Source organism: Platalea leucorodia (assembly GCF_965183815.1).
Source record: "Platalea leucorodia genome assembly, chromosome: 2".
NCBI lineage: Eukaryota > Metazoa > Chordata > Aves > Pelecaniformes > Threskiornithidae > Platalea > Platalea leucorodia.
Window position 1 is genome coordinate 46,810,541 of NC_138824.1, and position 72,089 is coordinate 46,882,629.

General features: G+C 39.1%; 1 protein-coding gene across 1 annotated transcript; it reads right to left on the bottom strand.

The window, feature by feature from the left end:
* Positions 1-6,209: 6,209 nt before the first annotated feature.
* Positions 6,210-23,727, bottom strand: EDNRB (endothelin receptor type B). The gene is made up of 8 exons (XM_082337637.1): positions 23,531-23,727; positions 22,743-23,276; positions 13,960-14,072; positions 13,587-13,791; positions 13,102-13,251; positions 11,969-12,102; positions 11,274-11,382; positions 6,210-9,723 (listed from the first exon to the last, which is right to left on the bottom strand). The coding sequence occupies exons 2-8, from the start codon at positions 23,220-23,222 to the stop codon at positions 9,592-9,594; spliced, it is 1,323 nt and encodes a 440-aa protein (XP_082193763.1). The 5' UTR covers positions 23,223-23,276; positions 23,531-23,727; the 3' UTR covers positions 6,210-9,591.
* Positions 23,728-72,089: the final 48,362 nt, after the last annotated feature.

Consider the following 72,089-nt stretch of genomic DNA (forward strand, 5'->3'; position numbering starts at 1 on the left):
TTATTAGCACTATACCTGACATGCATTTGCCCACAATAAAATAAAATAAAATAAAATAAAATAAAATAAAATAAAATAAAATAAACCAAAACACTCAGTGGAATTCAACTTGTTCATCTCTCATAAAATCAACATGCCAACTACAGCATAGCTCTCCCATGGTACCCTTAAAAAAATTACAGCCCTAAAGGGCCTTTTCTAAGAAAGTCCTGTCAGTTCTGTTACATGTCAACACATCTTTGCCTGGCAAAGTTCCAGTGACTTCAGCTGTCCAGCTATCCCACAAGGAAGTCAGTTTTGGTGCGTTGTAAGACAAGCTTTCCAAAATGTCCACTGACTCTTGTTGTCGTAAGTACATCTATTCTTACTCAGTGCTACATATCAAAACATCAGTTCTTTGTCTATAATCTCCCAGTATCTTTTTAGTCAAAGAGAAGTGACTAAAGAAAAGACTTGACCAGCACTGAAATAGGAGCAGGTAAGGGCAAAAATGGGATCTCCACTTTTTTGCAATGCAGTAACCTGTCTATCTGATCTAACCCTAACCCTAACTCATTCTCTGACAGTGAAAGCTTTTCTAAGTTCAAATAAGAATTGCATACATGATAGAATTGATTACATTTGAATCACAGAATTGTTGGAGTTGACAGAGACCTTTGGAGATCATCTACTCCAACCTCCCGCTCCAAGCAGGGTCACCTACTGCAGGGTGCTCAGGGCTGTGCCCCATCAGGTATTAGGTATCTCCAAGGATGGAGACTCCACAGCCACTCTGGACAACTTGTTCCAGTTTTCCAGTAAAGAATGTTTTTCTTATAAACTGAATTTCCTGTGTTTCAATTTGTGCCCACTGCCTCTTGTCTGTTCACCGGGCACCTGGCTCTGTTTTCTTTACTCCTCCCCATCAGGTATTTATACACATCAATGAAATCCTCCCTAATCCTTCTCTTCTCCAGGATAAGCAGTCCCAGCTCTCTCAGCCGCTCCTTATCTGTCAGATGCTCAAACAATGCATTATTGTAATAAAATACCTTAAAACCAATATTGCTAGTTCTTTGCTGATTCTTGCAAACAAATACAAGCAAATCCAGTTCATTTCCAAGCCATCTTTTACTTCACAAATGTCACTGGTTGGAAAATACTTTGTTTTCCATTGGGAATTCTGAAATTTCTGAGTATCAGCAAACAACAAGCCCTTTTTTTTTTTTTAATAAAGCCAATAAATGGTGACAATCTTGTTATACTTGTACAGTCTAATGGTTCAAACACTTAGTCTTGCCTTAGTAAGTAGTCACATATCACATCACTTAGGATTCACCTGCATGGATGGAAGCAGACTGACACTAGCTCATTCTACCCAAGATTTGAGTTGAATAGAAATTAGCCTGGTCTGCTCTGGAAGCAATGCAACTACGTTAGTCTGAGCTTGATGCACACTGCGCTCTGCAGCTCTCTGCTTTCTACACTCAACCTTGTAGACATGCCTAATGCCTATTCAAAGTACTTGAGTACTATTTAATGGATTCCAGATCATAATAATTCTTTCTAACTATACAAATAAAAGATATACTAAAATTTAAAAGCCTTTTAAAACATATGTTTATAAAACTCCTTAACAGTCAGTAAAAAAATAAGTGATTTAGATCCACTTAACAGAGTTGACATATACTGAAAGAGTGTTAGGATACTGATTTTACATTGAAATTTTGCTTTTCATTCTGAAACAACCCTGTATACTCTACAAACTGACAGAGGATTTGGAAGGCTCCCATTTTCTAGCATTGAAATGCAGACATTTGCAGTGTGAGACAGAGCAGATGTCTCTGTGCAAAGTGCAAAACTGCAGAACAGGGCAGTACGCTCTTCTAAGCCATGCCGTGGTTGATAGGAAGAGAGGAACAGAGGAAGCAGAGTGTAATTATTTAAATTGGAATTTGGCCAAGAGCCAACGGTTGGCAATCCCACTCTTTTGTAAGAGTGCCATGAAACATGATTGTACTCCAGGTTTTACAACTCATTGGAAAGACTGGAGTAAACACGGTCAGACCTTGAATAGCTGGAAAACTCATTTTTTTCTATGAAAGCTGTAAGCTCTTGAGTAGGCAAAAGCACAGTGGAAGTCTCAGCAAATCACATACGCTGGAAATTTCTGCTATTTTTTACTCCCAACTATACTTTCTCTATTTTTTTCTGCTTCTTTTACTGTGTCCAACATTTTGGCTTATGTATACATGTATATTTGTGTATGTATGTACACACACAGATAAAAACACATATATGCATAGATATGTTTATAAATAGAGTATTTTAAATGTATTCAACTTAGTATACTAAGTATTACAATATAATTTTTTTGTTAACAATAATTTGTTAAATTATCTTGCATAAATTACATACATATGTAAACAAATAAATGACCTCACCTGTTTGTGACACATTGTTTTTCCTATGAAGTCATTTGCAAGTGAAATACCTCAGCTTAAGTACGAACACTTGTATAACAAGATCGAATGCTTTCAAGATACTAAATACTAAGTGAGTTGCAAATATTAAGGACTTCTTTGTTTGTTCTTTAACATGAAATTTGGGTAAACAAATTTAACAAGAGAATTTTAGTAGTTAGTCCTACAGGAAATATCTTCATAACCTATGGAAGTCATTGAAACAGAGTAACAATTTCATGGTTCATTTCACATTTTACAGTCTGTTTCCATCTCCTATCAAAATAAAATGTTCTAAAATTTTTGAAAAAAAAAAAGCTTTTCTGTTATCATTAAATGGTCATAATAATTACAAAATTAAAAGTTATGAAGTATTTAAATCACTCATTCTTAAAGTAACAAAATTGTAAAATTATTTTGTAACAATTTCTCTTTGGAACTTCAGGGTTTCATTACGAATACCACTTAACAAATGCTTATACATATTTTCATTACATTTCATAATTTTGTCATTCAGTGAGTAGTGCATGATTTGTCAGTATTTCAAACTTTTATTATTATGAACAGATATCCAAGTCAGAAAACAACAGAAATATTTCTGTCAGTGCTCAGTGGCTTTTACTGTTAATGCTTTTGAACATAAAATTTTAAAATGCAATAGACTAGTCCAATAGTTAGGCAGGCATTCATAGTTTAGATGTGTGACATACATAGTTTACATTCCTCATATTATGGCATGAACTAATGTAAACTTGTTTCAAAACATATTTTAAAAACCCTTAAAAAATGAAGAATATGAGATCAAAGCAATAGAACACATTACATGTTTTTGGTTTTTTTTTAAACAAAGACAGCGGGCTAGATTTTGTTTAGATCAATATGGTTTTGTAAAAATGCTTGATTTTATTGAAACAACTTTTTCAGACAAAACTAATGAAAAATATCCTGTATATCACATAATTTATATTACATAGTACGTAATATATTTTAATTTTATATAGAGAGGTATAAATATATAAATACATATATGTAGACATGTATGTAGACATATAAATATATGTATCAAAATGTATGTATGTGTGTGATTACTGCAGCTGTCAGGTATTGAAATACAGTAGAAGTGAACCTCTCATAATACATCTATGCTAGCAAGTTAAGAAGATCAATGGGGCCAAATCAGTAGGATGTGCTACCTGCTGTAAGTGCATTTCAGGGTAAAGCTTCCTATACCTTTGGCAAGCTCCAGTCTGGTCCTGTGTGAACGAACACGCATTAGCAATTATGATGCTTTTTCCAGTTTAGTTTCATAAAAAAAAAAAAAAAATCCAGTTTGAATGAATTCTGCCATCTCACTTGCAACTCCAACTAACACTTACCAAATCCAACATTTTGTTTTTATTAACTTGGCATGTTTCTCTCCTGCCCTGAAAAGGCTGGGCATGTGTTGAACCCTTCCTTCGCATGAAGATGTGAGCATCCTGGGGATTTGTCATTATTCTTTTTCCTGGTACCTTCAAATGAGAGCCATTGTCTGACTCCCTCAGTTTCACCATCGATCTGTTCCTTCAGGGTAACCAGACTTGTGAGCCACTAATGCAAACTTTGGGAAATGAAGGTCATGAACAGGTAAAACGGCAACAAACACTCCCCCTCATCCCTCTCGCACAACAGCAAGAAAAACAAGTAGAAACAAGTTTTGGAAAATGTGGTTCGTGAAGAAGATATGGGTACCCTAATTTCTTACCAGTGTTTCCTTTCAGGTTTTATTTGGTTTCAGGTTTTGACTCCCACTTTTTCCACGGTACTCTTCTAGGAAGGGAAGTTTCACGGCAACACTGAAGTTATAATTGTAGACATCCACTGACAGGCATCATCTAGGTATTAATGTGGTATTTTCCACATTACTGTTCTGAAAATTTTGATGCAGTCTCACATCCCATAACATACACAGCTGCTTGCTGAGCTGTGTGATCTAACTAGCTACCACATCACTACAGTAAAATTCCTTCCAGATACTACGTCCCACAATCAGGACATCTTTGGCTTGTCACGGGGATTTCATGGAGGTTTAAGATACTGATTACTAAGGTAAAATATCAATTTCTGAAGATTTTACTTGTAATTATGGCAGAATTTTCTTTCAAAATGTTAGTTTTCTTGTTCAAGAGAAGGAAAGAGGACTGAGAGGATGTGCCTTTTCAGTGGTGAAGGTGAGCTTTGGGACCTCCTTCACAGCTAAATGAGAGTACTTAGAGACTGACAGGACCAAATGGATGCCAGGGTTTTAACGATAGTACTTTTAAATTAGCAATTGCAAGCCAATAAACCATCTGACTGCTGGTGCTATGCAATACAGTAATCTTATCACTGCTGACTGAGACGAAAGGTGACCAGCAGAACACGGAAGGCTAATTTTGAGTCCTTTTGTCTCTCTTGATCCCTGATGGGGACAGAGTTCAGCAACTTGGAGTAGAAATTTGAACAGAAGTTCACAGCATGTACATGGAAAACTCTTGGGCCTTCGTGAGCAGACTACAAGAACATGATGGTCTGAGCAGCAGGCTGTAGGAAGGTGCAATAAAAAGTGAACCACTGTATCGATCAGACCCAGCCACAGGTTGTCAGTTGGACCATCCTGCTCCACCAACACCAGAGTGCCAAATCTACCCTTCTCAAGAGTGGTTAGAGTGAGTCAGTGTTTGAAGAATGTAAGCTACATGTATAGCCATGTTGCTATGGAAGTTCTAGTGTGTTTAGAAAACTGACAGTAAGCTGCAGTTAATCTCCTAAATGAAAGAGCCAAAACTGCAGCAGATAAAACTGCGGATGAGACCAACAGTTAGAAAAGTGAATTGTGGCAAGGGAGTAAGTTAGCTGGGCTGTGAAGACTATGGCCTACCTGTAGAAAGCTGTAGGATCTCAAAAGAAATATGCAAAAAATGCTTCTTTGTAATGAGTGGCTGATGAAGACTTTGGACCATAGCATAAGATGACAGGAAAGGTAGTGAAGAGGCCATGAGAGATATTAAGCAGAACATTTACTTACAAGAGATCTCATCTCTACAGGTGCTTCTGTTCCAGGCACAGGAAACTTGAAACTATGTGCTAAAGGTCCTGGGACTATGAAAAAAGACCAATCTACATGGATGCAGCAGGCTACCAATTAAACAGAAGGAAACCTAACTACTTGGAACAAAACAGCAGTAACAGCAAAACCGTTTTGGGAGGTACAGACACTGCAAGCACATGAAGTTATAGATTTGACCAGCGACAGCATATTTAGTCTGATACTGTTTTCCACTGCTTTAAGAAAGGTAAATTGACATATGCACAAAATTACACTGTCAGCATACAAAGGGATGATGGTTTCATGAGGTTTTCCAGCATGGGGTGCATGCACTTCTAAATTAATGAACTAAAAGTTTCATGCCTTTTATTTGTGATGTCCCTAAGACAGGAGGATTTGTGACTATATATGGATGTGTAGAGAAGAGATTGCAACTGACATTTTGAGCAAAAACAAACAGAGCAAAGATAGGCATGACTGATTGTTCCAACAAACATCAGACAATTTTGCAATGCGTATGCAAGTCTGAACTCTCTCCAGTTTTCAGCTATATAAAACTACCCCACTCAAAAGCTTTCATTTTTAGTTCTGAATTGCTTATTTCTTTTTTACGTCACTGTAACTGTTTAAAAATTAAATGGGACCTCCTAGACGAAAAAAAGGTCAGACCTCTTTTTGTAATGAATCAAAATTGCAAATATTTTATTGGTAATTTAGTATGTTTACACTGTCTGAACCACAGCAGTTATTATTTTAAGTGAGAACAGAAAATGAAATATAGAATTATTTTACACAGCTATACAGAACAATTAAAAAAAATCCTTTTAACATTATTTCAGTACATACAACATTCACTTGCTAAACCAACCGTGTGTTGATTAAGAGCTGTTTCGGACAGTGAAACGCCACAGCTCACAGCAGATGCTCCATAACCGTCAAATTTTGCATTTGATTCTCTGAGGTGTAGTACCAGTGTATCAGTTCAGTCCACCCAGTCTGAAAACACCCCCTCTCAACTCCGAGAGAGCTGTGTGCAGGCAGAATTCAGAGCAGCTGCGGAAGTAAAATCTAGCTACTACCTGAAGGCCAAAACACGGAGATGTGATGTAGTTTCTTACAAGTTTATTTTTCTCATCTCAAGCCATTCTGTGTCAACGCTTCAGGCCATTGGGACAGATGATTCTCACTCTGTCACACCACTCTGCGCAAGCACATCGAACTCCTATAGAGATGTATGTGCCTCTCTGCAGTTGTTCTGCTACCTGTGACCCCCTGTTTGAGGCTTAGGGAGTCTTACTGAGACTGGCTGTTTTACCCCACGAGCTGATTTTACCCTCTTTTCCTAACTTTTCTAAACAACTCCTTTGTCAAAAAAAAAAAAAAAAAAAAAAAAAAAAAAAAAAGAGTATTTAGCTTTTTTTATTCAAGGTAGCAAATGTCAGGTAGGTTTTTGAAAGAGCTGTTGCTGTGCCTTAATTCTGCTCCAACTGAATTGACTGGTTAAACAGTCATTGATTTCAGTGGATGGAGGAATAGACCTGTACTGAGGACTTTAGAAAATGCCTGTTTTCAGTATTAAGAGATTTAATTTTAGCTAGAACACAGATGCACTGGAGCTTTCCTGTGTATTCTTTTAACTGCATGAGAGCAAAAGTTTGGAAAACTTTTATTACAGGAAACGAGAGCTTCAGTAAAAATAATGCCTTGAAAAATACTGCAAAAAAGACAAAAAGTGTACTAATACGTATATTTTAACTCCAAAAAGTGGGCAGTATATATGGTCTTTATTTGCATAACCTAAATGTCTGACTTAGCAGGACTCATCTTAACAAAGAATTAGTCAAGGAAAAAATGAAAAATATGTTACACATTTGCCAATACAACAGCTATATTTTAAATAAAAATAACAATAATATACATGTACAATACTGTAATGATATATCTTGATAAAAATAACACTGACCGGTATCAAACTTCGGATTTAACTGATTATTCATCCTTAACAGATGAAACACATTTCACAGAAATAGATGCAGGCAGGGTGAAGTGAAGTGATATTCACGGCTTACTGTGAGAAAGTTACCATGAAAGTTAAGGTAAAAATGTAAAGAACAAAACTTTAAATAGGTTTACATTTATAAAAGTTCAGCATTATAGCAGTTGGGTGCATGTGATGCAGAAAGATGGTAACAGCAACCTAACGGTAGACAATATACACACTTGCACACATACTCAACACACACAAACACACACGTGCCCATGCTCAAATGCATGTGCATAGGTCCTCAGCTTGATTATACAAGCATACACTTACTAGCTTTTGATGGGGCAACACTAGGAATGGGGTTCACCTCTTGTGTTTTTAGCTGTCTGCAAGGTAGCTGTAGCTACCTAAAGTCAGATGAGATGAAACCCATCTAAGGCAACATCAGCTGAACATTTTCATGAAAACAGTTTTCATCCTGAGCATATTTAAGGCAGTTTATTAAAAAATCTGAAGTTATTCAAGACTGGAAAAAAGGTAAAAATCCTCACATGTGGAATTTGGAAATTAAAAAAAAAAAAATTCCTGAGTTTTGATAAATATTTTTATAATAATAAAATACCATGCCTATTGAAAATGTCTTTTATAAAAGCATGTTTTATGACATTTTTCCTTGAAAAACTCATGCCTTAGTGCACAAAATATGTTAATAAGTCTTTGGGGACATCTGTAACAAATCAATAGGAAATGAAAAGCCAAAGAATGACCTGTCATGCATGTACAAAACGTGCATTGCTCCCGGCAACACACATCGTGTTTACTACAGGCATCTTTACCTTTCTGCTTTCTCACAGGGTCCTGCCCATATTTTAATACTTTATAATTAATTACGATTCACTAAACTATTTACAGAAGCAGAAACTAATCACACATCTTCTTAAGCCCATAAATATGGAACTACAGAAGTAGAACATATTTTAAAACAGTATGAAGATGAGTGTGCTACAATAGTACTGTTCTCTAGAAGTACAGCTTGTGAATTATTTTCTTTATGAAGATTTAAATCTAAATGAAAATAGAAGTTCAAATTCTCCCGCTGTTTTCCTTGTTTGCATTTTTTCCACCTGCCATTTCTAAAGGATTTTGCCCAAAGACAGTATTTGGATTGCAAAACCAGTTGTAAATTGTCACAAAAATATCTCAAGTAAAGAACCGTCAGGCTCTTGAATGCCCACCATTTACACGGTAGACATTCAATTTGTTTTCAGTTAAAAACAGCTGGTTTCCAATACTAGCCATTATTTGTATGGTTCTAGTAGTAGTAATTTTTGCTTTTGGTGTGTGTTTCTCTCCTCCACTGTCATTAAACATAGATAACGTGGAAACAGTGAAATGGACCATACCCAAAGTGCTTCCAAATGCACCGAACACACTAAGTGGTTACAAAATGGTATTTATAGAGGCCTTGGGAGGTTCCTTCGAACAATAAGAGGTAAAAACAATCATGAGAGTGAAATGCACTTTTCACTTGACTGCATCTTTTAATACTTTCATTAGCTACCTCTATAATACCCTTGATAAAAATTCTACTTTTTTACATTTAAACTTCTATTACAAAGTATTTCATGTTTTATTTGGAAAAAACAAAAAAAAACGCAATAGTGATGGTGGTTAATCTGCTTTATAAAAGATAATACATTGAGTTATATATAATAATGGCTTTGATCCAATTAACGTTATATTATACTGCTTAGTAATTACTGTGACTTCAGTTCCTACAACTGTTATAGTGAATACAAATGATCGTTTAATGTACAGGAAGTGGGGATCATTTGGAAGTGCTGATTCAGAAGTATTCAAGTGCTAACAATGACTTGTTCTTTCTACGCTTTTCTTCATGTTCCATAAATGACGATTTTATAAACATCCATGATTTTGAACGTGACACAGTTCTGGGGCAATTATTTTTTTTATAACCGTTTTTGTGCAAACACAAAACTAGATTTTTCTAAACGTTACCATCTTGTTAAAAGTAATTGCCACTTTTACTTTAAAAGGCACCAGCATTAATGTAAGAGAATATACCTTTTATGCTTGTTTTATGAAGAACTGTACTTGTTACTGGAGCGGAAATTATCATATCCGTGATCATTAGCTTTGAACTTTAAACAGGACTGCCTTTCCTCCAGGGACAACAGATCTTTGGATTGGCACCAGCAACACAAGCATGACTGTTAAAATAAAAGGAATAAACATTTTACATCGTTTTTTTGCACATGTGGCAAAACGCACTGAAATGCTGCCCTTCTTCAGCGGTGCAGTAGGAAACGGCAAGTGTGCAAGCTGCCGTTTTGGGATTACAGCGTAAGCAAAGAACCAAGGTTAAGCTTTGCATTGCTCAAATGGCCACTAACTTCTGGGATGCCCCATTAGCAACCTGAGCGCTGAAGGGCAGGAAGAGTTATATGGAGTTATATATAATAATGGCCACACACATACTGCTTCGAGTCTGGTCTGCAATTCTAAATGAATCTGAAAATAAAATTATGACTCCTTGTTGCCCTTTCTCTGATAATCTTTCTTGGAAAAAATGTATGCACAGTAATCTATACTTTCTAAACAAGATGCTGCTATTTAGTTGATTTTTTTGAGGGGGGAAAAAAGAGAACTAAGTAGGAGAATAGTGAAAACCTACATACAGTTCATACATTTACTAGATGTACTGCAGACCTTTTGCTGGTGCTACTGACTGGTCTTTGGGTGCTGGAAGCCCATCTGGGATCTTGCACACCCACTTGTTTCAACGCTCAGGATGCTAGAGATTTCTTACGTGCTCTCAGCTCCAGTGACTCCTTCAGGGAGCTGGCAATGTAGACAGGGAAGATGAGACCGACACTAAAGCCTCTGCACCATGTGCTGTCAAAATTATGTGGGAAATACCCTAACACTACTAGATGTAGAGCTGACTGGCTTCTGATGGAAAGATACAGCCAGTAAGGAATTTACATAGCCAGGCAATAAGCCCAGCAGGGGCCAACGGTTAAATGCTTGGCAAGAAAAGAAAAATCTAAGAATTTGTGGTAGACAATGTAAGAACCCTGATACAGTGTCTGAAGACAGACACTGGGGGGCCACAAAAAAGCCCAAATCTGGACATCTTCCGACCAGACATGAAGGTTGAAGGACTGATGGGCTGCAATCCACATGCAATCCAGAGCCTCAAATGCTGCGTGGAGAATTAGTGCCCAGGACTATTCACTCAAACCAAGGCAAAACTATGAGCAGGTCTGCCTCGTCAAATGTTGGCGTTGGAAAGGGACGAGTGGATACTTGCACCTTACTTGCACCTTGCCTTACATAACTGCCTACTGATTTAAGCACTCGGTCAGGATGGGGGTAACCCGGGCTCAGCACCCTCCCCAATGGGTTGTAGAGGATATGGCTACGTGAATCTCTGCAGTGCGGTCCCAGTCTGCTTTGTCAGTGCTCTCAAAGTGGCTGGGTGCCAGCTCCAGTCAGGAAGTGATGCAGCACTGATTCGCATGGTGCCAAGAGGGTTTATTGTAGACTCCTTTCTTTTGCTTTCTCTTTTTGTCCCTATGAATCCTTAATTCCTTTCCATGTAGCTTCAGCAGGAGAGGGAGAGAACACCTACCATAACCCAGTTAAAATTTAAAGTAAAATTTAATGACCATTTAAAACACTTTGTGCATGTTAAGGAATGAATTTTACTGCTGACATCACCTTTTAACCAGAGGAGCAGCTCTCAGCAGCTTCTTACCTTAAAGCAGTTTTGGAATCTTTTGCTCACCAAATACAGAGCTATCGGATTGATGCAGGAATTCAGTGAAGCCATGTTAATACCAATGTAGTCCATCACAAGAAAAAAGCTGTGTGGAAATTAAAGTAAGTGAGATGCTTCTCATTTTCTCTGAAAAGGCTTAACAGAGGTTTACAACTATGAAAACTGGACACAGCTTCACTTGACCCAGACTACCCATTAAACGTAATAGTAAAGAGGCTTGTATCAACAGGGTTAACTCATGGAGGTAACAATTGTGCTCAGTAATAAAGTTTGAATCAGTAGACCATTCTCATGAAAGTAATTTCAGAAGATCCAACCACCTTAACTTGTGGGAGGAAACATTCATGAGGTTTTCTTCACAGATTTAATCCTAGCTGTTCTGTTGAAAGGGAAAACGGGGACAGAAATTTCCCTTCAGCCCTCGTAATGCCACAAGACAGTAGGACAGTCCCAAAAGGGATCAGAAGAAGACAGGCAAACAGGACAGAAGCCCTGTGTTCACGGGATTCCTCAAAATTTCCTGACTCTGCTACTGGAGTGAAACCAGAGTGTCCTGGGTGAAGAAGCAGGGAGAACTTCAGACACACAGAGTAAGCTAGTTCATTAGGAAATCCAAATATGCTTAAGGAGAATGTCAGCAGTGCACAGGCATTTTATTTTTACAGTCTTACCTTAAAAGTTCACATCTGTTGGGGTCCTTCTGATCATAAATAGTGAGCTTCAATATTCTACTTAAGTGAAGTGGGAGCCAACACAAGGCAAAAACAAGTACCAGACAGAACACGGTTTTGGCCACCTCACGTCTCTGAAAAAGAAAATTGGACAGAATAGCGTTATAGTTTCTGTCTGTCTCTTGACCGTTGTTGTCTTCCAACATCCAAATGTTTAATAAACAAAATAAAACCCCTATCAAAATAGGAGTTAGGAGAACATCAGAATACCTTATTTTCGTGGAATATCTACTTAATCTTTTCTATTGTTTTAGATGTCTTGCACTGATTCTCTGTATCCAGATTTTAAAAAGTATGAGTAATAAAATGAAAAAATCAAGGACATAAAAACAGTCATTTAAATTAAAAAGAAGAACGTATTTTTCTCCCCAATCACTTTCAAATACCAGCTTGTTTTCAATTGTATTTTCTTGTGCTTTCATCTCAGGTCTTATTTTAAATGCCCAAAGAGATTTCAATTACAGCTTTATCAAGGTGAGAGGACAGGAGCACAAATATACTTTATAGTACAAATGTGGTTTAATTCTAGTGATATATGATGTTTGTCTCCGGTGCACTACTAACTTGGAATGTATTTTGGGATGTGTTTTGTTCTGCTAACATACACTGCTAACCTCACTACAGTTCAGCATGAAACTGATTAAAAATAATTAACAAATTTACAGCACCAGCTTCTACATTACAGCACAACCTCAGTTTTCATTACAAAATATCCAGCTCTCATTATTGTAAAGAAAAAATAAAAACTATAAAACTTGAAGGATTAACACCAAAGAAGAAAAAAAAGTTTTGTGATTGCCAGCGAAAATCTTAGGTTTCTGAGGGATCTGAGATAGATAGATAGATAGATAGATAGATAGATAGATAGATACATAGATACATAGATACATAGATAGATAGAGGTTTATATATATATATATGAGTTCAGTAGCACCACTGTTAGGAAACTTCTCCGTAGTAGTAATCTTGAAGTCGTTACACAAGAACAGAATAATGATGCAGCAGTAAAGTCAGTAAAGGTATTACTGTCATCCTCTCTACAGTCAGCAGAGTTGTCAGGGATAAATTTTTACCTGTTTTAAGTGGTCATTTAAAGCAATCTGCATCCCACTTTTCTTTCGTAACATCTCACAGGTCATGAGAGTATAGAAAAATGCTGTGATAGCCAGTGGCAAACAGAAGTAAAAGCTGAACAGCCACCAGTCTTTAGCTTGCTTGTAAAACTAGAAGGAAAACAAAAGCAAAAACATTGTTAGGAGTTGAATGTTGAGCATTTTGGAAACTACGCTATAACTAATTGCTCAGTCTGTCCTGAAAAGCATCTCTATAAGGTGTACATTACAGATGAGAAAACAGGACAAGACAGTAATATGCCCAAAGCCCGCGGAAAGACAAAAGTTTCTCAATGCTCTTCTTTCAACTTCAGAAATTTGTCAGTATTGCATTTGAACGTTATATTCACCTACATTTCACATACACTTGTGCACATTACAATCCCCACAACACTGAGAAGATCCAAGTAACTGTTCCGGAGATTTTATAAACGTCAGTGTCTTACCATCATAAAGGATGTTTTCTGCGTGGGGTGAAGCAGGCAGATTCTAAGATCCCTTCCTCTGTACTCCATCGTAATCATGTCAAATGCGATAGCTTCTGGAACAGCCAATATCACAGATATAACCCAGATCAGTACAATTTCAACAGCAGTCCACTTTGGCACTCCAATTCCTTTAATGCGACTCCAAGAAGCAACTGCTCGGTACCTGAAGCAACAGCACACATTTGCAAATTAGCAGTATAAGAAAACCCACCTGATTTAACTGGCTTAAACTCAGGTTATTCGTATTATATCAGCTGAGTGGAAAGGCAAATTTGAGCCAATGCCCATATTGAAAAGAAATTACAGAGTTTGCTGAAAAAATGGGTCTCACCTATCTATACTGAGGGCACACAAACTCAACACTGTGATGCCCACTGATGCCTTCTGAATGAAGGGTACTAATTTGCACATTTCGACACCGAAAGGCCAGTCCTCTGCAAGCAGCTGTGAAAAGAAAACAACAATTAGAAATGAAACGTTTTAAAAAAATAATTCCCAAAGCTGCAACATGGACTTTTCTCTTGATTGTTTTTCTTTTCCACCATGTAAAACTTAGGTCAAGAAGAACCTTTTCACAAGGGAGTCTCCAAGGTGTATGTCCTAAAAACTAGGCAGTAACATCCCAGTCACTCCCTGGCTGGGCAAGGTTATGCATAAAGGCTTAGTCCTGACTTCTTAAGCCCTGAAACTCCATTCATTTTGCTTCTAACTTCACCACCCCAGTGCTCATGGTAAAAAATGACTTAGCAGGTGAGGATTTCCCTTGGTTTTGTATTGGCTTTATCTGTCTTGAGCGTTCATTGCTTTTCTCTTATATGTTCCAAGTAACTCTCCATTTATTAGAAATACAGAAAATTACTTGAGGCTGATCAGAACAGGGACAAAGCCAACAACTGCACATCTGGGGTGGGGTTTATTTGAAGCTTGGTGTCTAGGGTCCCTCAGCTGAGAAGTCAGGCAACACTGGAGAGCAACGTATCCCATAGTTTTTAGCTGACCATCTGATAACGAAAGAAGGGACCCACTGGACACTGAGGGAGCCTAAACAGCTGGTTTGAACTAAATGTTTCGCAGCAGGTAAAGACAGATCAGATAAATCCCGCACTGAAGATCTTTATTGACCAGTTTTCCAGTGATTCTGTATTACAACACCAAAAGGACTATCTGCACATTCAGCATACCTATAAGTGCTACGGAATAAAGAAAACAGCACAATGAATTTTAGGTTGATTCAATTGCTCTTTGGGTCATAAACTTTAATGGAAATCTTCCGTCACATCCCTAGCAGTACATTTTAGCTGATTTAGGCGACAAGACTTACTGGACACAGAAAGCACCCTCCTCACAGCTGATGCTATGAACTGTTTGTCTCTAGCTTCAGTTTAGAAACATTTAATCTTTGTACTCTACTGTGAGCTGCTCTAATGGCTCAAATACACCACAGCAGCAGCCAAATCTTCCAGTGCCTCATAAAAACAAGACTCTCCAGAACAGACATTATGCCAAGAAATAGTTGCAATCGTTATATACAAAAGTAAACTGTCTAAGTTTCTGTAATTAGTTACGTTATCTAAGCCCATCTCTGTTATTTCATAACTTTCTTCAAATGAGGCCTTTTGGATCTGTTGCAGATAGAGGGCTACAAAAGGGAAAAGGAGAGGAACTACCCCAAAGAGACTGCAAAATCTTTCCCTTGGCTCAGGTCTCCTCAGACATCTCATTTAACAGTGATGAAAGAAAAGGAGAAATAGGTCATCACACTGTATAGATTCTGCTGGGGACCAAAATGATTGAAAATAGCCACAGAGTTGCCTGCTCATGTTGGTTTGGTTCAGCAAAGTTCTTAAACACACATACATGTGCATCTAAAGATAAACAGTTACAAGGTCCAAGACAGTTTCTGAAAAGCCCTGATATAATTTAAGTACCATTTTATTTTAACACAAAGGAAGTCAAGTACATTTCATGACCACGTGCTTTTGGAAATCCCTATGAAGTGTTCACCGGTGTTTTCAGGTACCAGAACACCTTCACCAATCTGCTTTAGTCCTGTGCTGAAATGGGGTCTTCAAAAGAAGAGCAGCAGGAAAACTGTAACATAGCCCAGCTTTGATCTATTTCTTAAACAATCTGCTCAGGTAAGACAAAGAATATAATGCTTCTGAATAAATGAAGCAGGAAAATAAATTCTAAGGATTTATGTTTCTTGAGAATTTTATGGAAAGTAATAAAGCAGAGGAAGTAGGGATGAGGCTGTAATAACCATACAGTATCTTTCACTTATGTGATGTGGGAAAATAACTCAGTCTGTAATTAAAGTATTTTCAATAAAGCCTCTCTCTGAGACTTCTTTGAATTGCCGTAAGGGGTTAATAGTATTATTTAACTACTATTAAAATTGCAATGTGAATAATTACAGGTGTTCTAAATGTATACTCTACAGAATCCAGTGACACCTGGACTAATTTAATTTATATCAATCAGGCAGTGAACTTCCAGCCTACCACACCTAGTAGGTAGCAAGTACAGGAAGCAAGGACTGGGTAGCAAGTACACTGTATACTTGTTTACAGTATCTATTGTATATCGTACATGTGTATATATTAAACCAGAGATGATTCATTAAAAAAGCACTTCAAAATTAAAATATTCTGTTCTTTGTTGAACTCAAGATTCAGAACTTTGATGAAATTTCTGTTGGAAGATTCTGTTGAAGACTTTTAGCTACAACTAGCTGGTGTACGTGCAAGACACTCCCTGTCTCTCTTCCCTAAATCACAACTCTTCAGCCACACATTGGAGATTTCCCTGAACTAATGCTTATCTCTCAGGTGCAGACAGTCACACGTGTGCTCCAAGCTGACTGGATTTGAGCCAGCTCCAGTTTGGGAGCCATATGGCTGGATTATAATGGGGCTGCACATGAGAGTGAATGCCGTCTACTGAGAGAAAGAGTACATTAGCTTGAGTTTAGCATAACTTCGAAACATTACTTGCATTCAGCCAGCTTAAATCAGGGGCAGAATGAGCACACAGCTGTCTGTATTGGATTGGAAAAACATGTCCTTTATCTCTTGCAGCTGATGTATTGTGAAATTTGAGCATTTTAATGCATGAGTCATAAGTTTCTCTATCATGGTATTGCAAGTGGTTAATGATATGCTTTGCAGCAAAAGCTTGAAAACATTAAGAAAGTAAAAGGAAAAAAGTAGAATGTTTTAATTGCTGAACTATGCTTCCTTGTTGTTTCTGTTTGTCGTCTGTATTGCCATCTCCTCAAAATGCTGCCTTAAAGTACAGTGAACATCCACTGTAAAGTATTCAGGAGCATCCTATTTGTGGACAAGAACAATGATTATTCTTAGGGAAGTATAGATGTAGTCTAATGCCATTTTGTACGGGTAAAACAATTTTCTTATGATTCATAATAGGGTAACTGTGCAAAGAGTGCCATTTTACAAATTATAAATGACTTAGTGTCATGAGATACTGCCAAGTGGCAGCAAAGAGAAAAATAATGTTGAGTTTTCAGCAGTAAAATGCCAAGAGAAGTCTACCACTGGCTGTATTCTGCGGGACCTTTTCCAATGTTTTATAGTCACTTATTTTACATGGGCAAAACTTTAACTGCTAAGCCACAGAAATGTCTTGAAGATGCAATGAAATAGAATGAAAGGAAAGGGAACACATTGCAGAACGATGTGAAATCATACTTAATTAATACATCTGATGCATTCCTAGCAACCACTTTTTCAGACTACGCACAGATCTGAGCCTAAACTGATGTGAAAGCTGCACAGCTATGAAAGTAGCCCCAAGAGATGCTGTGACTCAGAGACACACCTGTGAATTGCAGTTCCTGCCCTGCTTCCTCTTGGCTGTGTAGGAACAGGAAGATTTTCGTAATCTGCTGCTGGAATACGCCAGCATGAGAGCACCATACGCTGCTCTCGATGGCTCAGCTGCTGTGGCCACCAGCCAGAAGGCTGATGCCACGGCTCCAACCCACTACTGTTGACTTTCTGCAGTCGGGCACGAAGAAGTAGCAAAGCGGGCGCTTATTCACATCAGTGCCCTCGTCCCGAACAATGAATGCACGCAGAAACACCGAGCAGGAATTCACGCTTCCTCCTAGCTGTGTGTTCACAGCACATCTAATTCACAGGACAATAGGATTCCGTTTTCGTAATTATGAATTGCAGAGTTACACGGGAAATCAGACATACAACTATACACCTAATTCACAAGCAACGGTTTTTCAATATATTCATGAACTGACTTGCAGATTTCCACCTGATACTTTCGAGACAGAGAGGTCATGCTGATAAAGTATTTTCCAGTATTTCACAGGAGCAAGCATTTTTCAAAACAGGAAATTTGCCCAGGAAATGAAGCTTATGGTCAGGGATAAGTCAGACAACATTACAAAATTTATTAATATTTAACAATAATTATGATGTCAGGGTGGGGATCTTCCCTCTAGACAAGCAAATATATTTCCTGCTTCCTACTTAAGCTAAGAATGTTTACTGATCTATCCAATAAACAGTGTAAATCTTAATATGAGGCATGTAATTAGTTTCTTTTCCTGTGTCCTTATTAGTAACGTCTGCTTAGAAACTTCATTTTTAAAAAAATACTTAAGATCAAGTAATATCATACAGACATCCTAAAAATGACATAAACCTGATGTGTTTTCAAAGTAAAAAAATTCTGCAATTTCACAATCCCAGTGAAAGAACTGTGTCAAAAGTAACGATTAAGAAAGACGTGCTGCTGTCAGATTGAGAAGCATAAACACAGAGTAGAAGCAAAAAAACCAAACAAGATGAAAACTTGTTTTGAAATTTGTCACATGCATCTTTTAAGTTAATATATACATAACAAATGTATACATAATGAAAAAACAACTCTAAATTTACAAATCTATACTGACATCATCTGACATACTTCAGTTTGGAGATCCATCATGAAAAGTATGTATGTGTACTTTCAGCAATGTACAGACATTTCCACCACCCAATATATTGGACTTCAGAGTAGGTTGTTCCCATCCAACTACAGAGCAAAGCTACCCCCCATTGCCTGTAGAGTCTAGACAGGTTCCTCCACTGGACAATTCAGATCTTTCTTAAGTGCCTATAAGCTGCACTTGTTAGCCCTAAAGGGTTCCTAAGCAAAATACACTTCTAGGTTATTATGGTCAGAGATAATAAACTTTGTGTAAGGAATTCTGAGATGAACTTTGCAAGACCTCAAGTAAGTGGTTCAGATGTTGAAAGAAAGGAAAAAATGCATTTCTCCCAGTAAAATGGCTGCTATCTTTAACAGCAGAAGGACCAGTGGCCAAGAGTTGTAATATGGAATAGTAACAATGTTTTCTTCTAAAGACAACCACCTTGACTTTTTTGGAAAGTTAGGAAAAGATCGGCTTCATCATGATGCATGCCCTATGAGTACTTGTATTACAAGAGTTAGTAAGGTCATCACAAAGACACTTCCATGGAAATCCTGCCTTTTCAGAGCACAGATGGATTAACAAAGGGGCCAGTTTGCATCTGTATGGGATATGCAGTCCCTAATCTCGTCTTTCTTATATTTCCAGTGCTTGATGATGCTATATAATGGTAACTATATTTTTTATGTAACCCCTAAAATACATTACTGAAAAAAAATCATTGCCTACAAAACTGACTTTGACCTTTGATCATTGGTTTGGATAAAGAACCAGTTTTTGTTCCTTCTCTGGAAATGTTTTTCTCCGCTCTTCCACTCTGCTCTGAGATAAAGGAGCTTGTGACAGTATTTCCAGGTAGATATTCTTCCTCAGTGTCATAACAAATTGATAGTCGGAGTTCAGAAAGCCACACAACAGTGTGCAGAGGATAGGTTGTTCACCCTGTTAAAAATCCCCTGGAACATGACAATAAATTGGATTTAATATAAAAGAGAATAAATATTACGAAATGAGAGAGATGTCTATATATCAAAAGAGAAAGTATGTTATTATATTATTTGATTACAGCTTTTTTAAGTCTATGTTCCTACTGCATTACACATACATGCATGAGAGGCAGAGCTAATGTAAGTTTGGAATTTCCAGTCCTGATGTTGTTTTGGTGTCTTACACATAGGAGTTGCAAACTTCATCGATGGGGGAAATTGAGCATAAGCCTTCTGGAACTGCAGACCTGTATAGTCAGGTGTACAAGCTGCCACTGTCTTGTCTTCCAAAGATTAAGTGCAGAGAAGGACATAAAAAGCTCACCAGCCACCTACTCTATCCTTCTGCTCCTTATGTTCACACCTTTAATTGCTGTTTGTCGCCTCAAATTAACAAAGACATGCTTACTTAGTCTGTGCAGTGAAGCAGTTGGCCGGGCATAGGACCACCTTCACATCCGATTAATAGCAATTTTGCAAAGTATTTACACTGCCACAACATGACTGCAGAATGATTGTCGCAGACTTTTCGCTGCTTCCCATTCTGCAGTTCTGGGGGTATGGCCAAAGCCAGATTGTTTACCAGGACCCTGAACGCCGAAAAGGTCTTCCAAGTTCTGCATGCTGGAACTGAACACCCCTCAAGCCCTCACTTCATACCCAGTTTCCTGACTGTGTGACAGATTCCAATACTTTCCATTTTCTGCTGAACGTATTGATCGATATTCAAATTTATCAAGAGCAATGGACTAATCAGCATCTTACACATTGGACTGCATTTGCCTCACAATCTAGATAACACCTGCTTTTCCTTAGATACCCTCAATTCAAGAGATGTAAATTTTCATTTGCGTATTTTTTCAGATACTTACATATTCACTTAAATACTCACAAGGGACATCTTTTGCAGTTATCACTTTTAGTACCTAATAAAATCCTGCTCCTAGTGCAAATTCAGAGTTCTTTCTTATGGGTCTGTCTGGAAAGCATTCACAGACACTTTCACACCTTCTATTACAAGTGTTGTTGAGTAAACTGCTGGCATTTTATTAACATAAGAAATTCTCTCACATTCTTTTTCACGCAGCTGTCTAACTGAGGATCTGGTAGCCAGTCTGAAGATCTGTTTCATCCAGTTTGAAATTGTTTCAAATTGCAAGTTACAACTGTTAAGTACACTTGATTTACAAACCAAGCCTTTGCTAGCCTTTGTTTTTCCCATACTGCTGGTGATTTAGCCAGCTTTTGATTGCATTACTGTATTCTCCCTCGTAACACTGCCCTGCAGGTGGAATTAAATGGGATGTAGAGTTGATGAAAATGCAAACCTCACTCAAACTCTTAATTTTGATTAAATAAACACAATGTCTAAGGTTTGTTTGGGTTTTTTAACTCACATTTATTCAAAAGCCCTGTCCAGCAAATATTTCACTCATTATTGTAAGGGATAATATAAATTTATTATGGGCTCTTCATTAAAATGAGTAGCAGCATGGGAGATTTAGCACCTGAGAGCTATTTCTTAGTTCCTAGCATTATCAACAGCACAAGAAAAATCCTGGACTTGCAGCCGGTACATTTATCGGTTTGCAATCTGACTTTTTATTCCTTCTTCTCCAACCTACTCATAAAGATATACTTGATGACATTCAATCAAGATAGGGACTGTGGTATATATTATTGCATGTTGTAATTAATTTAATTTTGAAACAGTTTCACTGAGATTGCAGTCTTGTACTGGGCAGCTGTTATTGATTTAATCTTTCTGATTTTTTCTGAGAACAGATAAAAAATCTTTTTCTTCAATATCTTTTTTTACAAAAATAGTTTTTTCAAAACAGCTTAAAGTATTTTGTTTCATAAATTCCACTCTCACTGAGAAGAGTACATGCCTTGCACAAGAACTACGACAAATGTATAGTATGGAAAATACTGAAACTCCAAATCGAAGGACTCATGTAATCCAAATTATCCAGCTCATTAATTTAACACAGTTATGATGTTCCCTGCTTTGTAATACTTCGATACTTTAAAAGGATAAAGATACAGGATTCTCCCATTTCAGCAGCTTCTGAAGTAATCACTACGGATACAGAAGACTAAATTCAAAACCTGTCCCTTCAACGTGGTTTTCCAAAGCTAACAGTAACAATCCCCAGAATTTACAAACATGCATATGAAGTGAGGAGAAGGAATAGATGAAGGCTGTCATGGTCACCTTATGCAGTAACTGATGGGTGCTCAGGGACCCAGACTGTAAACTCTCAAAGCAGAAGATGCCTTGTTATTTCCAGCATCCCTCCCAAGAGTGCTGATCGTAAGCACAGGCTGGATCCCACTGCCCAACGAATTCCTAAGGACAAATCGACTTGGGCAAGCTGGGTAGATGAGACAGTGGTTGGTACTCCTTCCATCATGTCAAAGGGCAGAGTAAAGAAGGTGCAAGAGCAGCAGCTGTGGCTCACTCCCTCTCAGGTGCCCATGCTGCAACAGCAGCCGACGGGGGAAAGCATTCACAGCTCAGGAGAGCATCATGCCTCACAACCGCTGGATGTATGAAACTAATATAAATCTCAGTTTGAATGAGCTTGGTTCCTCCTGAAAAGGTCCCCATGCCACCAGCTACTGTACGGACCCATGGGAAGTGCACGACTAAGCTGCCCCATGCCACCAGCTACTGTACGGACCCATGGGAAGTGCACGACTAAGCCTGCCCCAGCTGTGCAGGAGGGACCGAGCGGCACCCACCCCACAGGAGAGGGTCTGCTGTGCCTCCCTCTGCTTTCCTCGGGGGAAAGGAGGGAAGCCATGAACCCATTGCGCATTTATCTATTGCATTTATTTCCTTCATCCCTAGGACAGCACCTGTTTCCAGGTGACTTTCAGAGCCTGGCCACCTCCAGCCACACACTTCTGCCCCATTCCCAGCCCGGGTTGCGACTGGGGCACAGAGGGGGTGCCACGTGGGACAACAAGGACAACATCTGACCAGAATAACACCTTCCGACAGTTTTTGGCATGAGGGCTAGCCCCCGGACGTCTCCCGGCCAGAAACGGGGCGCGTTTCCCCCCAGCAGTGCCGGGTATCTGCCGGGGGCCGGCGGGGAGCCCCGGGAAGAGCCCGCCGCGCCCCCGCGCCCGCTCCCGGACCCATCCCCGGTTCCCCCTCACCTTGTAGACGTTGATGGGGATGTCGATGATGATGTGGAGCAGGTCGCCCAGGGCCAGGCTGGCGATGAGGATGTTGGGGCCGTTCCTCATGCACTTGTTCTTGTAGATGATCCGCAGCAGCGTGGAGTTTCCGATGATGCCCAGGACGAAGACGAGGCAGGACACCACCGTGTTGATGTACTTGAAAGTCTCCTTGATCTCCGTCTGCCCCGTGCACATGGGGGGCGAGGCCGAGCGCGGCCGCCCGCCGGCCGCCCCCCCGCCCTTGGGCAGCGCGGCCGGGCGGGAGGCGTTGGGCTCGGCGCCCCGCACCGCGGGGGTCCCGGCCGTCGGGGGGACGGCGTCGGCCGCCGCCGGCGGGCTCTGCCTGCCCGGGCCCGGCGGGCGCAGGGAGCCGTCGCCCTCGGCGGCGACGCGGCAGCTGAGGAGCAGGAGGAGGAGGAGGAGGGCGGGCAGCCGCCGCGGCCGGGCGGCGGGCATGGCGGTGCGGCACGGCCGATCCCCCGCCGGGCGCCCGCCGCCGTCAGCGCCGACCTGCGCGGAGAGAGGGGACAGGGCGTCAGCTGCCGGGGCGCGGCGCCCCGCCGCTCGCCGCCATCGCGCCCGCCGCCCGGGGACGGAGCCGGGGCGCTGCCGGCCACCGGACGGGGACGGGCGGCGGTGCCGGCGGCGGAGCCGGCAGAGCAGCGCCGGGCGAAGACCTGCGCGGCGGCTGGGGCGAGTCGTCCCCCCCGGCCGGACCCGCTCGGCGTCGCCCCGCTCTGCCCCCCCGCTCCTCTCCCCCTCACCTCGCCGAGCGGAGCCGAGCCGATCCTCCCCGCCCGCCGCCTGCGGGGCTCTGCCTGCCGAGCGAGGGAAACGCGCTCCGCCGGTCGCCGCGCCCCTGGCCCCGGCTGGCTCTCCCCTCCCGGGGCCGGCCGCCGCCGCTCGCCGGCGATGGGCGCCCCGGGCCGCGGCTGAGGGAGGGACGGGCGCTGGCGGCAGGACCCGGCGGCTGTCAGCCCCACACCAAACCCGGTGGCTAAAGCCGCGCCGGCGGCGCAGGCCCCCCCCTTTTCTAAAACATTCAACCGCATCTGGCCCATCAGTCACGGCCAGACCCCACCCGCGCCCCCGCCCCGCGGGGCCCGGCCCGGCCCCTCCGCCCGCCGGCCCCGCCGTGCCGCCCGTCGCCGCTGCCGGGGCTGCGCCCCGGCCGACGCCTCCCTGCCTCGGTGCCTGCCAGCGGTCTGCCCTGCGACCTGCCCCTGTTGCGGCCCGCCCGCCGCGTCTGGTACCAGGTTGGCTGAGGCAGCCTAAAGAAGTAATTCTGCGGGTTTTGAAACAATTTTTTCCAGACCAGAAGGGTTGTTACAAGAGGTTTTGGCATTGTTAGACGACGCCTGCGGGGAGGAAGAAGGGTTTCCCCGCTGTCCTCTCCGACACCCCTTCCCAGTAGCTGGGTACGGGGTTCTCCCTCCGCATTTTATTCCCCTCTGCGGGCAGCCCGAGAGTGGCAAAAATGCTGGAGAAGCTGCTTGTGCAACGCGGACGAGATTAGTGCCGCGTTTGAAAGCGCTTCACAACCCGGGGTACTTTGTATATTCTTGTTGTATCACAAATAGCGTTTTGGCTGTTCTGAAGTCGCAGTGATCGAGCTTGGTTATCCGGGTGCCGCTTTGGGCAGCCTTCGCAATGCATCCGATCTCAGCGAGCTCCTTCCAGCCGAAGCGTAAGGAAAGGAGCAGAGAGATTTGTACAGGATTTTGTGGAGACTAAGAACAGCCTCTGAAGGTTGGAAACAATCGCGTGTCTAACTAAAAAGAGTTGAATTTAAAGCTGTTTCCCAGCATCTCTATGTACACCTCCCTGATCTTTTTTTTTTTTAATCATGCTGGAAGCTAAATCGTATGCAGAACTTGAACGTATAAACGCTTCATTACAGAAGTGACCCACCCACCTACATTATTGACATACCCATAGGGGAAAGCACTGAAAATCAAATGTTTCTTTCAAGCCTTTCCCTAAAATTGCTGGTCTGATCTATCTCATCTTTCCAGCATCTCCTGCTAACGTCTTCTTCAGCCACTGTAGCCGCCAGCCTTTTCCCATCCTCTTTTAGCTTCCTTTTCACTTCTCCATCATTGTTAAAAAAATCTGTTGCATTAAGCACCTTTCCCATTTAATCACACTTGATCCATTTCCTAATTTAGCTGGCACACTCATTTTTCTTCCCTGTTTTACATTGCAGTATTTATGAAATAAAGGCACTAGAGTCACTTCTAAACCGTATGAGGGTAGCTGGAGGTTGATTGCACTCCAGCTGGAAGAGTGGCCTTTTCAGGTTCAGGCTTTTTCAGATTGTGTTTTGCAGCACCGAGGCTGAGTCCTCTACCAATGACAGAAGTGTGAACATTGAATTAACCCTATAGTATTCTGAGTCCTGGGGACTTAAAGTCTTTTCAGTTTTCACTTCTGCATTTTCTCGGTTTCCAATTCAGCGATCCGTAAGTGAACAATGTTTTGCTAAATGCAGTATTGATTTTTATTAGAAACTCTTGCCAATTAACATCACATTAACTTTTATCTTGAAATGCTTTTTACTTGCAAGGTTCTTGCTAAGTTTCAAAGGCTTCTAAGCTGGTCCTGACCATCAAGAAAGAGATTGCAACTACACTGAGATATATTTGCTAAGATTTTTGTTAGTGCAGCTCCACAAGATGTGTTTGCTACTGTTTTGTAGGAACACCCTTGCTGCCACTTACTTCAACTTCAGAAGTTTTAGTAATAGCAATATAGTTTCACAAAATTCTAGTACTAAGATTAGTATACACAGAACTCCGGGCAGCTGCTGATACCCGAAGCAGAATTACTCTGTAGTATTGCACAAAATGGGTCTATGGGACAAAGCATCTAAATTGTTTCTGGCTGCCAGCAGTTTGTCTGGACCAGCTCCTTTCATAATTACTGGTGGTTATGATAAACAATCAATAATGAAAAAAATTGACGGTTCATCAGAAATGGTGGGATACTCAAGGAAATAAAACTAGCTAAGTTTACCACCCTTTTTGTTTCTACTCTGGCTTTTCAGAGATTAGAATATTTGAGAAATTAGAAAGAGCTGTGCTGTGGTGCAAGTATCCTTTAATTAGTGAAAAAGTAAAGGAAAACACAGTTTCACAGAAATTTATGTGAAGATTAAGATAATACTGTATTAAACACTGAGAGCATAGTGGATATCTTGGCAAATTAACAGTAGTTCAAGTGAAGAAGCAACTAACAAGATCAATCTGGATTGCAACAAGACAAAACCATCTGTAGATATAATAGACTGGTGCCCTTTAAGTAGCCTTTGCTAATTAAGCTATGAAATAAATTCCTTACTGACTTGTATGGAATTCATTATATAAGATTATGCAAACTGCTGCTAGTGTATCTGGCTTTTGAGGTGAATTAAAGTCAGAAAATAGTTTTCTGTGTTTCAGAAGTTACCACAGAAACATTACCAATGGCAATTTTAAAGGAATAAATGTACTTTGAGAAATTAGGATATTGCTGTTTAGTAACTGCACATGTTTATATACTGGACAGATGATACAGAAGAATGACATTATCTGTCTCATTTTTTCCCTTAGTCTAAATTTATGCAAAAATATGAAATTCTTTTTAGTGTGATGTGTAGCTATGCTTTGTCTCTTCTTCTACAAAGCTAAGCAACTTCTATAAATTATAGTGTTGGCTGTCAGCTGCAGTGTATTGATATTATGCCTAATTCTTGAAACAGTGGAACAATATTTATTTTATCATAAAAGGTTATCATAAAACAATAATGGTAGATATCACAAATGAAACATGAAGCCTGTGTGCAGATACCTGTTTTAATGTAGATTACATTGTCAATGATTCCATATTTTATCTTAAATTGACAGGATGTAAAAAAATGAAAGACAATCAAATTTATACTAAGAAGAAGACATATGTCTGTCTCTTATAGTCCTCATTTATATGAGTTTAAGGATTTTTATATGGAATAAAGTTCAAGCTTTTAAGTCAGATTGGTTGCTAACTGAAATTTTTTTTTCCCATCTAACTCTAAGATTAAAAAGAATATGCCACTTAGTAAAACTTACTCCCCTCATCCTTCCTATTCAGCGTCAGCAAAGGAAATTGCTAGGTAAATTAAAGTTCTGAAATTAATATAGTGGCATGTAATTAACTTGAGGTATAAGATACACTGAATCCCTGTCTGTTGAGGGAAAAGCTAATGAAATGGGTTTGGGAATGTAGCTGCAGCTTTGAAAGAGCAGCATTTCTGAATTTTATGGAAATTATTAAAGACACTTTTTCCCATGCTACTTCAATACAATAAAGGTGACCAGGTTTACTTTTAAATTCCAGTTGAAGTAGGAGTTTGGATCAGAATCTCCCAGGAAGCCTAGATAAGATCAGTTGTTAATAAAAAAAGTACTTTTTTCAGCTGCCGGGAAATGTATGTCTTTGTACAAAGGAGGTGATAACTGACCATACATTGTTTATGTTGTTGCACAGAAATCACTCCAGGCGAGCCTTTCAAGTCTGGATTAAATTCATTTCCAGACAAAATGTCTAACCTCAACAAGAGGTGCAGTGATTCACTCATCCATGCTTTTCTGCGAGTGTGGCCATGTAATGCAAACACAGCATTCATCTGGATAGAATGAACCCACCCCCATGTAGTGACTTTAAATTGTACTGATAAGCTGTACACCAATAAAATCATCCAGTTAAAAATTGCTAGAATAAAGAAAGAAATCCATGCTGTGAAATAAAAGAGGGCTGGGGAGAGATCTCAGGTGCTAGGCAGCTGGCTGTCCACAGGTTCCTTGTTTGCTTCATGCTTGGCTCTGTTCCAATGAGCTCCAAATCAAATCTGTTACTGTGGGGCCAGCCCTAAGTAGTAGTGATGAAAGCCAGTTCTTGCCATGAGGCACGGGGGCTCCTTCTGTGCAGTAACGTGGCTGCACTTCCTAACAACTAAAATAATCCCTGGGATCGTCTGCTCGGGTTGGAGAGGGAGACGCTTCCATTTCTAAGGCGAGAGTTGTTCCCTTGAGGGGACTCAATGATCTTAAGAGTTTTTTTCCGACCTAAATGATTCTATGACTTTCACCAAACTGCACTGACAGAATGCAGTAATTATTCACCCAGGGAAATAAGCAAGATATAGTGTTTAGATGCCATGTACCCCAAGAGGTAGGAGTACTGTTTATGTGCATGACTGGAAGCTATTCAAATGCTCATAGAGACCTAGAAAAGGCTTTCTACAAATTTGCATCACGTCCTTGGGCTCTAATTTTTTCTCTTATAAGACATAAAAAGATGTCTTATGAGCAAATAGGTCCTTGCTGATCAGACCTTTGAAGAAGCTCTTCACTTTTATTTCAAACAAATGTTGGATTGTGGCTGAAAAACAGTGCTTGGCCATTTTCTCAGTTTTGGATGTTGGCCATGGAAATAGGTGGGTAGCTCATCAGCTCTCAATGCAGAGAAGGTCAGAGCACTCTCTTCTGCAGGTCAGCAAAGATGAAGCTGGCTGATAACTTTTAAGAAGCTGCTAACACTACTAGTCATACTGGACACCACATTTTTGGTAGGAGGTATTTGGAAGGCCCAGATCTAAGGAACTGAAACCACACTTTTTCAAATCAGTGCAGCTGCTTGCTGAGATGGCTATTTTAAGTACATTTTTCAAGGTACTACTGAAGGATTTATATTCTACATAGACATTCTGTAGTTACTATAAATGCATGACTTCTCAGGACCTCATCAAATACGGTACTTAATATGTTGAAAACAGGCATGTGTTATTGTTATCTTGTACATTTTGCAGCAAAATCTAGCCTCCACCAATTAAAAAAATATGGTCATGGAGTAACATGACTTCTCCCTTTACATGGTGAAGGTTCAAACTGTGAATGTCAGTTTTACATACATCTATATTTAGTGCTTGAGGATCATATGCTGTTAGCCAAGGGAAAACAGGAATTCTGTCTTCCGATGCTGTTTTGTTTATAGAAGGTGGCCTCTGGAAGAAGCCTCAAAATCTGACTTTGTTATTGACATTACCAAGATGATTCTGGCTTCAAAACCTTTCCTTCCATTCCAGATGTGTTTTACACTACTTTGACACACTGGGGAATCTGGGCTTAAATGCCAAAGTGGGTTCTTTTGCTCAGGTGCACAGCCACTTTTAAAGTAATCCTTTAACATAACCCGTATAGGTATTGACTTGCAACCTCCAAATACTCCATAAAAGACCACTCTGTTGCTGCACAATGAATTCTTTTTTTTTGTTTGCCGTCCTTTCTTCTCCCACGTGCATTGGAGTTTTGTTTTTCTGGAATCCATTTTGGTTTCTAAATGCTGTGGTTTTGTGTGACATCTTCTGCTGTCTCTGGTCCTTCAGTTGAGTAGGTTTGGTAGCCACAGGTACTATCATCACTACTCCTTACAGAATCACATAATGGTTGAGGTTGGAAGGGACTTCTGGAGGTCATCTGGTTCACCCTGCTGCTCAAGCAGGGCCACCTACAGCTGGTTGCCCAAAACTGTGTCCAGACAGCTTTTGAATATCTCCAAGGATGGAGACTCCACAACATCTGTGGGCAAACTGTGCCAGTGCTCATTCACCCTCACAGTAAAAAAGTATTGCCTGATGTTCAGACAGCACCTCCCGTGTTTCATTTTGTGCCCATTGCCTCTTGTCCTGTCACTGGACAACACTGAAAAGAGCCTGGCTCCAACTTCTTTGCACCCTCCCTTCAGGTATTTAAATACATTAATAAGATCCCCTCTGAGCCTTCTCTTTGCTGGGACAAACAGTCCCAGCTCTGTCAACCTGTCCTCATAGGAGAGGTGAACCAATCCCGTAATCATCTTTGTGGCCGTTTGCTGGAATCTCTCCAGTAGCTCTGTACCTCTTTTGTACTGAGGAACCCAGAACTCTTGTACCGAGCTTGCACAGACCTGTGCTGCGTGACACCCATTCCACTTGCAGCCATTAACAGAACATCACCTTGCTTGTTTCTGAGCCTACAGGTCTACAATAAGCCTCTGTAGATGCTCTAGTAGCCTGGTCACGTATTTGTTCTCAGATCAAGCCACCATTCTCTGAAGTGGACCTCTTTGCTCCTAACAGCAATCTATTTTTTATCTCCAGGAAATGGAGCATTCTTGTTTCAAGAGGAACACTCCAAAGCTACTTCCTGCTCAAAAATACATTTTGATTTCTCCAGGGAAAAGTTCTCCCTAACTTGTTTTTAGCTCTCTCCCCATCCTTGACCTTTAGGTATCATTTTTCTGTGACCTCCCCTCATGACTCTTCCTTGTTTCTCTGCTTTGCTAGAGAAGAGTACCTGTATATCTTTCTCTCAAGCTTCCAGGCCAGCAAAATCATATTGTCCCCAACATCAGTTAAAAATGAACTGCTTACAACTTCTCCCACCACTTTTTTAAGCTGGAGACTTTCTCCTACTGGTATTCATTTTTTCCAAGTAAGCGTCCCTGTTACAGCACTATCTCAGTGCAAACTTCATTTTTCCCAGTTTGCATGGGTACAACTGTAGTCTTCTAGGTTCTGCTCTATCTCCTTTTCTTTGTCAACTGTTCTCTAAAGCTGCTTTCTTCACTTTTCCTGGATCTTTTTGGCTTTATCATCCAGGCATTGAAATCCTGCTTCTGGCATATCAACTTCTGTAATATCTCATGAACTTTCTGTAGCCTTGACCTCATCTGTTGAAATCTTTCCATAAAAGAACTTGAACTTTACTGGTAGCCACAGCCACAGAATACTGTTTCTTCTCGGAGCAACGCTCTGGTTTCTTCTCCAGATCTCCTGCTTCAAAGCTTCTGAATATGACATGAATGTCTTACAAGGCCCAGAGACACCTCCATATTCACAGATTCGCAAGCTGACAGCATGACCCAGATATCTGTTCTGTGAAAACTGATATTCAAACATTGCTGCTATCCTCTCACCTACCCTTCATAGATTAAATTTGCTGACCTTTCTTCTGCTGTTTCATTTTTTACCCCTGGAAACTTGATCTTGCTCCTTTTCTGTTTGCAGAGGCTTATACCTCCTCTGAGTCCTTCATAAAGCCAGTATCTTCTTAAGGACATATTTTTAGTCTTTTCACCATAATTGAGTAAGGGCTGTGATTCTGTAGTAAGAGGGCAGAATATAGTGTCTTTAATTCTGTGCTGAAATTTCAGCTTTATGCTCCAGAAAGACTATACAAACAGGTGCAAAAGTCTTAGAAAACTTGTTCCAAACTTAGCTGCAGTCTGCATGAGTCTATCTTGCTAAAGACTCTTTGTAAGCAGGGAATAAATTCTCCAGGGTTTTTCACCTGCAGATACTGAGAATGTCCTTAAAATTCATAAATATTCAGCATCTTGAAAAATGAGAAGTAGATGTTGTGGTTTTCAAGATTCTTCTGCCTTGCATCACTCTCACCATTCCCATTTTGTATTGCTCATTTCTCATTCTCCACCGTGCCAGTCTCCTGGTGGCCTACAAACCCAACTCTACCACACCTTTGTCTGCCTGTGTTCATTAATCAGCACAGCAGATCAAATCGTTCACGAATTTACTCCTGTGCTCCATGTCCCTCTTCTCTGGTGTGTTTGACATTCATATGTAATTGTCTTTTAGAATGGGACCATGTAAAATGTGCAAAGTAACTGAACAGAAATTCACAGCACTGTATTACCTCATGTTAGCTGGAGTGCATATGCAGTTTGGCTTAGCAAATGCAGCTCTGGATATTTTTTGGAAGGAGCTTTAACCTGCTGAAAACTAAGTCTATGGCCATTTCTACTTTTTTTTTTTTTTTTTTTTTTACTGAAATTGTGCAATAACTATCTTTCGCTTGGTTCCTCATCACTTATGTTTCTGATTAGAACTGGAGGAAGAAAATTAAATGATAATGAAGAAAAGCAAGTGCAAATATTGCAGCTTCCAAAAGGGTCATTCTAATTTGGGTTAAATGTCAAAGTGGGTTTCATTATATCTAAGCCATTTCCCTTGTTTCTGCTCATTGTCAGCAGAATGAACTTGCTCCTGTTATGTTAAAAATAAAGTACCAAAGTTGTATTTTTAGATTAAATACAAGAGAATGATAACCCATTGGCCCATGTTCTTGCTACAGATGCCTTGCCTGCTTACTCTAATGACGTGAATGAGGATCACTCCTTCCTCTATTTTAGACACAGAATGCCCTTGCAAACAAGACACTTTATTTTAGTGGGAATTTCCTGGTTAAATACAAGTTACATCCCTCAGGCATGATCTCTGCATTTAGATTGATGCAACCCTTCCTTTGAATCACTTGACTGAAATGCACATTTCTTTCATAGTTGTGTTATGCCAGAAGTCCAGATGCAAAGAGTAAAAAGCCATGAGAATTAGGGCAAAGAAGATAAGATTCTGTAACATCTAAGAATGCAATTGTAATTTTCTCTGCTGGATGATAGTTTTTGTAGTAACATCTAATTTGCCAAAAGTATCTTGTCAGTACAAAGGTAACAACGTTAAAATTAATTCCTACTAAATTTAAACCCCTTTTATGGATGGATAAGTACAGAGGGGCAGATTTACTGCTGCTTATTGATGATATAAGGCTGTTGGGGCTTGTTAACACTGTTGTACTTCAGACTAGCAATGAGCCTGCCGATGTATCTCTGTGCTTGCCCTCACTGTTAAAAAAAGATACAGTCCACTCCCTTTCTCATCATTCCTTTTGCAGTTGCTAAAGCAACCCCTTTGCCCCTTTTAACATTTTAAACCCCAACAGGCTCAATAGGTGAAACATGAAACTGGTATATATATTTCTTGCATCTGGAATAAAAAGGAGGGAACAGCTAAAGAAATGGATTCCTTCCCTAACTTTTTCATTTTAGCGGCAAATGTGTAATCAGTGCTTCCTACCACGTATCACTGGCTGAGTGATACACACGTTCTTAAGAATATAAGTCAGTCAACCATAATTTCTGAGGGCTTCATGTCCCACTTATTGCCTCCCCCTTGGCAGCTGATTTGCTTCAAGAGCATGTCAGTCTGTTAAGCACCATGAAGAGTTATGGATCTAAACATTATTGTGCAAGAGCAAGATTTGGCAAACAGGAAATAATAATTCCATGTATTTCTTATTAACTGATGGATGGGTTAAATTCACCACTCTTCAGAGAACCCCACACAGCAGTGTGGTTATGTCTGTGCCAGCTATCACTGGCCTAGATAATGTCTGGGTGTGTTATGGGAATAATGCATGATAGAGACTGTTCCAGTAAGAAATCTGGACACAGCCACCTTGTTTTGGTGTGTATGGGGTGGGGGTAGGGGAAGAGGGTTTAAATGTGTGCAAGTAAGTTGTGCCATGCCGCTGATCCTTGGGTCCCTAGCTAATCCTATACAGGGTAATACAGACATATCCTGCAAGTTCCAGGGAAGCCTTGAAGACAGGGTTACGGTGGACCTTGGACCTGCCTTCTGCACAGGGAGGAATGACATGCAGTTAGTGAGCTACTCACCTCAAATGTAAACAGAGAGAGCTCTCAGAGTCAGAGATGGATCCACTTGTAGCAGAGAGTGGAGAAGATGAGCAGCTGATGGAAAAGGATCATCTGGCAAAACAATGGAGCATTTCAGTGTGAACTGTAAGGGAATCGGCAGCTGTGGAACAGGGAAGAAAAAAAGCCCATCCCTTTATAAAGCTAGGTAGAGAGCTATCTTGATAGCTTAATGAATCTCTGCAGGTTGGCCATAGGATGTCTGTGGAGCACTGTGTTGTGTCTCAAAGAGTATGATGCAAATGAGACCTCCAGCAATGACTAGGCAATGGTGGATGGATTCTGGCTAAATGGAGTTCTGGTTTTCCTGATCTCTTTTTTTACCCACAAAAAGTGTGCTGGAGGCTGTACTCTGCATGAGAGTAATTTCTGAGCTAGGCATCTGCATGATAGATGCTAAACCTGAAGTAGCTTTTATAAGATTTCTTTGCATGAATGAAATCACTTGTCTCTGAAGGTGATTAATTGCATCTGGACATCAGGGCATAAGATTGCTCAGAGGATTTGTCTTCTGGGTAATCTACTATTCTCTCTTCTTTGAGTCTGGTGAGAGTATAGTGACTAGCTCAGATTTAATTTTCAAGGCTCTAGATGTTTAAAACTAGAAGAGATGAAGCCCAGTGTCTGTGTTTTAGCTGGAAGAAAGTTTAGTATAGGATAAGTAAGTTAAAAAGAGAAGCTTTTTCCTACATCTGTTTGTTGTCTTTCTTGGGATTCCTCATCTTTCTCTGTGTCTTGTCACGTAAATTTTACATCCACTCAAGGGCAGATGATGTCATATTGCCTCTTCTATCATTTATTCCCCTTAACATCTGTTTCCTAACCAACTAATTCTCCATGTGTAACTTTAGTCACCTTTTAAGCTACCAGTAAATTTGGACCACTTTTTCTATACAATGGCTTGTTGCACGTTCCATACAGTTTCCTTTTCTAAAATCACAGTCAGAGTGTAACACACACTGATTCAAATGGGTTAATATTCATGATAAAGAGGAAACATTTCCTTTATCTCTATTTTTGGTGTAAGCAACTAGCCAAAACCTCAGACTAAAACAAACTTTTTCTTGGCATTGATTCAGATAATTTGGACCCAATCCTACTCTTCTGGAAATCAATAATAGCACTCCCATTGGACTTCTGGAGGGACAGGACAGGGTCCTTCATAGTAAATATCTCTGGTGAATTCAATTATCGTAAAGTTAAAAACAGTGATACCAAAAGAAATAAATTAGTCCCAGTGGTATATTTTTCTGGACAAAATCCAAGTTTAATAAATATGTCATTAGTAAAGGACACAGGATACTCTACATTATTGAAAAGACTTTGACAGTCTAACATTTTTTGTACTTAAAAATAAAAGGCAATGTTCTCCGATAAACAGAAATTGTCTATATGGAGCATCAGAATAATTAAACTCTTCAGAATATCTGAAAATCTAAAAATCATTACTGGACAAAAAATAAGATGAATGGATTTGGTGGCCTAGGCTGTCTTTTTTGGACATGCGCAAATAACACTGAAGACAAGTTTTGACCTGAGAACTTTAAATTATCATGCAAGTAGTTTCATAAATATGAGCGGCAAAATTTGGACTGGTTTATTTCCAACTAATGTACGAACTTAACTGAGTCATTTGTATTTAGAGTTTAGTTTTCCCAGAACCCCTCGATTCAATGGGAAAAGATCAACATATGCAGAATGAGATATGGGCCATATGAAATCTGAAGGACCTATCTCTCCTCTTGTCAAGAAAGGAAACTTAGAGCAATATTAGATGTCTCTTTCATCATAAGTTATCAGAAAACTAAGCAGTATGAAAGTGTGAGCTCATGCATTACTTTGCAGCTGTCAGTATTTTTAAGTTGTTAGAGTAGTCCCTGACATGGTTTGACTAGCAATAGCTACCTATATCATGTCAAAGCATTTGAAAGTACACTTGAGGGTCTGTTCCCAAGAGGTACTATGAATGATACCACTGGTCTTTGGAAGATGAAAACCTTCCCCTTCTCCTTCCCCTTCCCCTTCCCCTGCCCTTTCCCTTTCCCTTTCCTTTTCCCTTTCCCTTTCCCTTTCCCTTTCCCTTTCCCTTTCCTTTCCCAGATATGCATGAAAGCATTTCAGATAGGATTACTAGGACTGAGTTCTGCAGATTCTGTAGGGGGACTATATGCTAGGAGCCTGCAATGTTTATTGTTTCAGCCCTTTTTTGTCCTTTGTGCCTAGCAGCAACTTAGGTGCCCAGTCCAAAAAATAGAGACAATTGACAACAACAGTCAGTGCTTGAAGTGCTTTCTGGTAAAATGAGTTCAGCCTCCAGAAAACTGGCCTGAAACCTAGACTTGGTTCCAACTGAAATACACTGTTGGCTTGGAGTTAGCGTCCACTGGAGCTTTGTCAATATAATAAATTCACATTACTATTTGTCTGCATTTGACACAATGGGCAATGGGTTTGGAAGTACAACATAAAACAACAGGACATCAAAGGCATGCATTGAAAAAGCTTTTCTTGTAATGATGGACAAACACAGTAAATTCCAAAGGTTTGGCTTGGGTAATCGCTCAGCCTCTCCCAAGTTCACAATGGATGCTGCAAGTTTTGGGAGATGAAATTATGTTACAAGATTTCCAAAATGTCCCGATCATGGGTGGATTGGAAAATACAGGGCCACAACAGGGCTTCACAATGCTCAGTACAAGATGGCACATTTGGGCCTAGGTTTGGCTTGTTTCACAAACTAGCTCTTTTCTGATGTCTTCATAAACCTTACTTCTCATTCTAAAAGGTTCCTACCCTTGCTGCTCCACCCAATATTTTTATTTTCTCTTTGAAACACGATAACCTCATTCACTCTCACTCATCTGTAGCCATAGATGTGCACTTTTTATAGTCATTGACTCCTGTATTTTTTCCAGAATGAATCCATAGTTCTGGACTTATCAACATGCTCTGACAGCTGGCATACTCATCTGCACAGGCATGCATATGTAATCCTTGTTTTGCATCTGAGTCTGAAATGTCTAGGAAAGATGGGTGTCTGGCCAGATCTGAGGAACAATGGCCCCAAGTCATAACAAGAGCCTCTTTTCTGGGCCATGCATAAAGAAGACACAAACAGAAGCCTGTTCTCCAATTGGGCAAAGGAAAATATTGAAACCCCAAATAATAGATACTCCTTACAATGTTGAAAAAGTGACACCTAGAGAAACAACAGAGTGATATCTGTTCACATGCATACCCCACAGGTGCAGCTCCTTGTGTCTTCTAGGCTGCTCAGCACCTTCCTGAAGCAAGTCCTCAGACAGATGAAGGAAAACTGAGAAAACAGAAGGCTTACACATCCTTCTCAGTCCTAGGTGGAGGAAGATGAGGGAAAACATGTTCAACTGTTCTATTCTGAGGATAGTTCTGTGAAAACAAGGTTACTTCTAAAATATGTTCTTGCTATATCAGTATGCAGAAAAAAAAGAACCTGATTGGAATCTGTTCCTTTTCTGCAGCACATGAGGGAGGAAGGGTAGAAGAAAGGAAATAGAAGAATTCAGTCTTTTTTTTGTTTCTATATTCTCACTGCAGAGACTGTTTCAGATGTGGCAGAAAGTTAGCACTTCTTACCATCCCAAGAACATCTGGCTATGCCTGTATAAGTAAACTAGACATTCCCAGGGAACATCCCAGGCACAGGAATTTGGAGGTCCATGCTGCTATAGTATGCTATAGTCCATGGGACAGCTCTAGTGGCTAGCTATCACCCTCCCAAACATAACCTGGGCATGCTTCCAGAGTTAGCAGGGGCAAGAACTATTCCTGACAAGCAGTTAAGAGTATAGCTATTTTGTCTTGAAAACAGAGAGTTTAACTGTATGGATGTTGGTTGTCCCATGCCATTCAGCCTTTGTGCTAGGGAACAGCCTGAGCCTACTTTTTTCACTGTAATAGATGTGGCCTCAGTCCAGGGGCTAAACGTGAAAGACCCTTCCTTGACTTGTTTTAACTATACAGATTAAGTAACATTGCAATAAGAAACTGCTGCTGCCATTCCACCATCTAACCACTAAACTAACATTTGGCCATTCCCCTTTAAATGAACAGCTATAAATTTTTTGACCAAATGGAAAAGCAAAGAATTGGACATCAAGATATGTAACATCTAAACCCAAAATAAATGACTGCTGATACTGTGCTGCCTTATTTCTCTTAAGAACTTCAGAGTTTCTTGAAATAGAATATATATAATATCCATGAGCACAGATAGGTTATGGAGAATCATCACAGAGCAGCCTGGGACCATTGCCCTTGTGTCCTTCTGTCCCTGTGTGACTACTTCTTCATTTATGTTTCCAAGAATTTCTTTTGAATAACAGTCTTGAGGAGGAACAGGACCGTGTTTGAGAGGGCATTGAGATTGCAGGACCTTGGAAGTCTGGCTGACTTTTTGTGACACTATTTTGTCAAACTGAATTGTCCATCCCTTCCTTACCCACAGCATGCTTGGCTCCACCAGGGCTCTCTGTCACCCATTTGCATGAGCAACAGGATTCCACACCAACCAAAGAAGGGTCTGTATGTGTATAAGGTGATTTAACATGTAATGACATTAATGCAGTCCTTTCTAAACAAAAATAGATGTTTTCAGAGGGAAAGGAATGCTATAGCTTGATGGAAGAAGTTTAGCAGTGGCTCTGTCTGACCCAGGGTAGATTTTTAGTGAATGCTGAGAGGTAATTACCCACTGGTATTAGCTAGAGTAGGGGATAAGCATTTTGCTTGAGGTTTTGCTGTCATCAGTTCACTTTAACTGTGTAGTGGCAGGAGGGAGGGAAAGATACTAGGAAGAAAACGATGAATTGGTGTTTTTGCAAAGCTTGACACGTCACTGCTTTGGAGTGGCTGAAAACTTAAAAAATATTATGATTATCACAGTGCAGTGTGGTTATTTTTTAATAAAAAAAAAGCTGTGGGACAGTTTTCACTTTTCCACTACAATTTCTGCCATCACATAGTAGTTTGTTGTTTATCTTGATTTATTAAAGGTCTCTCTCTCTCTGTGCTTTTCTCAAAAAAAAGCTGTACATCAGTGCTTGTGAATGACCCCAAATATGATAACCTTAGGCATACGTTGTAGGTTTTCATCTCAAGCAACTGATTCTCAAAGTACAATGACAGGAATTCAAGTTAGTAAGTAACAGGGCCTTTATTTCCCCAGAGATACAAGTGTGGAAGTCAAGGGAAATACAATGACGTTGTTAATGTTGTATTTATAACTGTTAGTAGTCCCACCCTCGGCTTCATTGTCTGAAGTGCTACTGTTATTTTCATAAAAAGCACAGCAGGCAATTTCTATTTTATACAAATGATTTATTTCTACACATATGAGGAAAAAACATTTTTATTGGCTGTTTGTGATCTATTAAAAGAGTCTTGTCATGATGTTTTATGCTTTAAAACCCTTTGATTAGATAAGCTAGTTAATAATTGGACAGCCTTTTGAAGGTATAAGATTCTGGGCATTAATTTTCATCTCACAAAAGATAATCTAACTTTAACCATTACTTCTGTGCTGATAAATATTCTTATTAAAGATGGAAAAACTGATGCAAAGGTGTTAGCGACTTCAACAAAGCTGTCATGGGAGTTTGCTGTTAATGCAACTAATCAGCTCCTTATTCCTAACGTAATTCCACACATTTGAATCATGCCCTTCCAAATTCCTTTTTTTTTAATTTATGTGGATCTTTTTTCTCTTTCTATCTGTATTCTTTTCTTGTTCCTTTCTCTTAATTTCTTTCTTCTACCATTCTTTTTGTTGTGTTCAACTATAATGCAAAGAGGACATACGTTTACCATAAAATCTTTTGTAAATGTGTTATAATGTCTTACTTTAGCATAACTGATTGCCAATTGCTCATTATAGTTCCCAATACTTTTACAAAATAACTTACTTTGTAAAAAAGAAGCAAGATTATAGGAAACACAGTTAGAGCCATCATTCAGAACACCGAGTTGAACTAAAACGCTTTTCAAAATCAAAACAATCAAATCTGGTTAACTTTGTTTTTAAATGGTTATAGGGTACCATTTACTGCTGGATTAGATATGTGTCTGTCAGTATATTTTAAGAAATCACTATTTTAATGTATTTTTGGCACAGTCAAATCTAGGAAGTATTTGAGAGAAACTCATGCCATGAGGTCATCATGAAACACAGCTTGATTAGGTTCAAATGACTTTTAAATAATCATTTGGACATTCGTTGGTTTGTCCAAGCTTTCCAAAGTTTGCCCATGATTTTCTGTATGAAAACACTTAATTAAGTACTTAGCTAGTGCCCAAGTCTGAGGTGAATGTGACCTGACAGAAACATCACAAATCTTTGTAATGTGGTTTTAAATATCCAACCAAAGTAACATTAAGTGAATTCATAGCAAACTGTGTGATTCAGTTGCTAATCAACTAAACTGTTATTTGGGAAAGTAACAGAACAGGGTTTTGCTTTAAAGGTGTTTTACAGATCAAATAAGATATTTCCTTTCCAAGAGAATAAAAGAAATCTTCTGGTTCCATCTCAAAGGACTCCTGTGAACTCCAGTGAGATAAACTCATGCCAGTATTATGAAACACAGCTGACCCCTGAACTGATGTGTGAACGAAGGCTTGGAAGATTTCTTTGAGTGGTATCAGAAGATGAGTACTTAAGAAATAACTAGGAAGTTGAAAAAAGTATCTAAGGTATTTTTGATTACGCAGATAGGGACTTCAGACATCCCCACAGATATCCAGGACTGAATACGGGAAGATCCTGTCTGAAAGGCAGCTGAAGAAATACCTTAATAAAAAACCTTCTTGAGAGCTGTGGACCAAAAAGGAGGATTATATGCTATAGGGTGAAGAATTCTTTGGACTTTTCTTTTTCACCTGAAGTACTAATCAACCCAGAAGGAAGGAGAATTTGGCTTTACCAGAGAATGAAGTTATTAAGGAGAAGAGGGAATCTGAAACAGCTGCTGCGTCTGACATCAATAGGTAAGTCTCACTGCTACAGAGACCTAGAGTGGCCACTTTTCAGATATCTTTGTGCGGATGCTCTTGGTGGCTTTGGTAAGGTTTCCAGGCTGTTTAATAGGGATCAAATCACAAAGATAGAAGTGTAACATAAATGTGGGAGGTGTTTCGTGCTTTATGTAAGTTTTGTTCTGGATTATCATGCAGGAGTCCAAGTGGTCTGTGTTCTGCTGTGTCTTCCCTCACTCTCAATTACCAGAAATAGCAAATGCAAATAACTGAATTTTAGCAGGCTCATGTAGCAAAATGTATGTTGAATAGGATGCACTGAAGTGCTACAATAAGATGTAACTTGAGATATCTTTTCATGCTAAATATTTGAACTTATGCTAATTCCCTATTCTGTCCCAGCTTTTTTTTATATTTACCCAGTTCCTTTTCATCCTTCCTTTGAAAGTGTTACCTCATAAGGCTTCATTTTTTTGGCATTGGAGATCACACAATCACAGAATCGCAGAATCGCAGAAAGGCTGAAGTTGGAAGGGACCTCTGGAGGTCATCTGGTCCATCCCCCTGCTAAGCAGGGCCACCTACAGCCAGTTGTCCAGGACCATGTCCAGACAGCTTTTTAGTATCTCCAAGGATGGAAACTCCACAACCTCCTTGATCAACCTGTGCCAGTGCTCAGTCACCCACACAGTAAAAAAGTGTCTCCTGACATTCAGATGGAACAGGTGGAGATGCAGAGAATAGCCTGGATTTCATGCTTGCAATGTTTGGAGGCAGTTAAGGAGGAGCCTAAATGACATGATGCAATCTCATCATATATGGTTGTGCAGTTTTCCTGTGCCCTGAGAATAAGGCTTCAATGAAAGACTTCTGCCCTACAGAGAGGGTAGAAAATGAAAAGCTATTTTAGGTGATTCAGCAGTATGAAATTACTGTCTGAACTAGAATTAGGATTAATCTCTTAATATATGCAGATGTGTGGACAGAGTAGAATAGGTGGAAATTATACTGATCCTGGTAAAATATATTTATGCCATCACCTTGGCATATTTATCCCATATATTTATCCCATCATCTTGACCTTAATAGGTTCTTTTTGACACATGGTGCAGGGTCTGTGCAGCAGTAATCAATTTGCTGTCAGAGGAAAAGTCATATAGTGACAAGTGGTGAGTTTGGAAGATTTGCTAGATTTTTTCTGTGCCCACTGAGATCACACTGCTTTTTACCTAATACATTCATGGAAACCTTTTCTACCACCAACAATAATGCCAGCATTCCCTTACCTTTTTACTGTCAAAATCATGCTAAAAGTGGACAATACCAGCCTAAATAAGTCTAGGGCACTTGATTATCCTCCGTATTACTGATGGTCTTTTAAGTATAAAATTTTATATGTTCATTTATTATGCAAGACTGTCAGCATTTTTCTTTCTTTCCACTTCTGAATCTGTAAACATATTTGATTCAATTTTGCCTTCTTTTTGTACTAAGCTTTTTTTTTTTTGCCTTGGCTGTGGCTGAAATGCAGAAAACAGCAAAAAAATTATGAGCCCAAAATAATTAGGTACACGAATAATTTCTGAGGCAAGAAGGGCATGTTAGAACGTGTTCTTAATGAAGTGCTGGTGATGTCATGTGCTGCATTCTTTGTCTTTCAAAAGTGACTTGGGTTCTTTGGGATCTCAGACAATTCTTCTTTCCCCATGATTAACCTTTATGATTTCTTCTTCTCTCTCTCCAGTAATACAGGAGAGAAAGTACTGCCTTTATCTTCCCATAACAAATCCTGAATGCTTGCTTGTTCCAAATGTGTAATGTACATGATAACTTCAGAGGTTTCATACAAGTTTTTTCTCTCATCAAAGTACCACACAGGTGGACTTGATCTTCCAATATGCTGATCACTCTTTTCCAGACCCAGTAAAACAGTTAAACAAATGCTCCAGTGGATTTCTGTCTGAACTTTCCCTGACTAAGGACATTGTGCAGGGCTAAGTCCTTAGTTGCGATATACTGACTATCTCATTTCAAGGCATATAAACAAGTGATGCTGTCTTAGCCAAAGAACAACAATGAGACAAACAAACAAACAAATGAACAGCTTGTAATCTGATCCAAAATGTCCCTCATCAGTGTAAAATGCTGAGTACCCTAGTGTTTTTAATTATGTAACACTTCTTACTCTTTTGAATAAGCAACCCTCAAAAGATAGCAATAACCTAAAACCAGACCACAGCAGCATTTGGAGCAATTTTTGTGACAAGCTGTAATTTGTTGCAGGAGAGACAATATAATAATAATAATAATAAATCATTCTAAATTTGAGGTTTTTTGATTTGTTTCTCTTAATATCATTGCTTTTAAGATGCTAAAGTATAATGCTCTCTTTTTTCTGCTCATGCTAGTCTCACTTCCAAGGGACCACTAAGAGAGGACTAGACTTCTGTAAGGGATTAGTTGTCTAATAAGAGTCAAGACCATGTCATGACTGGAGAACAAAACAATGACATTTTTATCCAACTTTCTTTCAAGGCTTTAAAGAAGAATTGATAGGAATTTGCCAGGACAATCCTGAGGCAAACCGCATGAAGTTTTTATGCTTTAGCCTGCCATGCACCTTGCTGTTATTGCACCAAAGGAGCAAAGTTTGCTGGCTATCGACCCCTCATAAAACAGTGCAAAACAGACAAATTTGGGGCTTGATGAAACCCATTTTGAATTGCTTTTCTGTCTGCTGTGTTTCCCAAGAAGGTATAGCTAACTGGTGTGTCATAATCTAACTCTAAAGAGACTCATGTCCTGCTCGTGGGTAGAAGCAGTTAGGCATTTCTCAGGAAGGTGATTTTTATTAGAAAGCTGTACTTGAAACCAAAATCCTTTGCAGAAATGTGCTGTGTTAGATTAAGATTTCATAAGAAAAGATTTCGCAAACCTAAGATAGAACCACTTTTGGCATGGGTTTTGGCATGCAGCACAAGTGATTCTGGTTTGTCCAAGATATTTAAACAAGGTCAGTTCATCCGCAGTTATCTTGCTCCTTTGAAATTACTACTTTGAAAAGAAGTCCTGACTTTGGGAGGTCAGGTCAGATAGGAGCTGTTTTCCTAGTGCTGTGTGACCATTTGTATCCTTATTTTGTGGGTATCTGCCATAAATAGAAATGAAGCAAGAAAAAAGAGGAAAAAACCTGGTGTGGTTACAATATGAGCTAGAGCACATCTCAGGAATTATGTAGGTAATGGAGAGTTGAAGCTGAAATGATATGCATACAAATAAGACTACACTCAGGTATCACATAACTTGAAATACTCAAATACCTTAGAAAATTCGCTGTGACTTTCATGTTTCCAACTACACCCAAGTTTACTCTGTTTTTAACAGAGCTGAGCATCTGAGCCTAACTGAGTTGCAGTCTGGAAAGTGAATATTCCTTTGCCTATCTTCCCTGATAGGCCTGATAAAACTAATGTATTCTGGGCATGTATAACACACACTCAGGCTTTGCTGCCACTTTCTTTAAAAGGACAGCCCATAGTTTTATGATGATGCTTTTTACGCAACAACTCAATGGGCTTTGGCACCAGCTACCAGGACTTTTGCTGTGTTTAATTTTATCCAGGCACTGAGTAAACTGGGAACAAGAATGAGAAATGTAGCCTCTTCTCCTGACACTGTTTCTGGCCATTTAGCTGGACCATCATGCTTGTAGGGATGCTTTTCTTTTCTGACCTAAAGATTTGGCTGTGCATAGTAGAAGTATTTTTTCATATATCACTTTTCTTGTAGGAGTCCAGAGAGCAGAAGGAAAGATTTCAGCCCTGAGGAGCAGTATTCTCAATGCACAGAGACTTAATGGCACAATAAGTGCTTTGATTCATTCTCTGCTTTGTTGACTGGCTTAGAAATCATTTTAATAAGGACTAAAATAAAAAATTGGCATGCCAATTCCAGAATGTATCATCTGCCCTGCCTAAAGCTGAATTAGAACTCCCTATCCAAAGCAGAGGGCAGCCAGCTGCCAGTTAGTATATACTTTGTAATAACACTGAGTATTTTTAAACAGTACTTTCATAAGAAATATAATATTTATGGTTTTAACAGGTCTTTGAAATCTTCTGAATTCTAATAATGAACTTAAGATATGTTAGAAATTGCTTTAGCCTGTCAGCTTAAGGTAATTATTCTTGTAAAATGTTAACTAACTGCAAGGATAACAATTTGAAAACAGTCACAGAAAATAAATATTTTGTAACTGTCAGAAATTACTGTGGTTGTTTGGTTTTGTTTTGTTCTGTTTTGTTTTGTATTTTTAATTTCAAGTTGTCTCACAGATTGCCAGGTCTTGCTTCAAAATGCACTACAGCTATTATTACTATTATTATTCTTTCAAACAAGCCTAGACCCACCAGAGAAAACAAGGTTAGACCTAAGTGGCTTTTCCTTTTGGATGTGCTGCAACTTTACAGCTTTGTGAGTTTGAAAGTGCTTTCACCAAAAGTATTAAAAAAGTGTATTTGGATTTTTTTTTTTTTTACGTGTAAAGGAAGATGGGGTATGGAGAAAAGGAAGGAATGAGAAAGAGAAGGACAGAGAGAGGAGAGAGGTGAAAGTTCCAAGGGAGTGAGGGAATACAATAAGGAGTCCCATAGGGGACATGCTCATTTGTGATGTGAAAGTCTAAGGAGAAACATCTGAAAGCTCTGCAGTGTGATGTCAGGTTTAAGTGAGAACTCTTGTAGATACTGGATCACAGAACTGTATTTCAAATACATACCGAATTAAATAACTTTAAAAAAGGAGTGTTCCCACCAAAATTCTGTTCTCAGCCACATGTGCAGAAGATAAAATTGTACAGATCTTGAGAATGGTCCAATGGAGTGCCACCAGGATGCTCAGGGGGGCTGGCACACTTGCCCTTTGAGAAGAGGCCAAGGATCATGGGCTTGTTCAGCCTGGAGAGGAGATGGCTTTGGGGAGACCTAACAGAAGCCCCCTGCTACAGGGCAGTCATCAGGAGACAGTGCCAGGCTTTTTAAAGAGGTGCATGGCCAGAGAAAAACAGACAACAGTTGTACATTGGAATGGAAAAGCTACCAAATGGTACAAAGCAAAAAAAAAAAAAAACCAACCACAAAACCAAAAAACAAGTCAGTCAAACAAACTCCAGTCAAGCAGTGGAGCAGGTTGCCCAGAAAGGCTGTGCGACCTCTGTCAGGTTTTCAAACCCCAGTGTGCGCAGCCCTGAGCAATCTGATCTGACCTCAGAGATACCCCTGCATTGAGCAGCAGCTTGGACTAGAGACCTGCCGAGGTCCCTTCCCACCTGAATTATCCTGTGATCCTGTTATCCTATGGCTACTTCCCAAATACAAAATCATGGTTACAGGTAAAATATGGTAAGGTACATATATCAGAAAGTTCTCTGAGAATTTGACTAACTATTGATCTAAACGGAAACTGAGATACTGGGTCACGTATGATTTCTAGGACTTCCTTCCCCCTTTTCTCAGTAGATGTTTTATTTTCAAACTTGCAAATAGACACATCCAGTGGCTGGATTTACACATCGCAGTTTACACCTTCTTCTACAATAAGCCTTCAGAAGAGCACAGACAAAGGAAATTACTGTGCCACTTGACCTGAACACTGTTCCTGGCTATTTTATGATCTGATATAGATATAGCCTCTGGGCATAAGCATTCACTGCATGGTAGCATGCTCAGGGCAAGGGCACACACAGATGGACTCTTGACCCTTGTGGTAGCCATATGAACATAGGGTATTCTGAAAGTGAAACACATTCCCATGCTGCTTTTAAGATGTTTGTATCAAAGACAGATAGCCACAGCCATAGCACCAAAGGTTTTCTTACAAGCTGAAATACTTGACAGCACTTAATTAGCTTTGTAAAAATCAGGCAAAAATATAGGCTGATAGGGAAAAAGATGACCACATCCTTGGACCTTTGTGAAATCAGGCCATTAAATTGTACCAATCTCTACATCACTAATTTACTATCTCTCTTTCAGACTGCCCTAGGAAAGCATATACCGCTAAGTTAGCACTGTGAAATATCTATGAAATACATCTCCTGTGGAAGAAGAGCAGAAGAACACACACAAAAGAAATCTGTAATTCTCAAAATTTTTGTCAAGCAGGGCCCCTTTATGGCCTCATTTGTCTCTATGTAACCTTTGCTTGCCTAACTATCTTTAATTGCTGGCTGTATTTGAAGCCCTGCTGGGCTGGAGAGTTAAGTGACAAATGTGTTAACTGGCTCCCAGTATAAATATTCTCTCTCTTGCCCTAGATTACTTGAGTTGCTGCTGACTATAGGATAGCATATTGTATTGGCTTTCCTGAGAATTTTCTTCGTTATGTATGTAGCTAATTTGATCCACTTATTTATTTAAAGCAACTAAAACTGTTATCCATGGTTTGAGAAAAACAGAATCAGGTTGTTGCTCGTTCCAATCACATTAAGCAAAACAATATAAGTCCCACAGTTTTAAAAGCCATATCATCATGATGTCTCATGAACCATTGGTGTACTGTCATGGTTTTCTTTGGAATAGTATGACACACAAAAGAAACATGATTTTTTTAATAACAGCAGCATCCTTGTCAAATGTAATGGATGAGCACTTGCCATTTCATTTAGTCTGACTATGGAGCTCGGCACAGTCACTCAGGAATGTGGTGTTAAAGAGACTTTTATGTGCTTCCATGTCTAGCTAAAGAAAGACATTTTGTCTCTCTAGGTTCACCAGCCACTGTCTTTGCATTTTCTATGCGTTTTTTTTTTTTTTTTTTTAACCCTGCTGCAGATCTGACTTTTAACTTTGGATTAATAGCGCAGCTTTATCTTCCTGACTGTCATTTATGTACTTCTGGTTTTCCTCTTGATAAAGAGCAGTAAAATGTAGATGTAGCATAGTTCAAAATAAAAGGAAAGTAAGAAGAGGAAGAAACTCATTCCTCCTAGAATATTTTTGAGAAACTTTTCTTCCGCTACAATTATGATTTAATTAAGTCTCTAAAATATATTTATAAAACAAAAAAGAAATTGAATTAATGAATTCTGATGCACTTCTTTCAGGAATAGTATTCTTGTACATACTACTCTAGTAAGTACCATTTAACTAGTCAGCTGAGCTGGGCTTATACTGCTTTGCCCAAACTGTGCCAAGCAGCTAGGACTTCACAGAGAATCAGGCCATCTGCATGCTAGAAAGTCAGTGAATGTGGTGTAACTCTCTTCCCTGGGTGTCTTGGAATGTTATTACTTGGCACAGCTTAAAAATACCACTTGATAAAAAAAAAAAGAAGTGTGATTTAGGGCCAGATTCACTGACACATTCCAGTTGCTTTGTGCTTGTCTGGTGATAGAAAACAGCAGTAAACTAACAAGCTAAAGTGGATTTATGATTGCTTTGCATATCTGACATGGCACAGGGCTATTAAAGCATACCAGAGGGAGTGCTCTCTTCTTCAGTGATGGGCTGGAGATAAAGGGAGAGGGTGTTTGTTCTTGCCTATAACAGAATTCCTGGTGATATGAAGTAAAATCATAAATCCAGTTTAGTCATATATTCATGGTATTTTAATATTGATTAAATTGCCTTCCCCTGCTAATTGTGGACGGATGTTAAGACAGCAGAAATGTCCCTTGGAGATTAAAATGGCGTGGAATAGCAACCCACAGATACAAGAAATATTTGAAAGCTTTTTTAAGCAAACACCGTGTGTGTATCACATGGTAAACTGCACTCAGTATGGGCTTCATATTCTTCCTGCTCACATAACTTTAACCGATCCAGCCTAAATGAAAGTCCATTGCTATCAAGAAGGAATGCCACCAATGTCATGCAGAGCAGATACATTCGAGTGTGTCTGTCTGACATGTGACATAAAAGGTTTCACTGAGCCACAGCAGCGTGAATTGCGCAGTGGAGGGCCTTTGTCATCTCAGTTGAGGAATGCTTTAGACATTCAATTGGCCTTGGCATCTCTGGCGTGATGATAAGTGTGCACAAATATTTCACCAAGCACCAATTATTTAGAAAATGAAGTGCTTGTACGTTTTGCCAGGCAATGAGTTTCTCACGGCTAGCTTCAGTGTGCGTGCATCAACAAATGCTGTCAGAATTCCCCCATTAAGGTTTTTCTTTACTGCATTTGGAGTGTTTTCCTTGTGATGGTATCACTGCTAAATGAGAATCATAGATTTATGTATTGAGGGTTTCATATTCTGAAGTATGGCTTTTGTGTGACACTTGCATGTCCCCTAGGAAACAGTCAAGTACTAGGACTCTGTCCAGATGTGGAGAGCTATTCTTCTGTCAGCTGGATGAAGTGAAACTTCCAGCTGGGAGTGTATTAGATTGAAATGTTTCTCAAAGTAGTGGGGACTGGAAACAAGGACAAAGTAATTCTGCAGGGGGCCAAACTGAACTTGTGGTGTATGGGAGCCATAAGTACCCAGGAAATGTGTAAGCATGAATGATACCTGCTGAGTAAGAACTGCAATCAAAGCAAGAAGGAGAAAGTGGTGTGACTGCAGCTCAGCTGTATTCACTTGGGTCGCTCAGCAACCTCTGTGTCTGTATGCTGGCAGACACAAGGATATATTTCTGACATTGGTACTAGTCACATCATCCCTGGCTGGATGGTGTGCCCAACTCTTCCCCCTGAACGTCTTGTTTGAGTAAGGGCTATTCACATGATCAGATGTCTCCAGACAAAACGCAGAGAAGTTGTATTTTTTCTGGTGGCTGTCTCTGCTAATAACTAAAATCAAACCAACTTTAAACCCTGTCTCTAGTTTGAGCATAGTTGTCCTTAATAAGGCCTCAGTTGTTAGATTACAGTTTTTCTGGCATCTCACAAGTAAAACTAATTCAACATTTAAAAAGCTAATTGTCAGATTGCTTCATGAAAACTGAGCAAACTTAAAGTTTAGTGGACAAGTATTATTTAATAAACAGTTCTTTGAGGCAAAAATAAATACCTCTTATTTTCAATGAAAATAGAAATAGAAATATCTCCAGGCTGGTGCATTGTGAAATAGCTGAATGGTATGATGTACATAAACATCCACAGCATTTTTTGGCCTGTTTTCCAAGACCTTCTCTGTCTTGTCAGAATGTTCAGGGTAATATATCACCAGTCGAAATGAGAATGGATTGCTGTTGCAGATTATAAAATTTAATTATGGTAGAACTTTAATCTGAGATAAACTTAAATGTCTCTGATGGGAAAATAAGTGACCACCAAAGCAGCCCGGCCACCCAAGCCAGCACTGATGTGGTTTCAGATACTTTGTTGAAAGCCAGATGTAATGAAATAAATTTTTAATTCTCCTTGTGTCAGATAAGCTTGTTGTGAAAAATATTTTCAGACTCAGATATTCAGCAGCTATTGTACACGTTTTCCAGATACCCTATCTGTTGTGGGCTCTTTCTTCAGCTTCCTCCCTCTTTCCTCTTGTAAACACGTGCATCTTCATATAGTTTCCATCACTTACACATCAGTCTTGCCTTTCCTGTTCGCTGAATTGCCACTGTATCAACTTTGGCACTTTGTCCACTATTTCTAGTGGACAACTGAATACAAAAGAGCTGCTTAAGTTTATACTGTTAGCCAATAGTATCATTCTGCCTGTAAGTGTAGCATGTGTTGGCTTTTATGAGAAACATGTTCCACTACTTGAAGGTTTTATCATTTGCATTTATGCTGCATATTAACAAGCTACAAACAAAACAGGGTTGCCCCCCAAAGCTATGGCTATTTCAAATCTGCTCTTGTGTCTGAGAAATCAAGTATTGCCTTCTTCCCATTACGCACATGATATTTCATTTGTAATAGAAAAGTAAAGGATAAATTGCTGTCTGGATCCTTGGAGGAAGAGTGACTAAATGGGTCATGAAAGTTGTTAAACTTTGCTTGTGAAAAACTGGGTGGAGCAGATTTGAGATTCAAAGGAAGTGTAGATATAATGTGCAATTCTGACGCAAGTACCTGGAAGAGCCATTGACTTAAATGAAGAAGTGTAGATGTTCAATGATGAATGTGTACAAGAGATGCATAAATGAGTTTTCAAGCTGAAAATGTAAAGTGAGATTCAGCATATGGAAGATAAGGGGCCAGTCATACCTATCTCACCTGAACTGAATAATCCTGATTATTTAATTGGGACTGTTCATGTGTACGAGGATTACTGACAAGAATAAAGGCTTCTAGGAGCATGACCAACTCTGGTTTCAAGGCAGCAGAGATATTGATCATGCTGCATATTTTGATTGACAAGCCAAACACCTTTTTACTGGAGCAAAACGACTTTAACGCGATGTGCTAGGTATTGAACATTTAAAAACCATGAATTGTGACCTGTGAGACTGACTAGAAATCATGGGAGTAAAGCAAATAAAAAAGTTTTATTTATTGTAATTCTGCATGTCTGCTTTACTTTGAGTTTAGAGCATAATCAAAACTCCACAGTTTTCAAGTCTTCTTTTTGCTAGAGAAGGGCTAGGCATTTCCTTGAGAGTATCACCACAAGGCATGCTACAATGCCATGTATATATAAACTAGGTCTTTATAAGCAAGTTCAGGTTCTGGAAGCAGGATATACCTATAGCATTCTGTCCAGCCTAATACACCTTTTTTTCTCCCTCCTCCCAGTAATGTTTTCATATCGAAACGCAGTCACTGATTTGTAGCGAATGGACTCGTATATTGGAGGGATGCTGTTGCAAATTATGGCCTGAGTAAAGTGGAGGAGAAGCATAGGGGAGGCGCACATGTCTTGGAAAGGGAAGGGTAGACTGCAGGACCAGGCTCCCCTCTTACCGCCTGTCCATGTAAGGCACTGCCCCTCGGTCAGTCCGTATTTTCCAGGCAACAGATATAAAGCAGTTTACTCAAGCTCTCATTGAGTAAACCACATCATTCTGGGAACCTTTTTGTTTCCCTGAACCTCCCAATGCTCAGCCTGGGGCAAAGTAACTCACACCACGCATCGCGCAGTGCTGCGCTTAATCGCACAATTGAGACCATGGAGGAAAAGAACACAGGAAACCTTTATTTTTCTACAGAACTGATACAGTACAGGCAGAGTCTGCACAATAATGCTTCATTTACTGCCTTTCTCCTGTTATTTACCTCTTGGTGGCCTAGCAGAAGCAGAGGTCACTTAGCTGCATGGTAGCTCTGAGTTCTGAAGCAACCGTAGGAGACTGCCAATTATTCATTGTTTTCCCACAGTTTATCATGGCTCTGGAATATGAATCTCTGTAGTGTTCTGAGAGAGGGTGAGATTGTCTAGGGGAATTGCTGTTCCCCTCCCTCATCATCACACAGACCAGCTCTTTTCACATCTGTAGCTACATAACATTCCTGTAGCAACCACTATGGAAGTATTCAGTGTATTTCTCGCTGTCTTCTAACACGGTTTAGCAATCGGAAATGGCGAGGAAGAGTCAGCAATCTGTAGCTGCATAACTTTATATGAGCCACCAGAAAGAGGGACTTTCCTGGCACAGTCTTTCCTTTACAGTACATTGAACTACTGTATTGTATCTAACAGCTGGAAATATTTTTATTTCAGCAAGCTTCTTATTTCATGCAAAAAAGATAACAAGAGAATCACTCATTCCTGATTCCTGCTGGGGTGCGCTGCAGCAAGGCATATAGGAAAGACACAGACCTGATAAGAAAAAGTCTTCCAGGGCAGATTGCCACCATGCAAAATGGTTGTAGAGTTTCTGCTTACCTCAAAATCACCTTAAAACTGAATGATTAATGCTGATCAGAGGATTGTCATGATACCTGTGGGATGTACTGGTTCAGAACATTTATATTTCATATTATTCTCTAAAAAGTATATCTCAGGAAAAGGTTTTCCTCTGTAAAAATTTCTATAGGAAGTGACTATCTTTTGTGGGTTTTCTGAAGGAGCAGATGATTAAGTCAGGCTGACTAAGAAATTATCTTGATATTTCAGTGTTCTTGCACTATAACATGTGTTCAGACTGAATGTTATCCATAGATGACATATACTGTGCATAGTCAGCCAGCTGTATTTGTTCTGTCTGTTCCTCAAGAGGCATCTGATGAGTCAGATGATTTTTTTTTTCTGGTGGATCCTTCACCTGCTAGAGATGAGAGAATCTTTAGTCCTTCTGCTGGGGGGAAAGCCACAGAACATCAGGCAAAGTAAACTCTCTACACTTTTATTTTTGTTATTATGTATTTTATTTTATGTTTGTAACTTTTCCATTTTGATTCCTGCTTCAGAGCACACCTTCATGCTTTGCTGTCTGTATATTCCAAGAAATAGCTACCACAGGCTTAAATAAGACATAAGTTTACATTGCCAAGAAAGTAACTTCCCAAGCCACCCCTGGATCTTGGCCCCAAGACTACATATGTGCTTCTGTTTAGTGTGAACTAGCTAAATCTCTCCACATAAGACCTAGATGCAGTTTGGGAGATACTTGGCTCCAGGGGTTGTTCCCTGGGTAGAGGTGCCATGCTCGGCTCCTTCCACACCACATGTTCTCATGTATTCCTCAGGAACCCCCCAGCTCAGGAATCCTTGAAAGACTCTCATACACTCCACAACATGTAACATGCGCCCTCATTTCCCTGTTACCAAATGATCATTGTGCTGGGCTGCAATTCAGGCACTTGGAATGAAAGAATGCCAAAAGATACCAATCGTCAGGATCTTCTGAAGGTGAACTCTGTAAAATACAGTGATTTATTTTTATTTACTGTTTTGCATAGCCACTGATTTCACACTGAGAGCTGCTGACTGTATACTCTGGTCCCATGCCAGTGAAATGATTAGAACCTAAGTAACCCAGTTCATTATACTCTTATTAACCTAAGTCTTTTTCCAGGCTGACATGAAAACATCTGGTCCTTTGCGTGGTTGACATGAAAACCTCTGGTGCTCTGCATGGCTGAGCACTGGATTTGGCTGGAGCCCTTAACAGAGTTCCACTGATTTAAACTTACATAGGACTTCAATTCACCTTGGATTAATTTTCAACAGGATCCTTTTATTTGGACTGTCATGTAAGTTCTCATTGCCCCGTCTTGACAACCTCACTTGGAAGGTAATTCTTTTGGGAATGTGTGTTTCTTAGATCTGTGTCCTGCTCATTTTACATACTTGATTGATTCACCTCTCAGTGATATAAATATATCATTTATGTAAATACATTGCCTTCACTAGTCCTTTTTTGGATGCATTCTGGCACAAGTGAGTGCAAAATCTGACCTTCTGGTGATTTTAATTCATGGTATTTAATTTTTCAATCTCTAGCTTGTAAAAATGAAGAAATAATAATAATAAAAAGACTTATAGTGCCAGTTGTGTTTCAGGTGAAAAATGATTCAACGTTCAAATCCTCTTGGTTAAAGGCCTAAATGTTAATCAAGGCATTTATTTTTATTTGGCAGAAAGACAGAGGTGAGATAGCTCAGTCTTCCAAGGTTTAGGCTGCCTTACCTGAGTATACAGCAGTATGAAAAATTGTGTAAACTAGTTATTTGCAATAGACCAAACATTTATTTGTCTCTCATGTAAGCATTTGTCTGGTTTTCAGGGTAAAAATGTAAGACCAAATCTGTGCTTTTGCATTATATTAAGAGAATGTAAATTCCCTACCTAAGAATGTTAAACTTATCTATTCAGTTTCCAGTTCTTAAATTTGTTTGCTCTAAGCTGCACAGTTTAATGAACACATTAGATGGAATAAATGAGGGGTAAAAACAATTCATCATGTGAAAGAAATCAAAAAAATTTTTACATTTGCACTTTGCAACTTGGATTCAATGCAACAAGGGCTCAAGGCTGTTTCTGTGCCTTTTGCACATCATTTCAAGCTATTTTTTTCATTGAATCATAGAATAGGATCATGGAATCATTTAGGTTGGAAAAGACCTTTAAGATCATCAAGTCCAACTGTTAACCTAGCACTGCCAAGTCCACCACTAAACCATGTCCCTAAGCACCACATCTACACGTCTTTTAAATACCTCCAGGGATGGAGACTCAACCACTTCCCTGGGCAACCTGTTCCAGTGCCTGATTACCCTTTTGGTGAAGAAATTTTTCCTAATAGCCAATCTAAACCTCCCCTGGCACAACTTGAGGATGTCTTCTCTTGTCCTATCACTTGTTACTTGGGAGAAGAGACCGACCTCCACCTTGTTACAACCTCCTTTCAGGTACTTGTAGAGAGTGACAAGGTGTCCCCTGAGCCTCCTTTTCTCCAGGCTAAACAACCCCAGTTCCTTCAGCCACTCCTCATAAGACTTGTGCTCTAGGCCCTTCACCAGCTTTGTTGCTCTTCTTTGGACACGCTCCAGCACCTCGATGTCCTTCTTGTAGTGAGGGGCCCAAAACTGAACACAGTACTCAAGGTGCAGCCTCACCAGTGCCGAGTACAGGGGCACTGTCACCTCCCTGGTCCTGCTGGCCACACTGTTCCTGATACAGGCCAGGATGCCATTGGCCTCCTTGGCCACCTTAGCACACTGCCAGCTCCTATTCAGCTAGCTGTCGACCAACACCCCCAGGTCCTTTTCCACCAGGAAGGTTTCCAGCCACTCTTCCCCAAGCCTGTAGCGTTGCATGGGGTTGTTGTGACCCAGGTGCAAGACCTGGCACTGAGCCTTGTTGAGCCTCATACAGTTAGCCTCAGCCCATCGATCCAGCCTGTGCAGATCCCTCTGAAGACCAACTGTGCCACTGCTGATGATTATAAAGCAGAGTGGGCTTCAAATAAGGGTCATTGTATGGGGACGTTAAAATGCATGGCTTAGGTATCACAGTTTAGAGGTAAGATGGAGTTACAGGAATACTAAGGATGTCCTCTAGAATCAGTATTGGCTGGTATAAAGTTTGACTTCCAGGTTACATGGCATTGTAGTGGTGATACTCCTGTCCAGTCTTCCATCAACAACTCAGATGCACTAGAATCTCACGTATTAGTTAATGAATTGTTTTAATTTCAACTCCAGATTCAGGCACTCAAATATATGTGCCTACAGTATAAAAATCTACATGCAATGCAAGCTCCCACTGTAGTCAATGAAGTCCGTGTAGGCACTATTGAGCTTTTTGGTTCATCTAACATAGATATACATCTTGTTGCTTGCTGATAGATGATTAGTGTAATTTTAGACTCAGAGAGATATCCAGCTGCTGCTTCAGAAGAGCACAAGTCTCTCATATGTGCTCCCATAGCTCGCCTGACTTGTGAAGCTTTCTCAAATACCCAAAGGAGTCTCAAATGTTATACCTGTCTCTAGGCAAATGAATCTCCCCCAGCATGTCCATTCTAAGATGAGTCCAGTAGCTCTCCAGACTACATTTGGCATGATGCAGTTGCTTAAACATCTGTATTCAATGCCATTTTAGACTCCCTACAGTCTCCCATGTGGTCTCCAGCTACTTTTGTGGAAAATCACAGGTCTCCCATTGGTCTTGAGTCACATCCATCAGATGTGTACAGATATTTTAACATCCTTGGAATTTCAAATCGCACTTGGTTCTTGTGTTCATTGAAGTGTATTATGACTGTGTATTGGCCAAGTCCTTGATACAGTTGTCCAGGTTATTCTGCTTGTCCTTTTTTCTGCTACTTAGAATGGTCCAGATGCCATGTAGGTCCTGTCTCATATGTCAGCCCTGTGTGATATCTTAGCTACCCTTGTATATTACAGAAGACACCATACATCTGTGTTTAGGCAATTGAATTCAACACCATGTCTATAATGTGAGATTAGATTCATAGTTCACAGGTGCACTGTGATGCACACCTGATTTTAAGTGCTTCAGCATGAAACTAAATCTTACCCACAGACATGTTCATATCAGTTGTACAATGCTGAGAACTGCCCAAATAACAGTAAATCTTCTTCTGACCTATAGCATGGATTATGCCTTCTGTGTATATCTTTATTCAAGGTGTTCTTGATAAAGAATACTTAGATTGTGTTGTATATAGTGTTTGTAACAGTACTGCTAAACACTTAGCTTCTTTCTGATATTAGCTGGTGGAGCAGAACAGGAGATTCATTATTAGAACACTTTAATGTCTTGTTGCCCTTCTTTTCAATGACTCATCTCAGTATGCATTATTTCCTGCATTTTCCCTCATGGTTTAGCTCTGCTGTTTGTTCTGTTTTGACTTGACCATTTGCAAGAAACACTGTCCCTGATAAGACAAGTAGTGTAACACGATGCATTGCTCACTCTGAAATGTTTTATAAAAGAAAAAGTAGTGAGTCCAAATATTTGCATAATGTGGTTTGCATGACGTTAACTCCTTGAACTTCTGGTTGCACCTGAAGAACAAGGTTTTTTAATGTGATGTGATTACAAATCCTAAGCCAAACCCTCTTCTCTGGTACATAAGAATAGGTCCTAATGAAACCAGTGGGAGTTATGTACATGTATCCAAGTGTAAAATCTGGCTCCAGAATTTGGCAATTAGCTCCTCATTTTAATGACATGTCTGGAAATTTGGTTCCATCATGGCAGTGGCGACAGCTTTGGCTCCTCATTTTACTTTTCTTTTACATCCTCTTTATGCAGTTTCTTTCATTTGTATTGCTGTACAAAATATACTGAAAACTGGTCAGTGATTGCTAAGGAAACAGTGTGCGGGTTTGAGTTGAGCAAGAAGAGTTTCGAGAACACGGATTATATCAATTGAGGAGCGTGTGTAGGCAAAAAGAAAATTGTTCTATGAATGCAAATGATTTCACTGGGCACCACACATAAGTAAGACTTTTTCTTATTGTTGCTGGATTAAAATCTCATGTTTTCTCCTACTCTTGTGTGGCATTACTCCTATTTCATGCTATGACTGGTCCTGAGATTAAGTGCCTGAATTATTAAATACACGTGTAACTTTACGCAACTGAAACAGAGATCGGAAAGGCAATATTCTTTGGTACACTGGTGAACCCTAGCCTAAAAGCTTTAAATTATTCATTATATAAGATGATTTATTTATTTTTTAAAATAGTATGCTTCTACTAAAGCATCCAGGAATGTATTTTTCTGTGCTTCAGTATATCTGTATTAATTTAAGTTTGTAAAGCAGTTAGGATGTACAGATTCTGTAATTTGAGTTTATATACATATACACACACATCCACCCATATTCCCCCATGTGTTTACACATGTACTCATGTACAAAGACTATATATACACATAATTATATAATATCTGTATTGTGTATATTATGTATTGGAATTATGAACATATATATATGCATTTTGACTGACCTTGCCTGCTTTGAGCTGTACTGAAATTAAGCATGTAATCTAAGGTAGGCATCTAGGCTTCTTTTGTAATCAGTGGAAAAGTTATTTTCAGAAGAGTTGTCCAAGATTACTCGCAAAAATTGTCCTTTTCATGTTCTCTACGGATGACAGAGGAAGCTTGCTTCATATCCAACATCTGCCTTATACCTAGTTCAAGTAAGCTGAGAAGGATCCTGTTCAAATGTACTTAATCAAAAAAATCGAGACCATTCTACCAATGTAGTTAAAAAAATTTAAACATTCAATTTCTATGCAGTAATGTTTCTTGTGACAAAGATCATTTTGGTCTTGTACGGATTACTGCAGTTTGGTGCTCAGCCTGACTATGCTTCTTATTTCATCATAAGAAGGATTAGTGGACATACTGGTGGGAACAGCAGAAGCTGCCAGAGCTTGTCTCCGTTAGATCAATCACTGCTGCAGCTGAGTTAGTATTGGCTCCAGTATGATTTTTTTTTAGCATTCTCTAGTTCAAACAGAGGCCATATGTGCACCAATGCTAGAGTCAAAAATAAGAATAAAAATTATCTTCATTGCACTGTGTGGTTTTTAAGAGATTGACATCATTGACATGAATAATTTGACCTTTTCATATAAATGTCTCTTAGAAACCAGATTTGGCCTAGGTGTCCCTAGACTCTTCTATGCTTGTGAAATACTATAAGCAAATTAATGTAAAGGAGAAGCCAGATAATTCCTTCACCTTCCCAGACTAAAAGCAGAGTCACAACAACCCTTGCTTTTTTACGAAATCTCCTTGTTGAAATGTATTTAAGAGTTCTATTAGCATTCTGCACAGACACTACTGAAGGAGTAAACTATTAAAATAGTGTTTTTGCTTGACATCAAAAATCAGTAATTTAAGAGCTGCAACATGGTATTTTTCCCTTCTGAGTCACCAACTTTCCCTAAAGCACTGTGAATTTATTCAACTATGATTAGTAATTGTTTCAAAGGAGCAATAATATGTGCTGGGAATATTCTATATTCCCAATATCTAGTGAACTTCTCACTCTTTTCCATTGTGGGCCCTTTTAAACATTTGTCTGAGCAGACTGACTGAGTTATTACTCTTCATAAAGTAGGAACAGAAGAAATTAAAAAGGAAGTTTCTAGTCTGTTTTGATTTCACACTTGGATTAACAGAGCAACAAATCACAGTCCATTTATTTGTTCCTGTTTCTGCCAGAACTATTGCCTAATTATTTTAAATTATCTATATTCTAGTCCACACCTCAAAGTATGGGGATAATTTCTTATACTTAAGAATGCATAAACTTAAAAAAAAAAGCTGCTAATGTCTTTTGAGATTTCTATCTATCTTTACATTTCCCTTCATCAAATAAATATTGAGCCTCCAACTAATGGCTTCATTGTCTAAATTGTCTGTTAAAGAATAATCTTTCTGGTGCACATTGCTCCTACCAAAAAAAATGATGTGTGGATTTTTTTTTTTTGTCTTCACAAACATTTGAACTTTCAAATAGTTTCTCATTTTGATTTGTGATGTGTAAGGTTCAGTGCTAAAGTTTTTGCTAGCCAGCATGCTTATATTTTTTGGTTTCCAAGGGGAACATTTTACTATATATGACTTGTCAGAGCAGAGGTTAGAGATATCTTGAAATCTTTCCAATACCTTGCGCTAGGTTTCTAAATGTGAAAGAAAAAATATCAATGTTTTAAAGGTATAATGAGATGAAAATTTTAATGTTATGAAGGCAGCATATGGCACAGCTGGTCAGAGTGAACCTTTCCCACCATCCTCTTCTTTCATCATCGTTAAGCCCATTTTCAGGGAAATCATTGATGGTTAACCTGAAGGAAGAAATCATTAGTTCTATATATATGTTATTCATCTAAACACACACATACAATCTTCAAATGTGTTTATCTATATGTGTTTGTGTGTTTATACATACACATGTGCATATTTGTAGTCATTACACTGATGCAAGCATAGCTAAAGGTGTTTAGTTGACTGAAAGGCAGTTAACATGAAGCAGGTAGTTCTCTCAGATCTGCTGGGATGCATTCACTTCTCAAATATCTCAACCCAACCCTAGGAAGTGAAGGTGAACCAGCTCCAGGCAAACTCTCTTCAGCAAGGGCAACTCTTGCTCACTGCCATCCAGAAGGATAAGACCGGGGGGGGGGGGGAGCGTGTGGGGTGTGGGGGTTGGACCAGATGACCTCCAGAGGTCCTTTCCAACATCAACCATTCTGTGATTCTGTGATTCTGTGAAGCGATAGCTTACATTCTGCACTGAAGACTACTGGCTAAACTATCTTTTTACCTAGGAAACAGAGGATACTGATTAGTTACCAATATAGTACCTTCAGACTGATAGCATTTACAAGAAAAAGCTATGTTATGTTATGTTATTACGTTATATAAATTTATTTTAATTATATTACATTATAATGCTATGTAATACAGTATGATATGATCATGAAGTGCTGCATTCTGTACAAAGTGTTTCAGAGACTGTTTTTAGTAAACCTAGTAAAAAATCTAGATTGTATCTAGAATCTAGTAAAGGAGATGCCTTAAGGCTGTTGGGAGAAGGGGGTTGGGAGACTCATTGAAGCACTCACGAAGGGAAGAGTAAGTCTTTACAAAATTATAGAATCATAGAATTGTTTAGGTTGGAAAAGACCTTTAAGATCAAGTCCAACCATTAACCTAGCACTGCCAAGTCCACCACTAAACCATGTCCTCGAGCACCACGTCTACCTCTCATTTAAATACCTCCAGGGATGGGGACTCAACCACTTCCCTGGGCAGCCTGTTCCAGTGCCTGACTGCCCTTTTGGTGAAGAAGTTTTTCCTAATATCCAATCTAAACTTCCCCTGGCGCAACTTGAGGATATTTCCTCCAGTCCTATCACTTGTTACTTGGGAGAAGAGACTGACCCCCACCTCACTACAGCCTCCTTTCAGGTAGTTGTAGAGAGATGCTGTTTCTTTATTCAGCCTAGGATACCTTTGTGTTCCTAAACTCATCTTAAAATCTCAGTGTGAAAAGTGTAATTGCCATAGTGCATTACTTCTAATACCCTTAGATTTCGATACCTGTGTTTGAAACTGGTCAGTATTTAGCTGCAGTTCAGCAAAAAAATTCTAGGAATATCACTAGAAAACCTATGAATCACTGAGTAGGAAAAGGAGGGAGGAAATATGAAATTGAAGTATAATAGGTATCTTAGCAGAAGTGAAAAACACACTGGCATATGTCTTCTATATTAGTCTATATTAGTTTTCTACAAAATATGTGGGTATTTTAATGGGAAGTTATGAAATAATATGTGTCTACTCTAATTTGAAATCACATCTTGAAATGGATACCTCTCTTTATGGAATATATGGGAATATCAGTCGTTAGGAAATAGTGGAAAAAAGTTTGCTGTGAAATGTGTGTCTAGTTTATGAGGAAGGTGTTGGCAACCAAATGTCTTGAGATGTGCTGCTACTTTGTTATAAAACATATGAAAAAATTAAAAAATACATGCCTGGAGTTAAAAAAAAAACTAGGTGGAAATTTCAGTGCTGCTGACCATTTGAGGTATGTCTAGACCACATGACAATCACGCAGGGATTTCTGCTTTGCTTCTGAATGTGTTGGTAGGCCTCCCTGACAGCCCAGTTCAAAAGAAAGCTGGTAGCTCAGGTCCTGGAAGCAGTTTGCATGACATCGCCCCCGGGGTAGCCAAAGCTGTGAACTCAGGGGTTAATTATCTCATGCAGATCATCTGGCAGGCATAGCCCATGGTGTTCTCAGTCCTGACAGATTTTGCACAATATAAAACTCTCCTTCAGGAATTCTTATTATCATTGCTATTTTTGTTAGTAAGACATCTGGTGCTCTGAATTGTGGACTTTGTGTGACAAGTATTGTACAAAATATGTGGAACTCTATGGGCCATAAGATAATGTATGTGAATTCTTTAACAAAACTCAGAATTTTTTTTCCTTTTTCCTTTTTTTTTTTAATCTGTTTAGCATGACTACAATGATTTACTTCATTATAGCTCTCATTCCCTCAGAATTGAGGAAACTCATGAAACCCAGTCCAGAAATACGATTGATGATATTTTTTGTTCTTTTACGTGATGAATTAAGTTCGTACGATGTTTTACTTTGTCTTTCATTTTTTCAGTGTTTCAAGATAGTCCTTTTGCCAAGTTACCTGATAAGAACTTATTTAGTGGCTGAAGGAATTGATAAAAATGTGAACTATAGATATATAGGTATGTTTCAAATTCTTTTTTTTTTTTCCTGCACTTACTGCTACAAAGACAACACTAATAAAAAAAAAATCTGAATTGTAAAACTTTTTCATGTTTGTCCTTGTATTGCCACCACTTAAATGATGGTGCAGTGGTCAGGGGTACAAGTAAAGGCCATAGACCAAGTGAACGCTCTGGCAAGAGACTATGGAAAAGGAAATGCCAAGATAGCGCAGCACAGAAAAAAACGACAGGAGAATTGATATGTTTTCCTGAATTACTAGCAGGTTTAGTAGTGGGTTAAAAGATGTCAAAACACAGGAAGAAGAACCTGTATAAACAAGTGTGGAGTCAATGATTAAGACCATGACAAGTCTGAGACGAAAGGACAGATCCTGATGAACCACCAGGATTTAAACATTTACTTAAAATTTAAATATTTAAGAATCTATTAAATTTAATAGACTTCCATTCAGGAAGGTCTGGGAATCACAGAGGATACTTACATAACCAAAATTAGCTAGCTAGCAAGACACTGTGGGATAGCAGCATAAAAACTTGACAGATGTGTAGTGTTTGTTACTAGTTTGGATGTGTTTTTGCTGTGGATAGTTATCTTGCATTTTAACAGTTTATTTCCAAAAAAGGGATAATAACGTATATTCAAAGGCCAGATGTTTCACAGGAAAAAACACCACCTCAAAATATGAAAGCCACTTGATGCAAAACAACTGTAGATGGTATCTAGTTGGCTTAAATACAGCTGGAGTACACAGGCGCCTGATACCCATCACAGCTATAGTCAACGGTTTTCAAAGACTGCTTAACTCTTTACACTGCAGCTTTCATTAGGAGCCTCCCTACTAAGCTGGAATATCTCTAGGATGCTTAAGGGAAGTCAGTGATGACTGCTTACAAGTTCTTGAGGTATGCCCTTTAAACCCTGCCAACAAACGGATTGCGATCAGGATTAGGTATACAGGTATCTGAACTCTAAAAATGTTCTAAAATGCTAGCACTGTTTTTTTGGAAATAATGTGTAATAGATAAGAAGTCTGGTCAGTAATAAAGGACTTGGATAACCGTTGACTTGATTTAGTCTGAGCAGGGTATTGAATCCTCATCTCCAAAATGCTGGAGAATGTCCAGGCCATAGACTATATCAGGTGACCCTTTCTTGAAGTTGGATTATGTCACTCCAGTAAATATACCTCATTGTTTCATAGCTTAGTACTGAGAGAAGAGGAGAAAATGTCCTTATCCACGATTCTTTGTTCCTCGGTGGTCCGGGCACTGGCTTAGAACATGGGGAATGTACAGGCTTAATCTTTCTCTGTCTCCTGTCCACAAGGAGAGTTCTGGGCATATTCACCAGACTGCCAAAAAGCAGAAATTATCTTCCTCTGGCGGGTCGTTGTTATCTGAGGAGAATGAGAAAGAGGCAGAGGTTTAACTGAAGTGGGGGCAATATCATCATCTGAAGGCACCTGTGTTCAATGAAGAGAGAGAAATGCCTCTGTCTGGAAGGCAGCTTTACTTTCTGCTGATCTTCAGATTTACTTCAAAATCTCCAATGACTATTGTAGGAAATTTGGACAGTTGTGTTAGGTGACCTGGATCATTCTCTGAAGCTATGCACCTGCAGTTTCAGTTAAATATTACCTAAACTGAGTAGGATGCGTTCCACATGCAATTTAATCTGCAACAAACTGAAGAGTAAGCAAATATTAAACGATTTGAAAGAATTGGTATGGGCTCCAACACTGAAATTCTGATATTCCTTGTAGCCACTGTCTGCATAATATTTCATCAAAATCCTCTTCAGGAGATCGAATCTGAACATATGTTTCTTTGCTTAGTTATGACAGTGTTTCAGTCCTGGATTTTCGGCCTCTGATTATAGCTTCCACAGAAACCTCTCTTATTAGTGTGTCTTGATGTAGTTCTTAAGGCTACTAGATTTTTCACAGCTAGAATGCAAAGGTATATGGTCCAACTATATGACCTAACCAGTCCTTATTCCATACTACCTAAATAGGCAGTGCAGGTGAGGCGATGTGAGCTTCTATTGTGTTATCTCTTTCCAACTTAAGGGTTGGGGGAGTCTAAGCTGCTTCTAAAAATGAACTACTATCAAAACATTACTATCTTGTCACATAGAGGCTTTGACAGGTAACATGATCAGCTTTTGACTTGATTATTTAACTTATCCATTAATCTTAAGTTCCTTAAGGAATGCTAGAGTACTCTCCAGCTCCCTTCTCAACAGAATCCACTCTTGGAGGAGCAGTTACCTGCCTGATTGAAGCCCAGCAACTTTGGTTGCCTTTAGCTGCTAACTGCATTTTTATTCATTGTATATAGAATTTCTGTACTATCCTGATAAATGCACATCTCTCAGTCTTACTGTTTTTATGTTGATTTAGGTAGAGTTTCATAAGTAATTGCTCTTGAGATCTCCTCTTCAAAAGTATATTTCAGTGGGAAATATGTCTGGTGGGTTGGATTCAAAATGAAACAATGTGCTGTTAATTCTGTATGTTTTTACAAGATTAAACCATGTGAAAAATGATGCTTAATATTCAGTAGCATTTCATAAAGCTATGCAGAACTCGTAAGACTTCATGCATTAGTACATTTATAAGGCAAAAAACAATGCAATAAAAAGTATTTATGAATTTGTCATGTATCAGAAAAGGGAGAGGAAATTTCTGACAAATGTCTCCTCTGGTTTCTGAAAATAGCTTCTTTCTGTGAAAAAAAAAATCTTTTCAAATAGAAACAAAACTTTATTTCCACAATATATGCATCTGCTCTACTTCTTACGGAAAGTTGTTCATGTGGGTGATCAGGAGACCATAAACCTTGTATCAAATTCGACATAAAATAAGAAAATCTAAATGTCATGGAAAATCCAGGTCTATTTCAGAATTTTTTTAAATGTGTAAATTAGGCATTCAGAGTCCTAGCTCCACTGAAATAAGTAATAAATATCTTGACTTGAGTATGAGACAGGACTTAATCCACTTATAATCTGGTCAAAAAATAGGTGCCTGTGATAAAGTGCAGACAATCTTGAATTAATTTTTCATTCAGCTGAGTGCAAAAAGAACATAATTTGCAAGCAAAATATATGGGAAGAAAGTAACAGTCAAGAGTGTGGAAGATAAGGAGACTCTTCCCATCCATCCAGAAGACTTTTATTAACCATTTTTTCTCCTCCCTTTCTTTATTCTCTGATCTCTTAAATAATACTGAATTTGCCTGCCCACTGCTTGCCTGGTTCACCATGAATGTTCTGATCAGTTTGTTCCTTAGCTGTATTACATGTGGTTTACACCATTTATTATATTATTGCTGAACTTCATATAAAATATTTTCCAAAACATATTACATTGACGCATAGTATGCCTTATAGTTATCCAAAATTCATTACTATAGAGAGATACCTAGATCCATTTAATCATCAGTAGTAGTACAGGACTTTTGCTAAAAGTGCCATCTGAACCTTAATTTACTTGGCCAACATCTGTGTAATAAAGGTCAGAATCAAGGCAGAAGCTACAATGTAGTATTGCAAATGCAATTTATCCGCTTTCTGGCTCTGAGTTCTGCACACTGCTGGAAGGCTGCCTTCCCTTCCTCGTTCTCTCTCAATTCTTAACAACCGAATATGAAGAACATGCTAAATTCCTGCTTATGTCAAGAGATTATATTCTCCCATTAATGCATTTTGCAGGAAATGTCTAAAGCCAGGGACCAAGACAATGATTGAAAGAGAATACATGGGAACTGGCAGGCAATGAATTAGCACCCAGTTCTTTTGCCAGTGTGAACATTTGCAGTTCTCAGCATGCTAGAACAATGCCAAGACACTGCATGATGCTAAATGGGATTAAACATATAATGATTTCATGGATAAAGTAGAATAATCCTTTCACTAAATCAGGAGATTGAAATAGCTTACCCTGTTCCTGCAATATTTCAGGTTATCCTAGTAAAGTACTACAGCAAATGTGCTTTTCAAAATGTGAGTTAGTTTTGGAGGAAGAAAGAGTTCATAGCGTGCACAGCATGAATAACAGTTTTTCCTGCTGTGATATTTTGTGCCTCTGGAATTGTCATGCATTGAGGAAAACGTACTTGTTCTCTTGGAGTAAATCTGGCAACCCTGAAACAATACCCAAACTTAAAGAATATAAAAGAATAGAAAATGTTAAGGGCCTAAACTAGGATCTAGAGAATATATGACTTTTATGTCACACTACGTTTACACTATTTCAAGATTTTGAATGCACTTATTTAGAGATCTAATTTTGATCGAAGGATTGACATTAGAAATTTCTCAGGAAAATAACCTATTTCAGGGGTGGGACTAATTTCACGTAATTTTCAGTATTTTAATTTTTGTAACTTTGAACTTTCATTTATTGTGAAATAATGCTATTTTTGCTCAGTTAAAAAAAGGACATATTTTGATTGCTTCACATGTTTGAAACATTTTGTTCAAGTAAGTTTTCAACGAAAGTATATATGTATATCTAAGCTATGATCATGCTTTTGAAAAATCTACTCTCCTCTTTGCATCCAAACTACCAGTCTGGTATGTGATACCCTCGATTTGCTTGGTAAGTGTTTAACAATCATCAACCATTATGTTCGTTTGATGAATAGTGCATTTAATTAAAAAAAACACTGCTTCATTTAACCCTTCTCTGGATCTTCGTTGGCCTGTGAACAGGCCTGTGTGAAAAGCCTGTTTTACGATTTAATTTGCAGATGCACATTTTTTGATTCAGCCTTTAAAAATAATTTTATTTAATTAATAATAGTAGATTAGAGTTCATCAAAGGAATTGCATTCATTTCTTTATTTACCATTTCTTCCTTTCATAAGGGATCCCTCATCGAATAGAATGATGGTATCTATCATCACTGTTGCTTATTATTAGTCTCAAAGCCTGAGGCAAAGTCAAATAAATAAAATCTTTTGGCATTAAAAACAATGAGGAAATAGTAAAACATTAAATTATCTGTTCTCAGTCACACGACTAATCCTTAGTCAAGCAAGAACTTGATCCTACTGATTTTAACAAGATCCCTTCTCACACAGTTTTACTCTTAAGGTAAAGATAACTTTAATAATTGATATTTTTATTAATTTCTGCATAGTAGTTTTTATCTTCAAATCTGTTGTAATAGAGAATTACATTTAAGAGACAATTAATTTGTAAAAGGCAATGTTCTGCATTTTCTTTATAGTATCAAAGCAGAATATAAATTTTGTGGAGCCGCCCCAAAGCACAAATGTAGATCTTCCTAGAGTTAGCTGCACATTATCAGCACTTTTTCAGAATCTTACCTTTCTATCCAATTTCAATAGATTTTAATCAATACTTTCAGTGTAGTTATAGAGCTAACCAGCTGAAAAACATTATTTCTTCATATATTTTTCCATAGCCAAGTTGATGGACTTTAAAATCAGTGCGTTGTTACATTTCAAAGAAAAATTTAACATCGTTTAAAGTCCCAATGATGCCTCTAAGACTTAGGCCTCAGCAATGTGTATTATGAGGTACTAGACCAGATTTGCTCCATTAAAAGATTCATATGTCATTACTGCAGACTTAACTTCTCCTGTTCAGCTGTTGAAGGATCCAATCTAACCAAGATTCAAGGAAGTGATTATTTGCATACATGGTGAGGAGATGAAGATGTGCAGGGCTGTCAGATGCCTGCCTTAAGGAAGAAAGTCGCTATGAGCACTTGTATTGCAAGATGAAGGCAGCAGTCGAGCACAGGCTGCTGGTGCCAGCTCTGAAATTGAGAGCTTGATTCACTTGTGTAAACCTAAGCATCTAGAGTTATTTGAAACACTTTGGTGGATATATGCTAGACATGGTTACATGACTGACAGATGTGACACAGGACTTGCCTTTACGAACTCTTGGTTGGATATACAGGCATAGCCTGAGTGCCACTAATGACCTCTAGGTTTAAGGAACTGCTTTGAGCCCTGAGGGTGAGATTCGGGTCCATACAGTAGATGCCTTAGTGTAAGTGCCTACATTTATACAGAGTCTAGGTTATAGTTATAGTCAACAAAGGGAGATATTATACTTGATCGAGATAGGCTCGATAGGCAACAGAGATCTAACCAATCTGGAGTGTTCTCTGGGGAGTCATTCAGCTCATTTCAGGATGCAGTTCACTTCAGGATGAGCTGAATAGCTCTGGAGCTGCCACTGACTGTGCCAATTAGGTTTTGACTAATTCATTGGCCTTCAGCTGCCAGTCAGCAGTGCAGGCCTCCAGTAGGTCTTCTGATAGATCTCTTAGCTTCATGAAGGTGTCTTAGATACCCTGGGGAACTTCAAATGGCAGTAAACACCTATGTTTAGAAAACTGAACAGATCCCTAGATGTCCAAGGACCATAACAGTCAGACAGCTCTCTCACATGTAGACTACTGGGCAGGGATGCAGTGTGCAGTGCAGAGATGTGTGACCTAAGTGCCATTTTACATCACAGACAAATACAGGTATTAGGATTTACAGACTTATCATGCCTTTCTGATTCAGTAGCTGGAGCCAGGAGCCATCCCAAAAGACAACAGACAACTTTGTTTAGGTGTCTGAATCCTATCTCTACACTAATATACCAACATGGACCTGTTTACCATCTGGACATGAATGTGACTCTGCAGAGAAGTCAGTTCCATTTTGTGTCTTTGTGACCCCATGTGTAAAATGAGATTAGCAAAACTTCCTTTCCAGAAGTGCCATAAATTTTAATCAAGTGCTTGGAAAGTTATTTGATCTCCTTGATTGAAAAACACTGTAGAACCACCAAGGTTTTTATTATTTTGACAGTAATTATTGTCTTTCATACAAAAGAACTTTCTTTTTATTAGATGAGTGAGGTTTGAAAGGCACCTGGTGATAAATTCAGCTTTCAACACCTACGTTTGAATTTGTTACATTTTCCAAGAGTTATCCAAACTTTCTCCAAGAAATCCTAGCAGATCTTAGCCATCCCTTTTCACTGCATGTACTTTTTATATCCTGTAGAGCTGTTGGGTCCCAAACCTACTCAGTCTTTGACTTCTCAGATGAGTCTTTTCTGGATGCCTGGGTATATTGTCTAATATGTTATGTGTGTACTACAAAGCTATATGCAAAACCAGACACTTCAGCACTTGAGTGTTCACATTTAATTGCAGTTCCAAGCAAAAGTAAATACCTCTGATCACCTGTCCATCTATTTATTTACCTGATAAAGATTTTGTAATCTCTTAAAAAGAACTGCCATTCTAATGCCCCAAATCATAGGTATATGAAATTGTTTTGTTCTTAAAATATATGATTAGCATTGTAAACACTTCAAGTAATTATTCTCTCTCTTTTTTTTTTTTTAATAAAAGTTGAATCTAAACATAAATCAGAAGTTTTAACCAGGTCGTATCAAATATGCTTGTTCCTTTGTTTAGAAGACTTCTGGGTCATGGCATCCACTGTTCTGCGGTTAGTACCTTTGACTTATTATTTTAATTAAACATAGTTTAACAAGAATCACCATAATCTGTACTTATTTCCTCAAAAGGAAATTGATTGTGAAAGCAAAAGAAATAAAATTAATTAGAAGAATAGACCTCAGGCACTTTATCATATATCTGAAAGTACAGACAAAGAAAATGTGATTGAAAGAGGAAGAAGCAGCAGAACTGGTCAGGAATCTTTTCCATTTAAAATGCTAATTTATCAAAACTAAAAGTTTTTTTTGAGAAGCCTTTTTTTATGAAACTGACGAAAAAGTCTACTCATGATGGAATTTTTGGGATAAGTTAAGGTAATCTTGTAGCCTGGTGTTTATGATATTCTATTCAAGATACTTGGCTAGGACTTAATGCGAGATTTCCAACAGAAGCCTTCTAATCACAAAACTGTAGATTTAGATTCTTGTGTTATGTGACACAAGAGACTTCTTAAACTTAGTTAAAGATGGGGGACAGATACCAACATAAGAAATCAAGTGCTTGCAGAAACACATTTCGGAGGTAAGGCGCCTAAGCTGAAGCCACTCCAGCAAGTCAGTAACAATAGAGCCTTATACCTACACTGATGACACCCTAATTCCTGGTTTATATTTGGATGGGTGTATGTCTTTCTGCATCTTTCTTAGTCTTAAAAATACATTTTTCTAAACCTCTCCACCACTGCACAGGAGAAGAGAGGAGAAAGGTCTTGCAATCTCAAAACTTGTTGGATGTCAAAACCTTTTCTTTCCCAAATGGATCTTTGAAGTTGTACTTGAATGAAATATAATTAAGGATCATTTGATATTTTAAAAAAAGTCATTAGCTAAAAAACAAAACAAAATAAAACAAATATGAGCAATGTATATGTTTCTTGGATTTGAGAGTATTTGCCTGAAAATACCAGGTTGGAGGCCTTGATAACTGGGCAGATCTTGGGCAGAGTTATATATATTCCCTTTCTTGGTTACAAGAAGAGCTGTGGGATATCACTGAAGAGAGTCCATAGCTTCATGAAGCTGGATGGAGGTGAATAGCTGTGTGCTTCTGTTTCTTTGCTGTCAGTCTGATTCAAATCTTTAATACCTACAAAGGTGAACTTGGTGAACTTGGGTTGTCATACAATGCTTTGCTTTATCCTGGAAAAAAACCCTTCTTTTCCATTAAAGAGGAGTCATGGCGGAATGATTTGGTCTCTACTTTTAATATGAAATTCCATCTTTGGTGCCATGCTTATGTTGGCCTGTGGCTGCAATTGATTGGGCTTTTGTGGTTTTACAGTTTTCCGGCCTTTATAGCTTGCCTCACAGAAGTTTAAGATATCAAACGTGCTTGGATTTGCTCCTGTTTTTTGAATAGGCAGATGTGTTTTAGGTACTTATGCCTAGAATTTGTATCTGTCAAGTATTATTAATGCAGACACAGATATAAACTTTGCCCCTGTTCTTACCACTGGTTAAGAAAGTACACTTTGCTAGACATATGTTACCAAAATATTAGAAAAATTAGCTTAAACATTAGCTGTAATTTCTGGGCAAGTATGAAAGAACTGAGCTGAGGAGAATGAGTAACTTTTTTCAGGGTAATGTTGTGCAAGAAATGATAAGCTTGCCCAGACATTAACACTTATTAAAGGGAGTATTAAATTACAAGGAAGTAAGGCAGATATTCTTATTTACATTTAAATACGAATATCTGCGAAAAGACTTTAGTTCACTTGAATGCAGTACATCGTGCCTTTAGGTAATTTAAACTTATCTGCAAGTCTTTCAGTGGCCAACTGCTATGAAGGCAAATTAAAGAAAAGAAATGTAGACAACAAATGGATCCTGACAGGGTGGTTTGATACAGGCCTCTTCAGTTCGCATTTGACCCAAATACGTTTCAAGCTACTGCTGATAAGAAGCCAGTTATTAAACATTAAGTTTTTGGGGCAGTGCCTAGTACTTAGGGAACCTTTATGAATGTTTTATTTTACATATAAAGCTCATATTGTCTTTAGAACAGAGTATCAAAAAAAGGGTTTGTTTCATGACTCCTTGACATCTCTTGTTCCCTTCTGCCCTGTACCAGTTTCTGTGTCGCATATGTTTAATCGTGCAGTGTTCTCTGAACAGCAATTAAAGCCCAATTTGACTTGTTGCTGAGCAAGACGATAAGAGCTCTGGCTGTCAGCATGGTCAAAGATCAACCATTACCCCATACAGAGCTTACTGCAGCTTCATAATTTATTCTGCTGAAAGCTCGTCCGAGAACAGGACAGACTTTGCAGCTGTTGATGTGCCTCTCCAGTTGTAACTCTTCTGGACAAAAAAAACCAAAATCCAGTTATATTATAGCTGTTCCTGGAGTTCTTACTCATATGTGACAAAACAAGGGATTCCTTTTTTTTTTCCACTTTTTTTTCCCTTTTTTTTTAAGATTTAAGCTGGTATAAGATGTCATTTGAGCATATTTAAAAGTTTATGTCTGCGGTTAAGGAAATCAAAGAAACGTCACTGTTGCTAAACACTGCACTGAAAGACTGTTTTCCTTCAAATGCATGTAAGTGAAATAGGGTCTGAAAGATCACTTACATGTAAAGAGTCAATTAAACTGTCATGCTTCTTTACGACACTAGGAAAGAACAAGC

What these genes read in the sequence shown, in the direction of transcription:
- EDNRB (XM_082337637.1), bottom strand. Translation starts at nt 23,222, where the DNA reads ATGCCCGCCGCCCGGCCGCGGCGGCTGCCCGCCCTCCTCCTCCTCCTC. An exon ending in AACAGATGTGAACTTTTAAG is followed by an intron (nt 11,383 to 11,968) that starts GTAAGACTGTAA and finishes ATTTCCACACAG; the next exon opens with CTTTTTTCTTGTGATGGACT. An exon ending in GATTCCAAAACTGCTTTAAG is followed by an intron (nt 9,724 to 11,273) that starts GTAAGAAGCTGC and finishes TTATTTTAACAG; the next exon opens with TCATGCTTGTGTTGCTGGTG.